The 71,787-nt window shown below is 43.5% G+C and overlaps 2 protein-coding genes across 4 annotated transcripts; one reads left to right on the top strand and one right to left on the bottom strand.

Annotated features, from left to right (window-relative positions):
- Positions 1–13,156: 13,156 nt before the first annotated feature.
- MTPAP (mitochondrial poly(A) polymerase) lies at positions 13,157–36,118 on the bottom strand. The gene is made up of 9 exons (XM_054020812.1): positions 35,379–36,118; positions 32,363–32,535; positions 31,469–31,702; positions 28,357–28,581; positions 22,389–22,600; positions 18,058–18,284; positions 16,556–16,648; positions 16,402–16,475; positions 13,157–14,033 (listed from the first exon to the last, which is right to left on the bottom strand). The coding sequence occupies exons 1-9, from the start codon at positions 35,539–35,541 to the stop codon at positions 13,683–13,685; spliced, it is 1,752 nt and encodes a 583-aa protein (XP_053876787.1). The 5' UTR covers positions 35,542–36,118; the 3' UTR covers positions 13,157–13,682.
- A 10-nt stretch (positions 36,119–36,128) lies between these two features.
- On the top strand, positions 36,129–64,492 carry MAP3K8 (mitogen-activated protein kinase kinase kinase 8). 3 transcript variants are annotated; one of them, XM_054020814.1, is made up of 8 exons: positions 36,129–36,275; positions 46,184–46,544; positions 51,095–51,259; positions 52,777–53,038; positions 57,898–58,004; positions 60,259–60,411; positions 61,112–61,358; positions 63,056–64,492. In XM_054020814.1, exons 2-8 carry the CDS (start codon positions 46,209–46,211, stop codon positions 63,187–63,189), a joined length of 1,404 nt encoding a protein of 467 aa, XP_053876789.1. In that variant the 5' UTR covers positions 36,129–36,275; positions 46,184–46,208; the 3' UTR covers positions 63,190–64,492. The 3 variants fall into 3 exon arrangements, with proteins under 3 accessions (XP_053876789.1, XP_053876788.1, XP_053876790.1); XM_054020813.1 differs by lacking the exon at positions 36,129–36,275 and adding an exon at positions 40,552–40,644; XM_054020815.1 differs by lacking the exon at positions 36,129–36,275 and adding an exon at positions 45,329–45,388.
- Positions 64,493–71,787: the final 7,295 nt, after the last annotated feature.

Raw genomic sequence — 71,787 nt, 5'->3', positions numbered from 1 at the left:
GTATTTCCTTGTCTGGGCATCAGGGGTCCCAGGGAAAGCAACCCGTCAAACCCCTGTTCATATTCAGCTTCTCCCAGGAAAAAGCCCAGTGCGAATCAAACAGTATCCAATTAAGAGGGAAGCCAGAAAGGGACTGCAAGAGACTATAGATCGGTTTCTAGAGTGCGGTGTACTACGAGAATGCCAGTCAGGTTGGAACACCCTCATTCTACCCGTGCAAAAGCCCAGTGGCACGTATCGGCTCGTACAGGACCTCAGGGCAGTCAATGAATGGGTTAAGACTCTGCACCCCCGGTTCCAAACCCATATACACTGTTGGCCTCTATGGGGGGGCAGTATACCCATTTCTCAGTCCTAGATTTAAAAGACGCTTTTTTCACAATTCCAGTCGACGCCCAATCTCAGGAGATATTCTCCTTTGAGTGGGAGGACAACAGAAGGGTTAAAAAGCAGCTTTGCTGGACAGTATTGGCCCAGGGATTTAAAAATTCCCCCACTCTGTTTGGCCAGGCTCTGGCCAGAGACTTGGAGGAGTGGGACAATGAGAACAAAGCCCTGCTCCTGCAATATGTAGATGACTTGTTAATTGCTGCTGTGGGTCTAATCCCTTGTCTCAAAGCTACTGTGAGTCTCCTGAACTTTGTTGGACTCCGAGGATACAGGGTAGCTCGAAGCAAGGCTCAAATTGCACTCTCTGAAGTACAGTATCTGGGATTTCACATAAGGCAAGGAGAAAGGCGGCTCTCAAATGACAGAAAGGAGGCTATCTGCCAAGTTCCTATCCCTAGCAACCATAAACGGCTCAGAACATTTCTGGGCATGGCAAGCTTTTCCAGAATATGGATCCCAGAGTTTGGACTGTGGGCTAAACCACTGTATGAACGTGTTAAGGGAGTGGATCATGACCCCTTTCACTGGTCCCCAGAAGCAGCCAGGCATTTAAAATCTTGAAAAGGAAGCTAATGAAAGCCCCAGCCCTGGGTCTGCCAGAACTTTCTAAGCCATTCCAACTGTATGTGCATGAAAGGAAAGGGATAGCCCTGGGAGTGCTTACTCAGCTATTAGGTACCTGGAAACATCCTGTGGCATATTTCTCTAAACAACTGTATCAAATTGCAAAGGGGTGGCCAGCATGCTTGAGGGCGGTTGCAGCCACTGCCCTAGTGTTTGGAGAAGCTGAAAAACTAACACTGGGAGGAACTGTGCAAGTGTATATTCCCCATATGGTTCAAGCCCTGCTGGATACTAAGGGTGGTCTTTGGCTCACACAGGCTCGGGTTGCTCGGTACCAGGCAAAACTGTTAGAGAATCCTGAAGTTACCCTGAAAACCTGTCCCTCCCTTAATCCAGCTACCCTGCTACCAGAAACAGAAAAGCAGGAACATGACTGTCTGGAAATCATAGATGCCCACTATTCTAGCTGCCCAGATTTAAAAGATCGACCACTCCCAAATGCTGACTTGGAATGGTATACCGATGGCAGTAGTACCGTTGTGGATGGGCAAAGGAGGGCGGGTTATGCTATTGTGACTCTTCATAATACTGTGGAAGCTGAGAGTTTACCTGCTGGGACATCTGCCCAACTTGCTGAACTAGTGGCCCTGACTCGTGCACTCGAGCTGGCAAAAGACAAATGGGTTAATATCTTTACTGACTCAAAGTATGCTTTTGGGGTATTGCATGCTCACGCTGGTCTGTGGAAGCAAAGAGGGATGCTAACAGCCCAAGGTTCTCTGGTTAAGCATGGGTCTCAAATTCTCCGGCTGTTAGAAGCAGTACAACTCCCCTCAGCAGCAGCAGTGGTGCATTGCAAAGCCCATCAAAGGGAAGATCAAGATATAACTAAGGGCAATGCCAGAGCAGACAGGGAAGCCAAGCGCGCTGCTACCCTAAAATCACCAACTGAGGAGAATGCCCAAATGCATGCCCTCATCCCATCAGTGGGTGAGCTTGCAGCTCCTCAGTACTCCCATGATGACAGAAACCTGGCTGACAGACTCGGTCTCCAGGAAAAGGAGGGATGGCTTTATTCCACAGGGGGAAAAATCCTCCTGCCCAAGGGCCTGATCCGACCAGTGTTGCAGAAACTGCATCAAACCACCCACGCAGGCAGAGAGGCTCTTACCCAGCTTATGAATAAATATTTTCTAACCTTTGGACTTAAACTCCTAGCATCACAGGTTCAGGCTAAATATTTAATCTGCCAAAAGAACAACCCTCGACCAGGAGTAGCAGTGTTGCCAGCCACTCTGGAACCTACCCCAGGCCCAGGATTGGTATGGCAAATAGACTTTACTGAGTTTCCCAGGACCCAAGGGTACAGGTACCTCCTCGTCTTGGTGGATCGATTCAGTGGATGGCCTGAAGCCTTCCCATGTCGTAACAACACTGCCAAAACGGTGGCTCTTAAGTTTGTCAAGGAGATCATTCCTCGCTTCGGACTTCCCCAGTGGATGGAATCTGATAACGGAACACACTTCACATCTCAAGTTGTTCAAAAGATATCAAGTGCTCTGCAAATCCCCTGGAAGCTCCACACACCATGGCGACCACAAGCCAGTGGAGTAGTGGAACGCACAAATCAGACACTCAAGCGACACCTCTCAAAGGTCTGTCAGGAGGCCTTCTCTTAGGTGGCCTGATACTTTGCCCCTTGTGTTACTCCGCATTCGTGCTCTCCCCAAGGGCAGGTTAGGGCTTAGTCCCTTTGAGATTATGTTTGGAAGGGTATGGCCTCTAAATGGTACACCGGTTCTGGCAGGAGAGTGGGAAATGGGGTGTGGCTTTTTGTCTCAGTACATGTGCTCTCTGTCTGCTGTTCTTTCTTCTCTTCACAGATACACCAAAGATTCACAGCCTCTTCTGCTGGATGCCCCGGTTCACTCCTTATAGCCTGGTGACTCCGTTCTCATTTGGACCTGGAAGGACGAACCTCTCCAAGAGAAGTGCTTGTCTCCCACACGGCAGCAAAGGTTGAAGGACACAAGAACTGGATTCATCACTCTCAACTGAAAGCAGTACCCACTCCTGAACAGTGGACTGTCCAGCCTGCAGAGAAGACTGCCAGCGACGATTTGGGACTTAAGCTGTTATTCAAAAGACAGTAAGGGTAGCTGAGAATGCCTGGTGATCTCTCTGAACAGCCACAGTGCATTCTCCGCGAAAACCCTGAGCATTGATTCTATCTATTCACAGTAGGCCGACCTAACCTATGGTCTTGGTCCTTTTATTTTTTTGATTTGTTTGGTATCAATAATTCTTATCTTCTGGGCATTTGGGTTGTTGTAATTACAATATGGATTCAGGTTTAGGGTCTCTCACAACATTCCTTTTTGTCACAGAAGTAATCCTTCTGTTACCTACTGTTTCACCCACATCGCATGCAGGATGGGGAGCCACCCCTGCAGATATGGCTACCAATACCTATGAGGCCCTAAAAATTGCCTTTGCCCGTGAGTTCAATCTCTCCCACTGTTGGATATGTGCCCAGACTCCCCACCATTCAGCTGGATTACCCTGGAGAGTAGTTCCCCAAAATTGGTCAGACTTTTGTCAAAGGTGGATGGTTACCAGCAGTAGCACCTCTGACAATTTAAGTTTGTGATCTAACTATACTGCGGAAGCTTCTTATGGCCTACACAATGGCTCTTGGAATTCCCACTATAGTAGCACTCTTAAGCCCCAGCCCATTCGTTTACGCTCTCCACCCACTGGTCTCATGTTTTCAGCAAGCCAGTACAAGTAATCAGACCTGGTTTGCAGGCATTAGTACATGTAGATTTTATATTGGTCCTGGTATAAGTCTCACTATTCCTTTACTAAATGCCACCGATTGGCAAACCGGCACTGCATTGTTTGCCCTTTCCCCACAAGCCACCCTACGGGACCTACAAGGTAACAATGGAAAGGCTAGTTATGGTGAAGCATTCTGGGTTTGTGGTAATAGTGCCTATAAATGGCTTCCTCGTGGTTGGCATGGTAGCTGTTACAAAGGCTATCTCGCTCCTCCCCTCCGTGTTCTAACCCAGGCTCCCTCAGGTCACCCTAGGTACCATCGGTCCTTGAGAGCTACCATTGAACCCCTCGGAGAAGGAGACAGGTTTGGGATGATATTCCTCCCTACCTATGGGGTGGGATGGTTAACCCAACTCTACAGGGGACTTTCTAAATTTCTCACTCAGTTTGCCAATGATACCCTGGCCATAGAGAAAAGCATAAGTTCTGAGCTGTATCAGCTTCGATTGCTGGCTCTACAAAACCGCCAGGCCCTAGATTATGTATTAGCCTCACGGGGCAGGGTCTGTGCCTTTATTGGAGAAGAATGTTGTACCTATGACCCAGAGTTTTCACAGGATATTAACAAGCATATCTTGTCAGCCGAACAGGCCTTAAACCAGTGGAAGGCCCAGGAAGCGGAACCCACTATTTTTGATTCCCTTTGGGGTTGGTTACCTAGTCTAGGAGGACTAGGGGGAGGCACTGTTCGCATCTTGCTTACAGGTGTTGTGATGTTTTGTTCTCTTTCTTTTGCTCACTTGCTGTAAAGTGCTCATACGTAAGATTTGTACCTCCCATTCCCCAGAAATTCCTTTATATTCTCTCATTGATGATCCCAATTGCATGGAGCTTAATCGCATTTTGTCTTTCGAGCATGAGAAAACTCTGTCAAAGGTTTGTTGAGTGTTCTCAAAGGAGGGATTGTTGGTGTCACTAGGCATAGCTACCAGGTAACTCGGGGGAGTGGAAGGCCATAAGTGCCTATGAAACTCCCCTGCTCTGGGTCTAGGTGAGCCACAGTAACTCCATCTTGTGAACTTTGACCTACCTCCATGCTAACAGCTTAAAAAGCAGAAATGTAATGGTCAGCTTTTTCTAGCAGACAGCTGCAGTTTCGTTCACACTAGCAAAACTTTTAGTGATAATGCGGGGGAAAAGGGGGAGGGAAAGACTGCATGCGCATGAACCTACAAGGTCGAAGATAAGCATACGGACGGGAATCTTTCTAACTGTAACTGCTCGAGGAGGGAGGGGTAGGAGGGGTAAGAGGGAGTAACAGAACAAAGGCTTACAGACAAACAGCTTGGAATATAAAAGGGAAAATTTGCTTGTATGTGCTGCGCTTGATTTGAGACATGCTGGTCTCCTAGTGCCTATGCAGAGCTCTTGAATAAACTTGGTTTGCTTCTCCACGCTGGTGTGTCTATTGGTGCGGCGCACACCGGGGAACGAACCCTGTTGCCCCCTCGGGGCCCATTTGGGCCGGCAACAACCTGATATCTCATCCAGCTCAGATGACTGACTAGAGTAAGAACAGACAGGTTACCAAAATGAACGACAGACAGGCAGAGAGCGATAGACCAGTAAGACCACTCATGAAGCAGGATACTGAAAGGCCCATCAGCTCCTGCTCTATAAACCAAGGCCCCAGTCCTGCAATCCAATCCATTATGGCAGATCCTCTTCCCTGTGTGGAGTCCCACGGAAGTCCCCAAGGGACTACAAATGCAAGATCAGGAGCCAAAGTTGCTACACAAATCTACCCTTGTAAAAGGTATGGGTCACTGTGCAGATCCTCAAGGAACTGGGGAATCTCTGTTTAAAACAATATGCAGCAGAAGCTTATTTACTGATACACTACAGTTTTTAGTAGCAGTGTGTTAAGGAGAAATATTAGCCTTTTCATAGCTAAGGTTCAAGTTTTCTTTCAAATCCAGTTTTTATTTAGGTCCCCAACATGAAACCTAAATCAATCTACTCAAAGTGTCATGGCATGATCTTATATGAGGGTAGAATTTTACTGAAAATTTTGAGAAACTGAACAAGGCATCTGGGAGACACAAGGTTTCAAAAAGGATGATCTCATTTTTGACCAATTTCCCAACTGTTGATTCATCACAGCTCCAAAACAGCTCAGTTTAGAACTCCTAAGCTTGTGTTAGTTGATCTTGGCGAGAATCTTCAACTAGTTTGTTGGCAGAATTATATAAGTAAAAATGATTTATGTATCTTTATCCTTCCAAGTACCCAAAACTTGTGTTGGATGTCTCACTACACAAGTGAAAACCACAGTTCCTGCCCCATAGAGCATACAAAGTTCAATATGACAGAGAAATGTGGGGAAGGAGAGGGCAAGAGGAGAGGATGTTAAGGGTGACAAGAAGAATGTGGTTTCTCATTGAAGAATGTACGCATCTTGACAGCTATGTTGCTTTTCTGTTGTGTTACATTCCACGGCCCTCCCCCCCAAGGCTTCAGAGAAACAAATTTTTAGAAGGGATTTGAAGGTGACAAAGGAAAATGGCTTGGCAAACAGGACCAGGAAGGGCATACTAAGTGAAAGGAAACTGAAACAGACAACCAGGGTACCAAGGCCACTGTCAATGGCAGAACAGAGAGCGAGTATGATTGGCTCTGGAATTCTCAACTTTGTGGCTACACTTGGGCACAGAATCATATAAGAGGTGGATTCTTGTCTGACGGAGTGAGGGAGAGGGTGGAGACCTCCAGTCTGGGGAGCAAAAGGAAACTATAGGAGATAGAGAAAAAGGGGAGAGGGTTGAGGCGTCAGTGGCAGCAGCCTCCATCAACACTACCTGCAGGTTCCCTTGGGACACTATCACCAATCAATTTCTAAATCTAAAGAAATCCTGGAACAAAAGGCTATGTTAACTTGCAGTTAAATGGTATTTACCACCTTACGGCAAGACACCCTTCATAGAATGCTGCAGGTTTCCTTAAACAATTTAATAATTAGAAAACAAGGGGTTTTGAGGCTGCACTTAAAAATAATTCCAGACACAGAAAATATGGAAATGCAATTCAGATCTCACACCTCTTTAGCTCTGCCCACAGACCCTCCCCTAGGAGGCAATCCAACAATGCACATCAGCAACAAAAACCAGAGGGGTGATCTAAGTAGACTCCCTTCCTCGTTAGATTGTTTGTACACAACTGTCACATTTAAACCAGAAGTTGTCAAACTGCTTCTTAGCAGAGCACTTTCTGGGCACAGCAACCCTGTGACAAATATCAGCAGTTGCTGCCATGGAAAGAACAATATTTAGGAAAACATCTAGTGATTTTTAACTCTCTAATATGATAAGCATTGTGTTATTTTAGGAAAAAAATAATCTCCCTGCTACACATGCTTCTTTGCCCTCCTCTCCCCAGGCACACATGCCCCTTGACAGTTCACCCTCGTCTTCCCTGCCTGCTTCTCTTCTCACAAGTAGCTTTAGTCCCTTTAGCATGTAGTTCCCCTTCTGTTTGCAGCTTCAGTTCCTAAAGACAGCTACTCTTTCCTTTCTTCCTCTTGTGTAGCAGCTGTCCCTTGTGGAAACAGGCTGACTTCTTGTTTTCAGATGTTTTACAGGCATCTAGGTTCCTCTTTGCAAGGAGCCTACATGCTTGTTTATGTAGTAGCAGCTGAAAGCAAGGCGAAGCAGCCAGCACTATACCAGCTTTCTGACCACTAGATGTCTAGGCCAAAGTGCACCTGTCTTTACAGCAAACTACTACTGCCTTTGATACATTCACATGCAAATACTAGGAAGCTAGCCTTTTATATCTTCTTTATCACAAGCGACCATTAGCCAGAACAATCATTTGGGATTATTATTATATACAGGGTTTCAAGGGTAACGGGGTTGCAACACTGTAAAGCTTTGTATAGCTACTAGGGATGTCGATTAATCGCAGTTAACTCACACGATTAACTAAAAAAAAAAAAAATCACGCTTAATCGCAGTTTTAATTGCACTGTTACACAATAGAATACCAATTGAAATGTATTAAATATTTTGGATGTTTTTCTACATTTTCAAATATATTGATTTCAATTACAACACAATATACAAAGTTGACAGTGCTGACTTTATATTATTTTTTATTACAAATATTTGCCCTGTAAAAATGGCAAACAAAAGAAACAGTATTTTTCAATTCACCTCATACAAGCACTGTAGTGCAATCTCTTTATCGTGTAAGTGCAACTTGCAAATGTAGATTTTTTTGTTACATAACTGCGCTCAAAAACAAAACAAAGTAAAACTTCAGAGCCTACTAGTCCACTCAGTCCTACTTCTTGTTCAGCCAATTGCTCAGACAAACAAGTTTATTTACATTTATGGGAGATAATACTGCCTGCTTCTTATTTACAAGGTCTCCTGAAAGTCAGAACAGGCCTTCCCATGGCACTTTTGTAGCTGGCACTGCAAGGTATTTATGTGCCAGTCATGCTAAACATTTGTATGCCCCTTCGTGCTTCGGCCACCATTCCAGAGGACATGCTTCCATGCTGATAATGCTCGTTAAAAAATGTGTTAATTAAATTTGTAACTAAATTCCTTGGAGGAGAATTGTATGTCTCTTATTCTGTTTCACCCACATTCTGCCATGTATTTCATGTTATAGCAGTCTCGGATGATGACCCAGCATATTTTGTTCTTTTTAAGAACTTTCACTGCAGATTTGACAAAACACAAAGAAGGTAACAATGTGAGTGTAACACTACACCCCATATTCTTCATAGAAATATTGTTATATGAATATGGCATAACTAAAGTATGTTTTATGCAAGATGGGTCATGTGCGGTATCATTGGAAAGTCTCTGATTTATTGGATATGATTATCTTATTTGTATGCATGTTTCATTTCTATATCTGAAGTTAGGAATATGGACTATGTATCATTTACAAAAGTGCTTGCACCTGGGGACCACCCACCAGACACTAGGCAATCAGTCTGAATGGGCCATTAGCAAGGACAATAAGACTTTGAAGATACTAATCTCCCAACTTCCTGAGAAGCTTCCTGGGATGCTGCTTTGACACTGCAGAGTCACATGATCATGTCAACTGTACAGGATACATCTTGAACAACTGGTATTTCTCCACTGGAAGGAGGTGGGGATCAAACTAGGAAACAAAGGATTCCTGCCCGATGTAAATCCTATTTAAGGCTGGGGAATGAATTAATCTTGGTTCTTCTCCACTGCTTCCCCGCTCAAGAAGGAAGACTGCTGAAAACACCTGAAGAAACAAAGGAACTAAGGGGGAAGCCAAGCCAAGGCGAGAAAGGTCTAGCCTATAGAAGGAATACCTGGAGATTTAAACTGGATAGGACTAGCACTATAACAGCGTTTAAAAGAGAACTGGATAAATTCATGGTGGTTAAGTCCATTAATGGCTATTAGCCAGGAGGGGTAAGGAATGGTGTCCCTAACCTCGTTTGTCAGAGGATGGAGATGGATGGCAGGAGAGAGATCACTTGATCATTGCCTGTTGGTCCACTCCCTCTGGGGCACCTGGCATTGGCCACTGTCGGTAGACAGGATACTGGGCTAGATGGACCTTTGGTCTGACCTGGTAAGGCCGTTCTTATGTTAACTGCAAGCAGTGCAGTTTAGCCTCAAGAAACTCTGCAACCTGCAAAAAACATTTAGGGTGAGAATTTGCTACTATTAACCAGTCAATTTAGTGCATTAAGCTTAGTTTGCGTGTTTTGCTTTGTTTGCTCAATCTGCTTTGATCTGTTTGCTATCCCTTATAATCACTTAAAATGTATCCTTTGTAGTTAATAAACTTGTTTTGTTTTCTAAAACCCAGTTTGTGCAATTCATAACTGGGGTGAGGCCGGGGAGGGGGGGGGGGTGTTAAAAAGCTGTGTATATCTTCCTCCACGTTGAGAAAGGGAGCGAATTGTATAGATCTCTATACAGTGCAAGACAATATAATTTTGGGTTTACACTCCAGAGGGTGTATGCACTTGAGTGCTGGGCAATCCCTGAACTGAGTCTTCCCACACACAGCTGATTGCAGACTCTGTGTGATTCTAAGGCTGGGTGTGTCCCTACCTGTGTGTGTGCTAGAAAAGGCCTGAGGGCCGGGCCCATCAGGACAGGGTGAGGGAGCCCACACTGGTGGAGTGGGTGGGCTCAGTGGGACCCGAGTACATCAAGTGGCACCCTGAAAGGAGGGGGCAACCCGTCACAGTGAGATTTCTACAGACAGCTACATCATTCGACCCCAGGTTTAAGAATCTGATGTGCCTTCCAAAATCTGAGAGGGACAAGATGTAGAGCATGCTTTTGGAAGTCTTGAAAGAGCAACACTCCGATGCAGAAACTACAGAACCCAAACCACCAAAAAAGAAAATCAACCTTTCTGCTGGTCGCATCAGACTCAGATGATAAAAATGAACATCCGTCGGTCCGCACTGCTTTGGATGGTTATTGAGCAGAACCTGTTATCAGCATGGACACATGTCCTCTGGAATGGTGGTTGAAGCATGAAGGGACATATGAATCTTTAGCACATCTGGCATGTAAATATCTTATGACGCCAACTACAACAGTGCCATGTGAACACCTGTTCTCACTTTCAGGTGATATTGTAACCAAGAAGCAGGCAGCATTAGCTCCTGCACATGTAAACAAACTTGTCTGTCTGAGCGACTGGCAGAAGAAGAAGTAGGACTGAATGGACTTGTAGGCTGTAAAGTTTAAAATTGTTTTATTTTTGAATGGGGTTTTTTTGCATACAAGTCTACATTTGTAAGATCAACTTTCATGATAAAGATTGCACTACAGTACTTGTATGAGGTGAATTGAAAAATACTATCTGTTTTTTACAGTGCAAATAATAAAGTGAGCACTGTACACTTTGTATTCTGTGTTGTAATTGAAATCAATATATTTGAAAATGTAGAAAACATCCAAAACTATTTAAATAAATGGTATTCTATTATTAACAGTGTGATTAATCACGATTTTTTAAAATTGCACCATTAATTGCAATTTTTTTAATCGCGCGATTAATTGCGATTAATTTTTTAATCGCTTGACAGCCCTAATAGCTATATAGTTACCATGCTCAGGGCTACAAACCTTTTTAAGGACCAAACCAAATATAAAGTAGTTTACATGCCTAGGCACAAGGAACCACATTTGCACATAAGATGTTGACACTAGTAATTACACAGGTAAAATATGATTTTAGTGGACTCCATGCCTTCAACCACAGACTAACAGCTTCTGAACGTTCATATCAAATCCTCATCAAGTCTGCTTGTTTACATGGGAATTAACTTTTAGTGCTAAGACGATGAATAAAGGAAAAGTCATTCTGTTGACAATGCATTTGTGAATCAGAAATTCATAGGTGCAGATGGATGTTACTATTTTAAAAACTGTATTAATATGAAATTTATCTAATAAAGAACTTTTAACTCTCATGAAGAACCTAACAGATTATAGTGGTGTCTGTTGAAATATTGTCAATATTACTTTTTAGTTTTGGTGTACAGTACAGCAATGGTTCTCAACCTTTTTGGTCTCAAGACCCATTTGTAAACCTTCAGGACCTGGCAGGTTGTGTAAACCTGCCACAAAACACCCCCAAACTTGATGCCTCCCCCTCCTGATGTCTGTGGGAAGGAGAGGGGCTTAGAACTAGGATTCCAGATGCTCCAGCCAGATGTGAACAGCTGGGGAACCTTCCCCACTAATTGTGGGGGGATGGACAGAGAGCCAATACATCCCCCCAAAATCACACAGCCCTCCTCCTCTTGGCCCCTGGGAACAGAAGGTAAGGGGTAGGGGAAATTTGGGGGCCTGGAGGTGAAGTGGGGAGATTGAGGGCCCTGAAAAATACAGTGAAGAAGTTTTGGGGCTTCTGGGAGAAAGATACAGGGGGTAAGGGGCAATGTAATCGGTCCTTGCCGGGGCTCGACCCTTCCGGGCAGGAGGGGAGCCTCACCGACTACTGTGGGAACAAGCAGTCAGTTAGTCCTGAAGCTCCGGCTCTCTGGTGCAGGGGCGGAGCAAAGCCGACAGTTAGCTCAGGGCTCAGGCCCTTGGATGCAGGGGCTGAGCGGATAAACAGTTCAGGGGCCCAGGCCCTGGATCAGGGCGGGGCAAACACAGTTTAAGCTCAGGCCCTTGTTTGCGGGGGCTGAGCGGATAAACAGTTCAGGGGCCCAGGCCCTGGATCAGGGCGGGGCAAATGCAGTTTAAGCTCAGGCCCTTGTTTGCAGGAGCTGAGCAGATAAACAGTTCAGGGGCCCTGGATCAGGGCGGGGCAAACGCAGTTTAAGCTCAGGCCCTTGTTTGCAGGGGCTGAGCGGATAAACAGTTCAGTAGCCCAGGCCCTGGATCAGGGCGGGGCAAACACAGTTTAAGCTCAGGCCAACGGTCCTCGGGCGGCTCCTCCGGGTAGCAGCAGGGGTGGAGGGGTTCGGGTGCAGTCTCACCCTCAGGGTTGGTGGGATGGGGCTCCCAGGGATTCTCTCAGTGACGGGCGCGGACGGTCTCCGGCGGCTCGTCCTCGTAGCATGCCCGGGGTAGCTCAGGACAGTTAGGGCCCAGGCCTCGGAGGTCTCCTGGTCGGGAGCTCCCGGCCGCACGTCTGCTCCCTGCGGTGGCTGGCCGCCGACTGAGCTCTGGCATCCGGCCTTTATACTTCCTGTCCCGCCCCTTGACTTCCGGGGGGCGGGGACAGGCGGCGGTGGCTCCACCCACTCTAGTGCCTGCACGTGGGCTCCCTCTTCTGGGCAGGAGGGGAGCCACACCGACTCACTACAGGCAGCAAGTCAATAACTCTCCAAAAACCACAGTTCCTTCCCTCACAGCTCATGAGGACACAGGGTAAAAGTGTGGAAGGATTTGGGGTGCTGGGAGTAAAGTAGAGTGCTGGGGACCAGGATGGGTGGTATGGCACAGGGGAAGTCATCTGGCTGCAGAGGAAAGGGTACATCAGAGGGCCAGTATTTACTGGAAAACATGACACCAACCGCTCCTTCCCAGCTCCTATCCTGGGGAGTCAGATGGGCTTGGTTCCCCACTCTAAGCATTACCTCTAGGGTCACAGCACCACCCTGGCACCTCTGACTGAGGGCGGCAGGAGAAGGGGGGGGGGGGGGAGGCATGTGACCTGGTGCATGTGATTGCAGTACCACTCAAATTTGGTCCAGTCGCTCTCCTGTCATCATGAAGAGCAGCCATGTGATCTTTTGATGCATTCTGGCAACCCAATTTTGGATCATGACCCATGGATTGACAAACGCTGCACTGCAGAAAACCCTTGTTTGTTTAGTTTAAAATGGTTAAGAAATGCCTTGAGAGCACTGCTATATGAAATTACATGGTAACTATACTAACAAGTTCCAGTCGCTTTATTATATCTTGCACCATTTACATGTGTGGAAAACGGTAACAAAAGGCATCCAAGTACTTTGATTTAAAATAGTTTCTAGTGCGTTGATGTGGTGGTGGTGGTGGTGGGGGTTGTGCTAGCCATGATTTCATTGGAAAGAAGTTGCTTCTGACAATTCCTTTGCTTAGCACTCTTTGTCCATTAGCTGACAGGATTCCGGAAGCCCTTTCCCTAGGCCCAATCTGTTTTGCTTTTTGAACTGTACCCAGCTTAAGGCTGCTTCTAAGAAGGTATATATGAAAGTTGATGTCTGGAGGGTCTTCATCCATAGGTCAGGTGGAAGAGTGAGGCGGGCTTTAGAGGAGATAATGCCCGGAGAAACTAAACAGTCCTGCACAAGGATTAGGACAGTGGAAGTAGGAGGTAATTTTCTCCATCTCACCTCAGTAGAAACTAAGTTCAAGTAATGTTCTTCCAATTATTACCACAAGCAATTCTCACAACAAAGTAGCAGCTACTGTGTTTGATTGCTAAAGGTCCTTTTCCCCACCATTGTTCACCAAACTTTCTGCATTATTAATCTTCAAAGAGTCCAACAGGATTTTGATTCGTTCACTTGCCTGTCCCCTCTTCCTCTTCTTGCCCTTGACACAGTTACTGGCTACAGATGGTAGCAGTAGGGCTGCCAGTCCCCAAGGCTGGCTATTACTCAATGAAGAATGACCTTTATCTTCCTGCTGTAAAATCCAGGCACACTCTCTGGCCAAAGCTACAAATCTATCCAGCTGTTTTTCTTGAACATTCTTGCTGATATTGAGGGCCCGTTCAAAGGGGTTCTGGATATAGAGAGGAGAAGGCTCAGGCTTATTTTGTTCCTTTCCCTGCAGATATTTTAAAGATAGGAAAGACAAATATTTCACACTGGTATTATACACACAGCAAATAGAACAGTTCAGCTAAGTTATTACAGCAATATTAAATATCACCTGATTGCAAAGGGCCTTTGACCTAATAAGGAATTTCTTTCATAAAAAGGAAAGTAGATGTTCATCAACTTAATTAGCCTGTCAATCCGACCATGTCATTCCCACTCTTTGTGCCCTTTCAATGGCTACTTCTTGTTCACTATAGCACGTTTAAATGTCTCATCTCCTTCAAGGCAATGCACATCTCACACTGTCTCTGATGCAATTCTCCCATTCTCTCTTCTACACCAGCAAGGCAAGTTTCAGCCTTCCACTGTTGTCTCCATCGTGCCCTGTATGCATGGAATGAATACCTTCTGCCATGCTGTCCTTCATGCATGGAATGATTTCTATAGCTTCATTTGTTAAGCCAACATGGCTACAAAAATCCCTCCAAAAAACACTCCATTCTTTCACAATGCCCACTAAAGAATTAATGCGGTAAGTTATTTCCTCCCCTGGATTTCCCCCAGTGCCTCCTGTCTTTTGAACATCTCTCTCTCAGATTTGAAGCTTTTCACAGCAGGGTCTGCCATCTTGTGTTTTCTACAGTGCTGAGCACGTTGTCGAAACTGAAGTGTATTTTTAATTGGTATTCCTGAGTGCCTTTTCACTATTATAAAGTGCTCTTGTGAACTGTTTACACCGTGGTGTAAAGCTCAGGGGCTCTCTCACAGACTAAGGAAGGAACCAATGCCATGCCAGAGTCTGTTTCAGGTCCTTGCCTTAGGGCACAATTTATTGGTTAACAGAAAACTCATGAGTAACACCAAAACCAAGCAATTCTCCTGCCAACCATGCCCTGCAGTCCTCGGAGGCTTCTCCCTTGGCTCTCTCAATACTGAAAGGAGAACACACCCTTTCTTTAAATCTCTTGCTGGTTCATGGGACAGGAAGGTAGCCCTTAACCCTTACCTGTCTATTTTACCCTATTACACATAGGTAATAGATAACACGCAAACAACAAATTCTCTTATTTGAAAGAAAGAGGCAAGGGAGTCCTTGTACATGTAACAGAAAGCAACAACATAGACGAGCTGAAGGTCCACTCCACACAGCAACTTTTAAATGTGATCTAGGTAAGCGGTTTGGAGCATGGCCATCTTATTTATTTAGATTTATGCAAATTCTAAAAAAGGTTCATCTTAATTAGTCACAAGTTAACAATGTTCAGGTTGTATCTGCAAAGTAACTTTTCTGCCATTTCAACCAACCAATAAGTCCACACATACCACGACATCCAGCAGTGTTTGTGTCAGTGTCTTCTGCGAAAATCTTGGTTGGTATCTCCTAGTGCGTGAGCAGGAAATTGAGTGTCCAAAGGGTACACCCACATAGCAGCACATGGGACAATATACTCTGGGATCTCCTATCTCACAAAGAGCTAGTAAAACAGGGACTGATTAAGCCAGTTACATAAACATGGTTAGGGAGTCCTGTAAAACATTGCAAACTGTGCTGAATGAATTACATGAAGAAATGCATGTGCCAGAATAGCTCTCTAAGCAGACACAAAACACTTAACTGTCACAGTTACTAACAAAATTTTATCCCTTATGTGTGTGCACACAAACCGTGGGGAACAGCCATGCCAGTAAATAGTTTCAAACTCAGTTAAAAGTTGAAGTATGGAGGGGGTCTAAACTCTGGGTTCCCAACGCAGATCAGTTATTTAAAACGGCAAAGCCTTTAGGGATACACAGTTTGTATGAAGACCAAAAAAATGTTGGATTGTGTTGTACAGTCCAAGTTTTTTTTTTTTTTAAATCTCTCTAACCACAAAAGTGGGACAAAGAAAGCAGCTATAAACAATGACACCTCTCATGTAACAGAGCATTCAGCAGAGAAGCTTTATTGGCTTATAGTTAGTGCTTTATAATGCAACAAATAAATTAGTGCTGCAGCACTATCAAGAAGTAGGTAATCAGTGGTTTTGCTTTGTTCTGCAGAATTTAAGTCTCTTCATGAATCTGACTGCCAGTTTAGGGATAAAATCAGTTTACAGGTATTCTATGTGTAATTTCTGCAACTGCAAAATGTGCTACATAATTGCAAAACACAAAATGTTTCCTGAATGATACTATTTCCTTATGATAAGAAAATTATTTTTTTATGATTATGAAGAAATGTACATTAGATAGTTAGTCATGTATTCGTTAGTAGGACAAATGGATAAGGACAGCAGAATTTGGCCCTTTATGCAGTATTGCATATTTCTACCTCTCTCATATAGTGAGAGCTTTGACAGTTAAAGAGTAATGGGAAGAGATTAAAATGCATTTACCTTTCGAATATTTATAGAGTCCTTATTGAAAGCAAAATTCCCAAAATATTCAAAGAAGTCACTCAGCAGCACATCTGAAAGGAAAAAGGTAAAATAAGGAAAGGGATATGGTTCTCACAGCAATGGAAAAACCACTGAATGAAGATCCACTTACCCAACGTTTCTGTATTTTCTGTAGGCTTAATTTTGTTCAAATTGCTAGCAAAGGTACAGTCATGACCTTCGATTATATGCTTATCTTCTGCATCTGAAATGACAAGTTATGAACAATGTGTTTAAATGTGATATACTGTAAAAAAAAGTCCCCCATATTTATTAAGCATTACTCAGACATCCTCTCAAAAAGAAAGCGGTACCATAAATCAGTGCAAGTGGGTACAGAAGGTAAATTACTTTTTACAATTAAATTAGTTAAAGATTTAAATGGTTTAAATTTGTGGATGGGGGAGGGAGAGTGCTTAGGAGAAATAGGAGATTTTTAAAAGCACAAATGGGCAAGTGCATGACTCCTATTTGTTCCTTTGAAAAATCAGCCACTAAGACACTTACACAAAGAGGCCTTACTTATGGCCTGTACCATCACAAATCAGTGGGGTTACAGACACAAGTAAGGGTTGCATGATCAGTATTCTTCCTCTCTGATACTCATGACAGTGCATTGGGATTTTTCTTGTAAAATTTCAAGACACCTATTCCATTGTGACTGTCGTAATTCCACATTCGAAATTTCAAAGGGAATTAAAAAATAAACCTTGTTGGTAAACTGATTTTGAAAGCTTTTAAAAGTTGTTTTTACTTCAAAACTACTAACATTCAGCATGTACCTTAGCCTTTATTCTCCACTTCAAAGCCTGGGTGGGAGCACGTCTAATGGTTAGAACAGATGTCTGGTGAGTCAGGACTCTTGGATTCTATTCCTCACTTTTTCACTGGCATACCTTCTTTGATCTCAAGCAAAACTTAATCCATTTACCCATCTACAAAATGAGTAAAAGCTACCCCACAGGGACATTGTGATAATGATTTGCAAGTCGCTGAGCCGACTTCAGTAAAAGTCATTAGTCAGAAATATATCTTTTGCTTTTAATTTCTTTAAAAGTTTAATATTGATGTCAAAGTTGATGACTACAAAATAATGTATATCATACCAAAGGACAGTGAAAAGATAATATTACATGGTATTTTATGGCTAATTTATTGAGGAATAGAAGATCAGCAAACCAGAAGAAACAACAACCTGGACTTTTAAGAAAATGCTGACTTTTAATTGTCTGATGCACAGAACAAGCCCACTCTCTAAGCCAGTTAAAATAAAGCTTTTCTATATGTACCACAGCTCTCCTACTGGGATTAAATGAATAATTTAGTATCAAATTAATGTTGTCAATGGAATTTAATATTGTGACTGGAAAATTTATTTAAAAGGCAAAATAAATCAAAGTGTTTGATTCTCCAAAATATCCACCTTACAACAGTGAATCAGTACCAATGTTCAACAACTTGGACATTCTCTCAAATATATGGTATTTGCAACATGCAAGATTATTTTGGACCATCAAAAGTGACTGAGATTCACACAAAACTCAATGAAACCAGAGTGGAGAGAAAACACGTAAGAGCTAGTTCAGTCCTACTCCAAAATGGAAATGTTCTTACCTGCTAGATCTTTAAGTTGGTCTAGTGTTGGAATGATAGGTGGTGTTCTCTTTTGAAGGAAAAACAAGGCCATTATTGTTAGAGAGAAGTTCGTAATCCAGGGACCAGGAATGGTACTTGTGATGCCATGTACACGGGCCCAGCACCGCACACTGAACACAAGAGCTCTTACACGTGAGTCAAGGCTACCATATATATAAAGGAGTTCTGAACTTCTCATGGCAACTCTGTGAGACACAAGTCCAAGGAACAAATTGTAAATATTAAAGAGAATCACCAACTGTCAAATGTAACCATAACTCATGCTGCTCTAAGACGTAATAATTATAAAGAAAGAGGATCTTTTTTTTCAAATTGTTGCATATGACATAAGAGTAGCAGAGAACATCTGAAAATGTCTAAGATGAAGTTCCGGATGGCCCTATAATTAGAAACTTAAGTACAGTGGAAGAGAAATACTATCAATACACTTCAGGAGGGGAATTTGCATTGTGTAAAATATCCATAAAAAATGAATGCAACATTACAACAGAGAAATAAAGCATTCCAGAGACAGAAAATACAAAATTAACTTTGAAAGTGCAGACTTAAATTAGACTTTTATGCTTTTGAGTATCTTAATAGATGATATCTGTGATAATTTATCTAATACAAAACCAAATACAATCTGGAATTTCTTAGATAACCTTGGATACAAAGGGTTACAATACAATGTATTCAAAAATCAAGTAAAATCTAAAGACCTTAATCTCAATGAGATCTACTAAATTTCAGTGAGATCTACAAAACATGCCATGTTTGAAGAAAGTCAATTCAGCAGTTTTCAAATTATGAAGGTTTAAAGTAAAACATCCCCAAGTTTATGACAGCCCAGTGTAAAGTTTTTTTTAAAAGCCAAGTATTAATACCACAAGTGGCAGGTACGGATACACGAGTTACTCGCTCCCAGCATTGCACGTACTCCTCTAGATTATGCGGCACCACCTCAAAAGGACAAATATAAACTTCCTAAAGTCTAAGTCAGATTTTGGGAGTAGAAAAGTTACTTTTCTTTTAAAATTTAGACTGTGCTGAAGTGCTTTACACTATCCCCAATGTTCTATGCTATTTTAGAACAAGCAAAAGTGAAGACAATTCCTCCTCCATCTGTATATGCACCAAAAAAGGAGGGGGGGGGAAGCTTTCTACATGCAAAACTACTGAACCACATTTTGCAGTCTTAGCTTCTTCCACAGCCTCATTGAGTATATCTACACTGCACACTAAACCCAAGCTCTGACTCAGATTTGAGCTCAAGCCCACCTATCATCCACACCCAAATCTGCCTGACTTCGGTCAGTAAGCACTTAGGACTAAAGTTCTAGGACCCTGCTAGTGGGGTGGGTCAGAGAGTCCCACCATGACTAAGGTCTAAGCCAGGGGTGGGCAAACTTTTTGGCCCAAGGGCCACATCTGGGTATGGAAATTATATGGCGAGCCATGAATGCTTATGAAATTGGGGGTTGGGGTGCGGGAAGGCTCGGGATGAGGGGCTGGGGGTGCAGGAGGATGCTCTGGGCTGGGACCGAGGGGTTCGGAGGGAGGGAGAGGGATCAGGGTTGAGGCAGGGGTTTGGGGCATGGGAGGGAGTCAAGGCAGACTCCGGGTGGTGCTTACTTCAAGCAGCTCCCCGAAACAGCGGCATGTCCCCCTTCTGCCCTGTCTGCAGGCACCACCCCTGCAGCTCCCATTGGCTGCGGTTCCTGGCCAATGGGAGCTGCATGGGGTGGCACTTGATGTGGGGACAGCATGCGGAACCTCTGGCTGCCCCTACACACAGGAGTCGGCGTGGGGACGTGCCGCTGGTTCTGGGAGCCGTGCGGAGTGGAGCAAGGCCCCGACCCCGCTCCCCGGCTGGAGCGCCTGAGCGGGGCAAGCCCCAGAACCCACTTCCTGGTGGCAGCTCACGGGCCAGATTAAAACATCTGGAGGGCCGGATGTGGCCCCCGGGCTGTAGTTTGCCCACCTTTGGTCTAAGACCTGTCATTCTGCATGGTGGCTGCAGCTTAAGCTGCAGACCCGAGACAGAAGGTCTGCGTAGCATAGAATGGATGTGTTACAATTACTGGACCTGGATCTCAGCTGTACTAACCCCAAATTTACAATGCACTGTGGATGCTTAAGTGCAGGCTTGGAAACAAAGTCCACAAGTCCAGGTCCCATAGACCCACGTTTACAATGTTATGTGGACATACCCTTAGCATGTCAACATTTCAGTAATGGCGTACATTGTACTCAGTTAACTTTAAAAAAAAAATTCACGTCTGAGCCGAGTACAAGATTAAAAAAATTCAAAGGAATTTTTCTCTAAAGTTTATGTGCAGTTAAAAAAAGGAAGGGGGATTATGATCATGCTATTAAAAAAAACAGATCAGTCTACATATACACTTCAGTTAGCACATTCTCCCTTTTTCACATGGGTGTCCACATGTAGAATTTGTTAAGAATCGGAGGAGCAGGGAAGAGTATGTGTTTAACTCTGACTTAAAAATGATAATGCAGTGAAAGAATTAAGCAGCATACAAACTACAGTAGTAGGCAATTTTTAAGATCCTGTTGTCAGTTGCTTATAACTTGCCAAACTAACAGGCAGAAATTTTCCATGCCAGGTGTATGCCTTCTGATACATTTTTTTGGAAAGTTTCAGCGAAAATGGTTCAGCCATTTCCCAGAACAGGACTAGGGAAAAACACATTTTGCCTATGTTAAAATTCACATTTCACTAAGCATCTCTAGTGTCTCTGTGCTTTGGAGTTGGGACCTGAAATTTGGCAAGAGGTTTGAACTGTGTCAAGGATGTGCCTTTTTCTGTTCCCATGAAATATCACCCAAATGTGGCCAAAGTTATAAACTTTTGAAAAATCTGTTCGCATACACTTAGTAGAGATTTGCGAAAATTTGGCAGCTAAATTCTCCAAATATTCCATTGTCACTGGACATATTCCTGTGTTTTTATGGGTTTGGGTGTGTACCTTTATACGCATAAAAGAACAGCAGCTCATAAGTCACAAGAAATGTAACTAAAATAAAAAAGTGTGCAATGGACAACAGGGAAATGGTAAAGCAACAGATTTCAGTTTGAAGCTTTCAAGAAGTTATTTGCTACAGTAATACAAATAATAGTAAGCATAGTTTTTTTACTGATAGATTTGTTTCATTGTAAATGACGACTAAGTCTTGCAGTTACCAAGAGAAGACAACCTCATCTGGTTCTACAACAATACTTCCCATACAGTATAGTTAAATTTTGGCCCATAGTCAGTGATTAAATGTAGTTTCTTGCTTTGCTATTCTCCTCTTCCTCTCTTGTATAATCACTTTTATCACCAATGTACAAGATATCACAAGTAAATACTGCAGGTGATGCAACAGATACAGGAAAAGTCAGAAAAGTAAAGAGGAGAAACACCAAAATTTATTACAGGCATAACTCAGGTGCGTGTTCCAGAGTCTTTTACAGCACACCAGATCTCTCCCAACCCATGATCAATAAAAACATTTACATGCCTCACTGGCATTCATGTGGCTATTTGGTACATGTAATCAAAAAATTAAAGCAAAACTAGGAAGAGAAGTGGCAGGCCAAAGAGCTATTTTTAAGAAATCTACTCCCCCTATTGGGCATCATCACGAAAGGCATCAAGTACAGAAACATCAAGTCTCAATTCCTTTCTCTTAAAAACAATTGCCTGTTTGCACTGCTTAGGTGGCAATATATCTTGAATGCTAGGCTAATATAAAATAATTCTGTGTTTATCTGTGTACAGTCCAAGAAAAAGACAACTTCAAATTGCTTTTCAGTGATCAGACTTCAGGTTAATGAAGGAATATAAATTAACATTGGTATTATACAATTGCCTAGTCCTAAAAGCAACAGAGAATCAAAAAAGTGATTGAAAAGTTAATGAAAAACCATATGTTCTTGATTTCATATCTATTTTATTATATTGTTTTCTATCCATCTATTATCGTAAGTTTTCATGTCTCTAGTTTTAGAAAAAGTATTTATAATCTGTATTTTTACTGCTAAATTAACTAAGACCCGTCCTCAAAATTAGTCTTCAAAAATGTGACTTTTTTTTTGTTTGTTTGTTTGGTTTTTTTAAAGAGTTGTCAAATATATTTCCTGCTTAGGCTCACGTAGAAAAGGAAAAAAACTTCTCAAAAACGTATCATTTGTTTGATATACAGACACACATATAGAAGCGTATAAGTAATTTTCATTATAGCTTTCCAACATACATATTATTGTTCTATTTAATTTTTTTAAAATGCAATTGCCATATCATTACCTATTGTTAGTTGTCAGGTCACACTGGAACCCCACTGGTTGATGGGAAAATCTCACCAATGGACAGCGAGCATTGAGTATTTTTTGCACACCCACACAGCCAGGGCCAAAGTTGTCAATGCAATCACCAATCACAGAGAGGATTCTCTGTGATGCTATTCTTTCAGAAGGTACTCTCTTCATCTGATATTCCATATAAAAGGGACCTGTTTTCTAACACAAAAAAGATGAAGGTAAATTACCAGTTCTGAAAATGACATAAGATTCTGGGACACTTCTGAAAGACAACTGGAATCACTTACAAAGAATGGTTTGTGATTAAAGATTTGAAAAACACATATTGCAAGTAGTTTTTAGGACTCGATAAAAGAAAACATTTTAAAACATCACTTTATCTTTGCCTCTCTTACATTTTTTCCAGATTAACTGGGAAATTAGAAATGCAATTGCTTAGATAAATATATGAATGCTGTAATCTCACTATTGTATACAATAAGTAGTAATTTCCAAGGTATTTTTTCAGTAATGTAAAAACAGAGAGGTCAAGATGAAGCACACTGTTTTAGTGACCTAATTTAATAACAAACTAGAAACAAGAAGTACAACCAAGCTACAAAACATGTTATTTCCTCTCTTTTGACCAAGGTGTTTGTTAGCTTGTACCAACCACATCTGTGAGGTTCTTTGTTAAAGAACATTTCCTTTTAGCTTTTGGAAAATCCCAAAGTTTCAGCACATTGGTTTATCATTACCTCATAATGCAGCCCAGCTTCTTGAAGACTCTTAAATTCATTATCTCAGAAAAGAAAGCTAATGTTCTACGTATTTTATAGAGTCAGAACAATTCTCTATAGCAATATTCTAACCAGTCAATGTGTATTTTCCTATGTGTCCTTATACCTGCTAATTCATGTCTAGTTTAGTTTACAGTAATAAATTTTTATTCACATTGTGAAATAACTGTTCTAGCATATTTTAAAAAAATTCTCAGGCCTTGTCTTCACTGCATGCTAACCTTATGCTCAGCCTGTTTCCCCCCTTAATATGGTATGCCTTCACACATCCATGTCTGCCAGAAGGCCACCACCATATGCTAAGTTATAGGGAACACCATAAGGCAGCTTTTAATGAGTTTTGCTACTACGAGGTTTAATGAAGTGAACACGTACAGCTGAGGCACCCATAACAAATCAAGATATCATGGTCCTCCAATACCTTTCCATAAACCCACTAGGCACCATTCCTATGCATTAATTTGCCATCTACCGGTGCTCTCAACCATGACTGGAAGTGGTCTATCTTCCTATCCCTTTGCTCAGCATCCATGGTCCACCATATCTGGAGTTTCTCCATACTTGCCCACCTCTGATGTTTGAAACAACAGAATAGCAGCCCCTAAGCCAGTGTATCAGCCACCTGATCATATGAACACACCAGAATCTTGGTGCGGCTTTGGACTAAAGTGAGAAAAATCCACATTTAATACCAGAGAAAAAATATCACACTGTACGAAGGTGTATCTAAATAGCTGCTGGTTGATCATGAGATTGACCAGATGGGGACACCAGGACAGGGAGAAAATAAATGGGACACAAGATGAGCTATTGGAAGGCCAGAAATAAAAATAAGAAATTTGGTGAGAATCCCAAAAACCTGTCCATTTTATGACGTGTTGAGAACCCTCATGAGCAGAGAAGCCCATTTCATCTTTAGAGCTGGGGGGGAGGGGAGGGGAGGGAGTCTGGAACCTTCATGTCTGTGAAGATACAACCCAACCTCTTCTGGACAGCCAGCAAGGAGATGGAGCAGAGGAACTAGAAGAGGAAGGTGGCCTTAGCCTGGGAGGCAACCTTGGCCCCGATTTGTATTAAAACTGCCTCACTCTCTTGATGCGCATCAGAGCAGCAGACTGCACAGGGGAGCAGAAGACACCTTAAGGTGCCTAAAGTCACAACTGGCACGGACACTGCATTGATTTTTCTTGGGGGGGGGGGGGGGGGGGGAAGGCAGGGGGGAGATAACGTATCAGCTTGCCCAAGCTGAAACAGGCCAGATCTCTAGAACACCCTGGCATAGAATCATAGAATATTAGGGTTGGAAGGGACCTCAGGAGGTCATCTAGTCCAACGCCCTGCTCAACCCTGGACCAATCCCCAGCCAATGCATCTGATGTAGGTATCCATGGATATGCCCTGGAGGTCCACAAGAGCCTGCATAATGATGTAGTAGTATCGTTTCCTATTTATATACTTGCTTGCTTGAGATGGTGGATGGGTATATATGTCCCAATCAATCATACCTGTGCAGTTCAGGAAGCCCATCTGTTCAAGCCCTGCAATTATTTCAGGGATATTCCCAATTTTGGCAAGCCTGGAGGACAATACATCATTAATTGTCTTGCAAACTTCAATGACCACTGAACTACCTGTAAATTTTCCAAATCCAAATAGATTGCCAACAGATCTGTATCAATCTGAGGTTGTCAGTTTTCACAAGGCAAAGAGCAACACAATTCAGGACCATTACTGGCTCTCATGCTCTCTGCAAGGGCAAGGTCCTCACACAGCTCCATGAATGTGTCTTGATGTGAAAGTTCTGGGCTCACTGCTGGTCACCTCATGTTTCCATCACAAAAATGTCTCACCAGTGAATGTTTGTATTCCTGGTTCAGAAGCAGTGGTCTGAGTAGGGGTCATCTGCCATTACAAACAATACCCGCTCAGTTCACACCTCCGCGTCCAGATGGTCCTGTGGATTTGCTCTTGCTATGCTACTTCTAACAGCAATTCGCTGCCCCGTCTTCTCTAGCCACAAAATAGCCTTTGAAACCCCTGCCAATGTCTTCTGGTAGCAGATGGTGCAGGCACACGAAAAAGAACCACTGCTTCCATAAAAAGCTGTAGTTTTAGACTCTGGTAATTAGGGATAGGAGGATCCATACCTTTGGCCAGTACATAGCAACACAACACTACACCAACTAGGTTACTGCCAGGAAATAAATTTCATGGGCCTAGACCATGCCATCCAACAATCCAAACAGTGAACTAATAAGTTGCACAAAACCAACCCAAGAATATGAGCACAGTGCGACAGTGAGTTGTGGCATCATGAATCTCAAATTACAAGCTCAGACAGCTGTACTGTTTGTCACAGCCAGTGCAGATAAGGGGTGTGACAGCAATCTGCTATCATGAACAATGTGGTTGCACAGCAGCAGGGCAGGCTACCACACGATTACTTACCCCATGGTTACATGCAGTGAAGACAAAGTTTCATACTATTTCCTTCTTTTGACACATCATTACATATGGACACTATTTGTTTTTATCTTCAAATCCACTTGTTGCTACTAATCTGACAATATTCTAACCAGATAAGATCAATGAGAAAACCCAAAATGGCTTTCATAGCCCCACTGAGAATTTGTGTCAACACCGCCAACTAAAATAACAGCATTGCCAAAGAAAGTGGCTTTAGAGCTCCACTAAATGGCATCAGCAAACAATAGAGTGGGTTAGGGAAAACAAGCAAGATAACCTGTAGCTTTAATTTTACAATACAGGGTGGACAAAAATGAATTATTATTTTTTTTTAAATCTGATTTCTATTTAAATGGAACTCTTATTTAAATTAAGTACATTTTGATAATCTATAAAAACCATTTAAATTAGAAAAAATATTAGGCAGGACATATTTGTGGTCAAAGTTTTAAAGAAAGTCAAACTACTGAACTGATGGAAGTCAACGGCTAAACACATGTAAACCAGCTTTTGACAGCCTTCCTGCAGGTGCAGAAAGATATTTTCCTAATTTCAAGTATCAGAGGGGTAGCCATGTTAGTCTGGATCTGTAAAAGCAGCAAAGAGTCCTGTGGCATGAGCATGCATCTGACAAAGTGGGTATTCACCCACGAAAGCTCATACTCCAATATGTCTGTTAGTCTATAAGGTGCCACGGGGCTCTTTGCTTCCTAATTTCAGTTTATTCCACTAGTTCAGTTCAATGGCTAGTTCATTAAAATTTAAGAAACTGACTGGTAGCTGAACTAGGAAAGCTTATTTTCCTCCTCCAATCTATGAACAAAAACTAATTGTGAGATGAGATCTACAGTTCTGAAATCCCGGACATGGCAAACAGAAACAGTCAGTTCAATTCCCTAACTACATATACTTTTTTTTGTTTAAAAATCAGTTAGGTTTCTATCAAAATATTTTTTGCATTTAACTTACTTTTTTTCCCCCCTCTTGTATCCAGCACATTTAAGATATTTTTATCAGTTAAATAAAACTATTTGAAAAACACTCTTTTTATGCAGTTAATTCCAATTTCCAAATAGAACTTGAGACAAATCACAAGTAAAACGTTAAATCTAATAAAGAAGAAATGCATAATCCACAGTTTTCTAACATAATACAAAATGTAAAAATTAAGAATGAATAAACGTACACTAAGCTTAAACTGCTTAAATAAATGTGCATAGATACAGTCTATCCTCCTGGTTAGCAAGAAGTAGTATCAGTTTTAATGTAAAGGCTATGTTAGTTGCAAATCAACACTAATGGTTACCAACTAATGAAAAATCAACTTTTTTTTTAGAAAAATAACTAAGTACAAATGCAAAACCAGATTTAAATTATTTAAATCAAGATTTCCTGCTTGCTGATTTAAATCAATCCACCCTATTACACTAAAGTGCTAGATGCCAGCTGGACTGATGTACTAAAGAAAATCCAGAGCAAGACATCTCAGACCTGCTCACATCCTGGATAACGGCTGAGATAGATTTCAATAGAAGGAGGTTCACTTATGGAACACTGTTCTGGAGTTTAGCTCAACTGACTAACAAAATATTTAGAGGGACTATGAATGCAAATTGCCAACATTCCAGTACATTCACTGCATTTATTTTTATTGGTAGATTTGTTCAGATTAATGAAGTTAGTTGTTGCAGTAAACCCAGTACCAGAAAAACTTCCCCAACTGCCACTGGTACATGCCAATAATTGGGAAAAATAAGCATTACTCATTCATATACTTCCACGTGGCAGTGAAATACAGTAACATACGTTGGAGGTGGGTCACAAAGAAAGGCTGGAGAGCTGAAGTGAGGGGTCATTAGACAGACTGTGGCCAGGTCTACACTAGAAAGTTAGGTTGATAAAACTATGTCGCTCAGGGATGTGAAAAGTACGCATTTCTAAGTGACATAGTTAAGCTGACCTAACCCCTGGGGTAGACTGCTCTAGGTTGACAGAAGAATTCTTCAACCAACCCAGCTACCACCTCTTGGGGAGGTGGATCAACTACAGCAACAGGAGAACCCTCCCTTCACTGTAGTGAGTGTCTGCACTGAAGCAGTACAGTGGGGCCTTGCTGTAGCAATTTAAGTGTAAACATAGTCCTAGTCTTATAGACAAAATATGGTGCCCTAGAAACTTAGGACATGCATGGAAAATTCAACAATTTTATATTAAGTTTTTAATCCTCCATGCTCCAAATTCTCCGAAAAAAATTGTGTGTGTCTTATTTTAAACAAGCCAACTTGCAAACAAATTGGTTACTTCACTCAGCAAGTTCAGTTTGGGGGTTTAAAGTATAGACTTCTATTCTAAGCCCGAAGGGTTTTGTCCTGGTGTTTGTCACTGTGGCATCTGAATGCCTCAGTATTAACTATGGAGTGCAGTTGCTGTACAGTACAGTGAACACCACTGGGGACACTACAGTTTACTTCTTGCCATGATAAGAAAACCCTCTGTTTATTCTTACTCTGTTTTCACATCACAGTTGTTAATTCATTAAAGGTCTCTAGCTCTGTACACCCCCCCCCCAAAACACCAAATCCTCTTAACAGACTTTATCTGAAATATTTCGAAAACCTCAGTATAGCGTATCCAGTTTCACTTATATCTCTAAGTGGTTAAATCTGTCAAAGAAGTCCTACAAGTTAGAGACATGCTGTTTACCCTTACCGCTCTTGTAGGGCTCCTCCCAATTTCATCCAGGTCCAAAAACATGTCTAAATCACATCCTAATTTGCCAAAGGTGTTCACTGAGGAGCCAAATGGCTTCACGGTGCACTCTGGGAAATATGCACATGCAATGTCCTGAATCAGAGAACAGGCTAGGAACCGGAGCTTAGTGTTCTCCTCTGTTAGCTGATATTCATCCATTAGAGTGTACAACTGATTACTTACCTAAAGAAGAAAAAACAAACATCAAAATATATGTTAGTTCCATTTCCTTATTTGTTTGCTTAGCATCCAGTCTTTCTGACCTAATTTAATACCCCCTTCAGAGGCTACTCTTCAACTCCTTAAAATGAATGTCAGTGCTATGTCACTTACATTCTTACACTGCTATAGAAGTAAACAAAATATTTACAAATTAAGATGCCCTCTAGAGCTTTAGATACCAGTTCCTTCATTTCAGAAACTACCCCCCAACACATTTAGAGATATTATTGAGGATTCTTCCTCATGGAGCAGCAAAGTAAAACCCAAAGAAAAAATAAGATAATAGATCCAAATGAAAACATGAACAGTGTTGGCCAGCATTTTGACTCTTATTGGATACCAAAGTATTCACCATAAATGACGTAAATGCATCCTGAATGCCCCAATTCCTAGGCTATTCAACTCACCACTGGGGGTTAATCTAGCTTTAGCCTGGAGTACCTCTCCTGGGTGGTTGCAATTTGGTAATGGTTTTTCCAAAAAAGAGTCTTTTTGTTTTGAAGAAGAAATGGAATGTTCCCCTCACCTCCACAGATCCCTTCATCCTATCAAGCGATCCAGTCCATTACTGGTGCAATTTCCTACTGCAGGACATTACTGGTGCAATTTCCTACTGCAGGAGAGTGCCCCCATTTCTGTTCAGTCATCTGCAGTGGGTGCCGTTAGCTCAGCTCTGAAAGGTATCCCAAATATCTTTGCACTGCTAGCAGTAGTGCATCAAAAAAGGTGTTGTGACAGCCCATGCAGAGTTCTGGAGTGCATATGAAATTCACAGGTAAATAAGAGGAGAGTGAAGAAAGGTAGAGGGATATATTCCTCAGCTGGAGAACAACACTGGTAGTATTCCATAGTTCTCTCAGATATTAACATCGTTAAGTGATGTCCTACTTAGCTTATGGCTAAGGCTTTCCTCTCTGGGGTTCTCCGAGCATACTCATTGCTCACCACCATTCAAGAATCTAATCACCACATATGAACCAAAGTGAGCAGTCATTGGGCAAGATTACAGTCTCAGTTACAGCACTGTATATCCAAAGTAACGCAGCACAAATCAATGGAGTTAATCTGGATTTACACTCTTACACCAGTATAAATCCCGAGTAACTCCATTGGCCTGCCTGCATTCTTGGGATCGGGTAGTACAGAATGTTTAATCAGGAATTCTGCTGCTACTATATAGGGAACATTTCCCTTCTCTACAATTTTCCTCCATGGAGTCCTAAGTCGACCAGTCACTTCTGGCTTAATCAGTACATACATCCACCTTTTTTTTTTTTTTTTTTTTTAAACTAAAATACATTTAAGAGGTATATTTTACTTATAGCCTGGGAACCTGGTCCCATATTGTAATATTCCAAGAGCCTTCACTCGTATTATCTTCAATAGAAGCTTTAGTTAGAGTAATAAATAAAGAGCAAAAAAAACGTGCTCTGGATTGAAGACTCAAAAAAGGTAAATATTAATATATTTTAAGACTTCTGAAAACAATTTTTTTTTTTTTTTCAAAAATTGCAGCGAAATTGTACAAGTCCTCTATGTTCTTGTCTGAGCCTGATATGTTGCATTACTCAGACATTACACTTCAAGATATCAGTCCTACTGTCACAGTAGTTTACTTAAACATGCATCTCCCTCTCCCTTCCACCTCTTTCCACCATTTTTTCTTCTACTTTTTAAAGCTTAGAAATATTAGAAAGGTCAAGTCTTTCTTGTTTTTACTGATGGATTCAGATATGGGCTCAGAAATCTCAAACCTCAAGTTAAGGTGTGAGAATAGTGGAAATAAAAATCAGTTTGTTGAAGAGTCAACTGTTTAATACAAACAGTTGTTAAAAAAGATTTGCAAGACTGAACAGAAGTGAAGAGAACCATCTCATTCAGAGATTGCTTTCATACACACTAATGGTCATAACAAATAAAGTAATCACTTGACATATTTATTTCAATTTATGAAATGCATTTATCCAAGGCAATCCACTAATAGCTCAGATAAATATTTCTGACCAGTGGAATTGACCTGTAAAAGCCCCAAAGAATCTTTAGATAATTACACATTTCCATAAGCAAATTTAAAAAGAAAAAAAAAAAAGCCTTAAGAGAGCTATAGCCATAGACCAGAAGTGGGCAAAGTACGGCCCATGGGCTACATCCGGCCCGTGGGACCGTCCTGCCCCGACACTGAGCTCCCAGCTGGGAAGGCTAGCCCCCCTCCCCTGCAGCTTCAGCTCACTGCGCCGCCAGGCAGCTCAGCACCGGTGCTCCCCCGTGGGGGGGTGGGGGGAAGAGTGGGAAGAGCAGGGAGGGAGGCTCACCTGCAGCCTCAGGGGAGCAGGCAGGCAGTGCGGGTGGAGGATTCAGGAGGAGCACCGGGCGGCCGCAGCCGTCCAGAGAGAAGCGGCGCTGTAAAGGGGAAACCGCCGTTTCTCTCCAGCTGTGCGGCTGCCCCTGCTCCTCCTGAGTCCTCCGCCCATGCTCGCAGGGCCACATTCCGAAAGGGGCAGGGAAGGGTTGGATGGGGAGGTCCCAGGAGGGCGGTTGGGGTAGGGGGTTCCAGGAGGGGGCAGTCAGGGGACAGGGAGGGGGGTTTGGATAGGCAGTGGGGTCCCGGGGGGACGGGACGACAGTTAGGGGCAGGGGTCCCGGAGGGGGCAGTCAGGGGACAAGGGAGCAGGGGGGGTTGGATGGGCCGGGGGTTCTGAGGGGGACAGGAAGTGGAAGGGGGCGGATGGGGGCAGGGGCCAGGATGTTTGGTGAGGCATAGCCTTCCCTACCCAGCCCTCCATACCATTTTGCAACCCCGATGTGGCCTTCGGGCCAAAAAGTTTGCCCACCCCTGCCATAGACTTACACTGTCAGCACTACAAAGCTTCTGAACAAGATCATTGATTAGAATGGTGGACTGTTTATGACAGTGAACTGGTGCCTGATGAGCAGCTTGAGTTGATGGGTTTTTCAATGTTAAAGTAAAAATTCTAGATTTAAATGGAACAGCACATTCCTCTTCAATGCCTGGGATTCGGGTAACATCCTGTAGTGAAGCTATGCTGTCTTTTTCAGAAAATTCTACCACGGCGTAGGTACCCTAAAAGCATTAAAAAGTGAAGAGACATGGTAAAATAGCTGGTACAAGGCATAAACAATTCCATTGATATTACCGTTGCAACAGTAATCATAGCTGTCTAGATACAATATGATTTTTATCCTATGCATTTTACACTAATTCACACCTCAGCACCTTTGTACTCTTTCACAAGCTGTCAAAAAGAGAATTTAAGATGTATACCATTTGACATAATGAGCACATTTCTGCATTAGAAAGTAATCAAACTAATGAATATATTTATTTCCACTACTGCTAGATTTAGGAAGTGAATGGAGTGCAAATAAATATGTTCTGCTGTTAGGCAAGCAGGCGAGTGGTATGAAAGTTACTGATAGAGCTTTAGCCCCGCCCAAAAAAGTTTGCTATCTTCAACTCATTTTGGGTGTCACTATTCAACTAAAAGAAACAAATCTTGACTGAAAAATTGAGAAGTAGGAATAAAAATTCTTGATTTACTTAACATCTTGTAAAATTTAACAAACATGAAAAGAAATACACACAAGTAATTTGTCAAAGAAAGATGCCCAACTTTTGAGAGAGACAAAAACTAGTTTCTTGAAAACCAGAGACTGACATTTTTTTTTGCCCAAATCCAACTTTTAACAAAAGATTTTAATTTAAAATACTCCAAGTACGTACATAGCTTTCATAAAAGTAGTGACTGTTAATTTTTCCATGATGGGACAAATATGTGAGAAATTTTTTCTCACTGATCTTGGCTGGGCAGTTAATTAAAACAGTCCGCTGTGCTTGCTCTAGCCTTTCTGCTTGCACCTCAGGAAACATCTTCTTTCGGGTAGCAACTTTAGAATCTGTGGGAGAGGGTAGAAAAAAAATTCTGCATAAAAATGTAGGTTTTATACAGATTTTGGTAGCGTGATGTTAAGGAATCTACAGAACTCAATTTTAAAACACAAAGTTAATAATGGGCAATCTCCCAAAAGAGAGGTTCTTTCTCCCCCTTGCATCAATTTTTCTTCACCTCCCTACTGTTTGACTTGTTCACCTCTAGTTTTTCCTTCTCCTCCCATGTGTGCACTCCCAAGAGGTTTGCACTGGTGCCCTTTTTCAGCACACAGTATTTCCCCAATGGCACTGACAGGAGCCACAGTGAAACTGGGAACAAAAAAAAACAAACAAACCCAATCAACCACCAAACAAACAGAAACCACAGGAATGCTATATGAAAGTGTAAGTGCAATTCTTCCACAATTTTACTAAAATCAGATAAGGGGGAAAACCAACAACAGTGAATTCCCATTCTACAGAAAATGTTTTTTCTATAGTGAACCTGTTATGTTGACATTAACGACTGGCTTGATATTTTCTATGTAAAACATCTACTTAAACTGATTGAGAGCAGCTGTGATACAAATGCACAACAATCAGATAATGACACATTCTTCAGCCCAGATCAGTAACTCCCATCCTTCCTTGATCATTAAGCTCTACACCAGGGGTCAGCAACGTTTGGCACGCGGCTCACCTGCTCTATATAAAATACGCAACAATATTGGGTCTGGAAACCCATGCCAACTCCCCTTTAATATACTCCATCTTAGTGTAGTCATCACATCTCGCTTTTTCTGACATGCCCCAACTATTTCTCTTTTCCCCCTTGTTTTTTCCTTTGTCTTTTTCTTTCAGTTTTGCTTTCTGCTTTTTATTCTCTTCTCTCCCCTCCCCGATTTTCTCTCTCTCATTTCCCAACTATTTTATGCTTATTTTCTCTCCCACCTTTTAACTGTTGCAGGTTCTGTCACCCTACCCCTGTAGCTGACACTAGATCAGTGGTTCTCACCCTATTTACCATTGTGGGCCACTTATGCAGCTCTCTATGTATTATGTGGGCCTCATCCACACAATATATATACTGTCTGTATGGCCCTGAGGATGACACATGGGCCGCAGCTGTGTGTTGATTGGGCTGCCCACAGGCTGAGAAACACTGCACTACAGAGTTCTGCTCGTCGCATGTTATCTGTGTCTGTTGGACAGAGCTGGCAGGCAACGGTGCTATTTAGAGTCACCTGAAGAGGAGCTGGTAGGAGAACACACAGAAATAAAGAGGATGAGTAGCTGCCACTATCTGCAGCACTGCAGCTGGGTTTCAAAACAAATTATCAGGTTTACACAGTAGCAAAGTGGTCCTGAACTTTAACAGTAACCATTAATGTGTTGTGCAAACACATGACAAATATGATCCCTGTCCATTATATGTGATGCTTTCTAAAGCTATTCCTAGTAGGGTATTTTGTTTGTTTATTTTTAACATATGAATCATCTATTTTGAGAATCCCAGAGATTCCGTAAACTCAACTTCCAATGATTCCTGAACAATTTTCTAGGAATAACTGGCAGTACTCTATGAAGAATCATATTGAATCTTTTTCAGTCTTTTGTATTTAACTTTAAAAAAACACCTTTCCACAAGTTCAACTGATATGCTTAATGAGAAAAAAGGTCGATCTTGAAAAAAACTAGCCACTAGACACTGAAAATAGTATATTTCAGTTTTTAAACTTTTGTTTCTTAACATGACTATTCAGAGGAAAAAGTCAAGATAGGATGTATTCAAATGGGTTGTTTCTGGTTTGCAGAGATTAGAATTTGATATTTTAACTTGCATGGTATGCAAGGCAAAAGCTATTAAAATATAAGCAGATACAGTTTAAGTCCTGATTAGACAGTCTGAAACAGAACACTGGAATTTCCAACAAGTACAGTAACGCACATGACAATGCTCTTCAAAACTAGACGCTTAGTACCGCATCTTCCCTGGACACACATTCCCCTCACCCCCGTTTTGACAACAACAGGGTGGTTATTCTCTTTTGATCTTAGTGATGCATATTCAGGAACTGGGATATGGCAGACAGTGACAGCTCTGCCACGTTCTAACACAGTCATGCCCAGAATGCAGCCCACTGACTGCAAATATGGTGTAAAACTTTTAACATTGAGAACAATCAACCACTGGAACAATTTGCCCAATGTCATGGTGGATTCTGCATCACTAGGAATTTTTAATTAAGGTTAGTTTTTTTTTTTAAATGATATGCTCTATGAATTATTTTGAGGGAAGTATTTGGCTTGTGTTAAGCAGGTCAGCCTAAATGAGCATAGTGGTCCCCTCTGGCCTTGGAATCTATTAATTCTGCAACGTGATCTCATTTCACAGGGTAGTGTAGCCCCCAGCCCCTACAGGGCAGGTACACGCCTCAGGGAAGGGTACTACAGGCCACCTGCTCCCGACGGTAGCTCGGAGCGAGGCTGCAGCCCGCCCGGTTTGTACACAAGTTGCCAACGCAGCCCCTCCAGCGGGCAGAGTCTGGCCCCTCCCAGCCCGAGCCACGGGGGCTGGCAATTGATTCCCACGAGGCCGGCTCTTGCGCGGCGGGGCGGACACAGCCGCTCTCCAGAGAAGCCGGGTCACAGCTCGCTGCGCTCCATTCGCCAGGCTCCCCGAGCTGCCAGGGCACGACAGCCCCGCCCGGCTTCGGGGCTGCTATCGCACCCCTGGCCCGCAGAGGGGGGAAGCGCAGCCCCAGACAGACCCCGGCGCCCGGCAGCCTCCCGGGCCCGGGAGCTGCCCCCTTGGCCCAGTGCAACCGCCCCCCCGCCAGGCCCTGCCCCGCCACAGAAGCCTCCTCACCTGCCTCCTCTCGGCCAGGGGCCCTCTGCGCGGCCGCTTCGGTGGAGCTGAGCCGGACCTGGCTGAGGCGCGGCCGCCCCAGAGCGCGACGCGTCTGGCTTGTCCCCGGCACGGGGAAGCGCAGCCGGCACCACGGCAGCAACAGCTCCATGCGGGACGCCATTACCGATCGTGAGGCGCGGGTAAGGGTGAGCCGCCGTGCGCAGGCGCGAAGTCGCGCGCTGTACGGAGCGGCACGAGAGTCAAATCTCGCACCTAGTTCTTCTGCTTCTTGGCTACTGGAGTCCAGCCCTGCCTTGCGCCCAGGAGCTCCAGCCGGACTCAGTGGGAGCCGGATCCGATCCTCCAGCCCCCGCCCGTGGGCCGGGACCCATTCGCTTCACCGGGCTCGGGCCGGATCCCGCGGGGTGAGGGCGCTGCGAGCCCTTGAGCGCTGAGCATCCCGCAGGCGGGGTCCCCGGCGCCACCAGCCCGTTGCGCCCCGGTCGGGAGCGCGTGCAGCGCTCGCTCCGCATTAGGGGGTGTAGCGGGCACCTAATGGCAAAGAGACGCTCCTCCCTTTCATGCACAGCGCGTTGCCGCTGTGCGAGAGCCCCGGCGTGAGCGGGGCTTGGAAACACGCGTTTCGGCTGAAGGAGGCGCTCCGAGGGGCTCCTCGCTGGAGTCCACCCCCCGGCCGGAGGCACAAGCGAAGGCCCCAGTCCTGCAAACAGTAACCCACGTGCTAACCCTCCCGGGGGGGGGGGGGGGGGGAGGGACAGCCTGTCACTGCCTAGTGTGACCGGGCCCACGGGCTCCTACTTCCCGGGACATAAAAGCAAAGGCGGGTGTGAAACAGACGCCGAAGAAAAGGGGACGAGCCGTGCAAGGGTTTGGGGAAGCAGCCAGGACCCCGTTGTGAGTGATCTGATTATTTGATAAAGTGAAACAGAATACTGCATATTCCCTATTCTTGTTATTGATGTAAACACACACAGTGAGCTACTGCAGTAAATTCAGAATACAGACTCTGTACCTTTACTGCAGTACAGCCATGACAACATGCCTACCTTTGTCAGTGGTATAACTGTACCATTACACGTACCCATAGTGAAACGTTACAGCTATTCATTTCCCTAGGTTACATCTTTTAGAGGTCTCTTTGGAGGGCTCATTTGGCCCTGCACAGGTGTATAAAGTTAGCATATGAGTGGTTGTAGGATCAGAAACTTGAGATAAGACCGTGTGACCTTGAGCAAGTCACACCACCAGTCTCATTCTCAGTTACCCCATCTAGCAAATGGAGATACCTAATTTTGTATAGTACCTTGAAATTTATGGATGAACATTTATATCAGTGTAAATAATTATTTTGTAATCTTAGCCTTGGTTTTAGGATGATACGGGAGAGAGGGAAGAAGATCTTTTAAAGATTACTTCTAGAATTATTCTTCCATGTGACCGGAACATTTCAATTTACTCCACCTATATGTAGCAACTGTGTGTTTTTCCTCTGGAATACTATGACGCATTCCTCATAAATTCACTGATGTGCTTAAGAGGAAAACTCCTCCTCTTCTTCCTGTGAGGCTGGTCTAAAAGAAAAATGATCTAATTAAAATTAATTGTGGGTGTAAGAAAACTAACAACCCCACCAGGTTCCTGAATAATAGCTAAGCTCCAGCTGCATGGTAGCTGGTACATAACCCACCACTAAAACTGTGTTGTTCAAATTCATCCTCCCAACTTCTAGTCTCTGTGCAACTCCACCCTTTTCAGTACCCCAGCTCTCACTTCTTAGAGCAGTAGTTCTCAACCTTTCCAGACTACTGTACCCTGTTCAAGAGTCTGATTTGTCTTGCATACCCCGAAGTTTCACCTCATTTAAAAACTAATTGCTGACTTTCTCTTTTTATACTATATAATTTTAAAATAAATCAACTTGAATATAAAAATTGTACAGAACTTACATTGCAGTGTATAGTATATAGAGAAGTATAAACATGTCATTGTATAACATTTTAGTTTGTACTGACTTCACTAGTGCTTTTTATTTAGCTTGTTTTAAAACTAGGCAATATCTAGATGAGTTGATGTACCCCCTGGAAGATCTCTGTGTGCCCCAGAGGTACGTGTACCCCTGGTTGAGAACCACTGTCTTAGAGGACATGTAAGTGTTGCAGGACATGGTTTAGGTGCTCGCTAGGTGGCAGTCTGTAATTCTGGAGGATCTCTCTTCCCTCTAACTAACCAAGTGCTAACTTACTGGAACAGAGTGTTAGATGGAGCTATGCTGCTGGAGCTGTTGCCTTGTGGATGCATAGACAACTGGTGCCTCCTGGTAACTGGGGGGGCACAATGTAAAGGGCGGAACATGTAACCCCCCCCCCCAGTTGCCTCTGGGGGGAACTTCCAGCCCTACCTCCCTGGGCCAGGGCTGCTAATTCCTCCAGCTCCTCGGGAGCTGGGCCACAGGAGTGGGGAGCATATGCCTCTGCACCCGGCTGGGGCCAGCCCTGGCCCAGGGAGACTCACAGCACTAGGGTCTGCCTGGAGATCTTGGACACCTCAGCAGGGGGCGGGGCGTGGGAAATGCCCCTACCTCCGGCTGAGCAGAAGCCAGGGAACCTGCTCCTGGTACTATCCCCAGCAACCCCTGCACCCAGCCCAGGCCTGCCGCACTTTCCCCACCCCACCAGAGATACCTGTGGAGGAGGGCTCTGTACTTCTCCTGTCATGCCATGTCCCTCCCCCCCCCCCCACATATTTGGCCACTTTCCTTGGCAGCAGAGGCTGGGTGGGGAACAAGAGGGAGCCGATTCTTACGCTGGTTGAAGATGGCCGCTCCAGGTTGCTGACTCTGTGCAGCGTGATAGCTATATGAGAGCACCTGGCTAGGAAAGCGGCAGCAGCCCACTGCCTACACTCCCTGCCCAGGCCCGACTGCCAGGGACAGGGGCTGAGCAAGCCAAAAACGTGCGGGGGAAAGGGGGGACTCTGGCTCACTTGGCCCCTGTCCCCGGCAGCCAGGCCCAAGCTGCCTCCCCAGCTGGGTTCTCGCAGGCAGTCGCCATGCTGCAGAAAGCAGCAGCCTGAGAAGTGGCTGGTCCTGCTGCCAGGGACAGGAGTTGAACAAGCCATGGGGAGGCGCAGCAGAAGGACAGATCTCTTCCTGCCTCCCCCCTGCAGGCTGAGAGGAAATCTGGGGGGCACTTGATGCTGCATGGCCCCTCTATGGATTGCTATGTTTGGATGAGATGTAAAACTGGATGAGATGTAGTCCTGAACATTTGTAGTGATTCCAACTCTCGTGACATTTTCCAAGAGTAAAGGTTTTTCACCCAGGGCTTTCACCAAATTCTAAGTTATTTACACTGCCTGCCTAAATCCCCTAGCAGTTTCAGCTAAAGAAGGTAGTCACTTCCTGCTCTAAGTGTGCCAGTGTCTTGCTGTTAAACGGCATCTCTGGTCCACCAATAGGTGACTGCATTTCAGTGGTAAGTGAAATGGTTGCCAACTCTCATGATTTTGTCACGAGTCTCATGATAATTATTGTTTTCCTTAAAGCACCAGCTCCTGGAGTCAAGTGGATATGTGATAATTTCAGCCTTCATTCTTAAAGAGAAACTCCTCATGGCTGTGGAGAAAGCTTTAAAATGTGACCCCAGTGCACCCTAAAGACTCAACAAGCAGAAGGCAAATAAAAAGAACAGCAAAGCTATTATTTTAAAGTCAATCTCATGATTTTTGGTTTCAGAGTAACAGCCGTGTTAGTCTGTATCCGCAAAAAGAAGAACAGGAGTACTTGTGGCACCTTAGAGACTAACAAATTTATTAGAGCATAAGCTTTCGTGGACTACAGCCCACTTCTTCGGATGCATATAGAATGGAACATATAATGAGGAGATATATATACAGATATATATGTGTATATATATCTCCTCATTATATGTTCCATTCTATATGCATCCGAAGAAGTGGGCTGTAGTCCACGAAAGCTTATGCTCTAATAAATTTGTTAGTCTCTAAGGTGCCACAAGTACTCATGATTTTTGGTGTGCCTGATTCATGATGTTTGAACATTTGGGGACCATTTGGGGTTGGCAATACTGGATGCCTCTCATGTGGGGTTGTGAGACTTAATTAGTAATCTGCATTAAGAAGTTTGGCGGGAGTTCTGTGAGCTAAGGGGGCTGGAGAGGAGCTGCTTGGTTTTGCTGTTCAAGCTGTGTAGGCCGAGGTGCTCCCACAGGCTGGAGCCCTGGCATATTTGGTTACCGTGTATATGATGGATCCCCGAAAGACCTCCCCCTCCTTGTTTGTATCATACGGGGAAGGGCATTGCGAAACGGTCAGGCCGGCGGCCGGGCAGCTGGGCGGGGACTTCTGGTAACTGGGTCAGCAAAGCCAAGAACAATCTGCACTTTCCGCTGGGGGGGGGGGGGGAAGGGGGAGGGCAGAGCAGCTAGTCTCCTTCCTTCTCTCTTGCATTGCACCGGGGTGAGACTACACCCCCACATCAGCTCTCTTGTATTGCACCGGGGTGGGGGTCGGGACGATGCTCTTAGGGTCGCACAGAGAAAGATCTTCACTCCAGCTCCCCCCCCCCCGATATATACCCCCCCAATCACCTCCCTTGCATTGCATCATGGGGGGGAGATGGGGAGTACACCCCCTATCAGTTCCATTGCACTCGCACTGGAGTGGGAGTCAGGAATAAGCTCCCCCCGGGCTGAGGATCGGGAAAATATACCCCCGCCCCCATCAGTTCTCTTGCATTGCACCCGCATGAGGGTCAGGAAAATACACCCCCTTCCCCATCAGCTCTCTTGCATTGCACCGGGGTGGGGGTCGGGACGATGCTCTTAGGGTCGCACAGAGAAAGATCTTCACTCCAGCTCCCTTGCACGTTACACAGCGGGAGGGGACGGGAGACTTTGCTCCTGCCATGCGTTGCCCACAAGGGGTAGCGTTGTGGCCCCGCGGACCCCCCTTCGGGGCTAGGAAAGACCCTTCCCCAGCAGAGCTCAGGTGGGAGGCGGTGGATTTTCCGCCGGTTTCACGACGCGCTGGCCTTTCTCTTTCGGGTTCCGGCAAGTGAAGTAGAAACTACTTCAGGCCCTTCCCGCGGGTGCGTCACCGCCCCCAGGGCGGCTGCTCAGGCACCCGGAGCTACCTGCTCTTCCGCCTCTCGCGGAGTTGCCAGCTGGAGCTCTGCGCTGCCGATGCGCCCGGCCGGTGCCCCGCTGACTGGACCCCTGCCTCCCGCGGGGGCGCATAGTGGCAGGTAACGCTGGCTGGGAGCGGGGCTGGGCGGTGTGCGCCGGGGGAGGCGGGCAGCGGGGAGATCCCCAGCTGGGGCGATGGAGCCTCTCGTTTCAGGGGCCGCAGAGCGCTCCCCATAGCGACCCACATGGCTAGAGCATCTACCCCTGGGTTAAGGGATGTAACTGTTTCTGGGCTGGGGGCTTGGGGTGGGCGTTCCTGTATATCGCCCTCCAAACACACCGGGTCCAGGAACTGCTCTCGAGATGAGACTGGGGCCTCCCAGACGCTGCGAATTGCTGGAGCTGCCATCTCCGCCAATGGAATTTCATTTGTTCAAACACAATTTGCAGTTAATCGGTATTGTTTGTAAAATGCGTTGGCAGCTGTTGCCAAAATTGGAGGGGAAACGATCTGTGCACAAACTGTTCACTGTATTGGAGTGGGATGCTCCTTGCTGTTGGAAAGAAATGTTGCCTAGAATGGAAATGTGTAAAAAAAATATGAATTTTGGGGAGGAGGGGAAGTTAAGGAAGGAGAGTGGCTGGAGTATTCGCCTTTTCCCCATGACACTTTTGGTGGGTTTTAATGACGCACACGTAAAGATAGAAGAAGTGGTGAGTGAGACAGTGCAGCAGGCAGTAGTGTAGACCTTGTTCTCTATTGAAGTGAAATGTTTAGTGTAACCCAACCTATTCCCTGGAGCTCCAGCAGGGGCATTGCTCACGAATTAGCACTCCCCGCCCAATGCCTCCTTGGCGATGAGCATGGGGATTCAAAACCAAATTCCCATGAAAGACTTTTCCTGTAAACACCTGAAATACATCTCTTCCTTTATTCTCCAGTCACACCATGTTAGCACACATCAGTTTTCCTCAGTTGTGAGAGGAAAATGGCAATGTCTGAAGGCTATTTTTAAGGACTTCTGGAGAGGGGAAAAAAGAATATTCCTTTGACCCACATTGAAGTATGTGTTCTAGGTCCATACATGGCCTCACCATGAATTATCTGCTTTGGTCATGTATTTTACTATGGCGAGTTGTATTAGATCAAGTATCGGAAAGATGTAGTCAGAAAACATATTCCCCGGAAATTAGATTATGTCGCTGCTAAAGAGGAACATAGCTGATGTAATGCACAAAGGTATGCCTGTGTATGCTCCTAATGGGTCTGTGGCTCACACACTTGAAGCTTGAGTTGGCCAGGATTGTGTTTTAACTAGCTGATAAAGCCCTGATACCCAGGAACCTTTTCTGCCTCCCATTGAATTAGTTAAACACTATGTTAAGCATTGTTGTTTAAAGGCTACATAATAAACTCTAGACCAGGTCCACTTTAAATATAGATAGAACAAATGGCTGTTCAAGATACCACAGTTGTAGTAGGTCATATTATTTAATGACATTGTATAAGTGGCAGTGAAGTGCAGGCATGTTCTAGTTTGCCTGTGAAAACCCTTTTGAAGGGATCCCTGTCTCCTAATGAAGATTACTGTCCAGAAAATATTCCATCACACTCTCTATATTCAATTAATAGGATAAAGACACGGACAAATTCTGCTTTGAATTACATGGGTGTAAGTCTAGTGTAACTCCACAGAGTTTAATGAAGTAACATCAAATGTTTGTCTATGGAACTCAGCATAGAATTTGGCCCGCTATCAGTAGCTAGTGGCAAATATAAAAATGGGAGAATTACCTGGTACTAACAAAGGCTAGGAACTATGTGATGATAAGAAGCCTAGGGATGTTGTTTAGAAGGTGCTGGGATTCCTATCAAAGCACTGTCCATATTCAGGGGTTTTGTCTACCTTATTAGCCTGTGACTAGCAGCAGTTTGTTAAGTTTGAAAATTCCCCTGTAGAGTTCCTTAAGCTGTAGATTGAAATTGATATGGTTCTTGTCAATTTCATGGCTCCTCTCCCCAATCTGAACAGCCCTAAAGACAATTTAGAGTTATTTAGATTTTTACACTGCTGCAAGTGTCTTTCTTCCGGTTTTATGGGAGCTGTCTGTCTGCAGACTAAAGGAGATAGATATAGCTGTGTTGGGAAGGTTATCAGTTACAATCATTAGGGCTAGAAGTTTTTTTTCCTGTTGAGAGCCTAAATTTTGTAGGAACAAATGGCATAGGCTTTTCTGCAGGGAAAGTTTCTTCTTCTTCGATGGTGGGAGAGTGTACTTTTCAAGCTCTGTCAATCTTTCCTTGAAATCACTTAAAGTAAAAATACAGGATTCACTCTTTTACGTATAACTGATGGCCAGTCACACTACAGTAAGACCATGGCTTTTTCTTTTTTTAAATAAGGAAAAAGATAAGTAGAGATGTGGTTTCATTGAGTCAATTAGTTTTCATTTTCAGGCCCTGATCCTGCAAGGAATCCTGCATGGATGCAGGTGCCCCGGGGACTCAGAAAATTGAGACCTCCAGTTATGTGTAGGGTTTTTGGTTTCTTTTTAAGACTGAAAATGCAGAAGTTGTTAAAGCAACAGTTTTTCTTTTTCTTGTTTTGTTTTGTGAGGAGGCTTGTGACTAAAAACTGCTCTTGAAAAATAGTGTGACTTGCTAATTGTTCATGTGATGATGATGATGAAGGGATGACAGATGATAAAGGAAGTCTCATGCTTAAACTTTAGCCAGCTCACATACATGCATACATTTTATTTATTTGGATTCTGTAGGTGAAAGCAGAATTCTATTTAAAAATATGAGTAAAACCAATTTACAGACTTTTGATTTCTACAAATATTGGGACAACACTGAATTAAAGTGGCAGTGACTTGATCCCCATTTTGCACATTCAAATATATGCAGTACTAAGTGGGCTTGGGGGAAAATAGTAAATTCGCCAGGGGCAAGTGGGAGCCATCCTTGTTGCGTGGTGCTTAAGATGCTAAAATTCTGCAGAAATTAGCTTTCTTTTTTTAAAAGAAAAACTTTCTAAACCTTATTGTAATGAAAATCATCTTCCAAATAAAAAAAGTGTCGTTCATTGCTTTCTTCACACCTGCAGTAACCTCCTAAGTCTCTGATGCAGTCTGCATTTTCCCAAGCCATAGATAAGTAAAATTGACAATATTCTGGCCATTTTCATTGCTGCTCAGACCTTTGTGGGCAACAGCAGAACTGTCAATGTGAGTAAAATGCTGCTTCTTGGGAAAGTCTTGAGAAACAGCAGTGAAGTCAGGCAGTGGAGTTACTTCTAACAGAGGCTGTTGGGGAGGTAGGCCTTATCTATGCTATAAGATTTCATTGTATCTGAACATGATAGCTGTCAGTAATTGTGTTAGCTGAACGCCAGTTTATATGATTGGCAAGTGTGTTCAGACACTGTACAGATTTGTAAAAAGGACCTGACCCATCTATAGCAGCCAGCAAGCCCTTTGAGGAGGAATCATAAAGCTTGTTCTCCTTTCTAGCAGTTTGAGTGGGCAGGAGAGTGGATTGGCATGTATACGTCTACTAGCCAGTGTCTGATACAAAAAGAGAGACCCCAAAGTAGGATCCAAGGATAGCACTGGGGTAGAAATCTCAGTGCTCTTTCCTTTCCCCCAACGGCTGGGGTAGTAATTGGAGTAAACTTCACACCAGTGCATTACCTCCCGGCTTTCTGGTATGTGCCCTCCCTACCCACTTTCATATCTGCCTCTGGCTCTGGTTAGTCGGTGCCTGCTACAAAATGCTGGGTTTTTTTGTGTCCCTCCCACCCTTATAATGCTAGTAATTACTGCTAGTGCCATGCTTTACTCAGCTCCCCTAAAGCCCCCTTCTTAAGGCCAGGGGCATATGTGCTTGCATTCACTTGGCACAGGGTGATCTGAACTGGTCTAGGTTAATGCAGCAACATTAATTTATGCTGCACGTGGGTGTGGGGAGATGCTGCTGCTTTCTGCCCCCTTCTCTTTTTAGCCATGGAGCCTGAAGGGACTGCAGAAAAGCGGGGGAGTATGTTGCAGAGCTGCCACTTCCCTTTCCGTGGTCCAGATCTGCTGAGTTTTCCTGACCTACACTCAAACCTGCAGCATGTGGTCTGACGTTATCAGCCAAGTCAGCCACGTCATTTTCTTTACTTTTCTCCAATGCTGGTTCTGACGTAAATGCTCTTGACTTGAGAAATATTTGCCAGAAGGGTTCCATGACCTCACAGGGAGGGGAACAAAGATAACATCTTGACCAGAAACTATAGCTAGGCATGCTGCACTTCCTAACAGCCTTAGCAGATTATGTCCGCTTAGGTGTCACTTTCTGGTTTTCCTCTCCTACCCTGAGTACGTGGGTGTATTAGATTATGGAAAGGGCAAACAGAAGATCTGTGAATGGAATGCACTTTACTCCATTCTAGAGGAAAGGCAGGATCCTCTTTCCCTTGTGTTTCCAAATGGCAGGCATAGAAATTAAAACGTGGAAACCGACACTGCAGGACTGATTTCCTACCCTACTTGGAAATCTAGATCTTTTTGATTCTCATGTGCACTCATAGTTTTTTCTTCAAAAATTCCCCTTATCTGAACCTTATGATCTTCTGCTTTTCTTTCCATGAGACCAGTGAAGTGAATGATCATATGAGCATGGGGCAGTCATTCAGTGTTATGAGGTCTGTCATTTCTGGACAGGTTTGCAGAGTGTTTTGAAAAGAACGAACAAAAGTGCAGAATTTTGTGTCGTCAACTGTGAAGAGGGACTGAATATACAGAAAAATCTGATTGAACTCATTATATTAGGGTGTTTTTAATGGTTTTATGCAGTGCAACCAGAATTAATTTCAGGTAAGAGTTCATTGGCTGATGAAATCCGCATGAAAGAGAGCCCCCTTAGTCTTATTTAACCTGGATTTTAAGGGGGCTGGGTGTGTGGATGCAGTTTGAGTAGGAAGGTTCTTAGCATTTGTGGGTTGGGGAGTAATTTAAATTTTTGTTAGTGGAAAAGTGCTCTATATAAATTGAAAAACAAACGAAGAACAAATGTATAACCGGAACGAAGAGGAGGATGGTGAGGACAGACATACTTTTTTCAGATTACTGAACTGTAGCATTTTCTTGGCTGCTCTGAATCCTCTTATGCTCTTGCAGGTTTGAATACTGCTGAGCGTTTTGTAGCATATATATACTTGCCTCTTAAAGTCAAACCCCATAGTTTTTATACTGTATAGATTATCCTGTGGTGGGCACTAGTGGTGATGCACCATTTAATTTGTACCACGGTGTTACACAATCTACATTTTGCTTCTCTCATTGTTTGCTGATCAATATCCTTGATGACTGAATTCTTTATGGGCTATCTAGTGTTCTTTGGGAGTCATAGTGGAGAAGGAGAAATGACACTTTTTTGTAAAGCTGTTGTTCGCTTCTGATATAAAAACAAGATATATTACTAACACTTCAGTGTACTGCTAATTATGTGCAGATTTACTAATTATATGTGGAAAAAAGATTTCAATTTAAAATCTAATAGTGTAACAAATACACATTCACTATCCTGTTCTTTAAGTGCCTATTTAGCTAAAACTATTTGTTTAGATGCTGGTAATGCTTCTAACGTTTATTTTTGTTTGCCTTTTACAGGTGAAGTTTAGAAAACCGGATAGTAATGGAGTATATGAGCACTGATAGTGACAATAAAGGGGAGATCGACTTGTTGCTAACGCACTTAAATGTGTCTGATGTGATAGACATTATGGAGAACTTTTACCCAAATGGAGAGCTGGCAGTTTACGAAGACAGTCTGATTACTATGTGCCAAGAAACAAATCAAAATGGGGGATGTACAGAATCCTTATTATTCCGTGGAAGAGAGGTTTCTTTGCTGTCATGTGTCAGGTATGGGACTGAGGAAGACTTGCTCGCTTTTGCAAATCAGGTGTCCAACACTGCAAAGCAAATTAATGGACAGAGACGACAAGAATCTGGAATCCTATTAAACATGGTAGGTCATTTTGCATGAAAAAGAGAATAGAAATTTTTGAATGTAATTACTGCAAACTAAAAACAAACCTACAAATTCTTAAACACACACTGACATAGTGACACCCAACAATAACAATGGGAGGTATGTCATAATTGTAAGGAAAAGAGTGATCAATAAGATTATTCCACTTGACTTTTTGAGGGGATGCTTTTTGATTAAATTCAATATTGGAACAGTGTATCTCAATAGAATTACTTCTCCCTCTTAATGCTTACTGGTACAAAATGTGATAATCTGATATACACACAATCTATTTACAGACTGTAGAAAATTACAATAAGGAATGGTTAGCAATGCAGTGATTGTTTATGAATTACAATACGCTTTGTTACCACAACTCTCAAATGCCCCTCATTTTGAGGTACATCGTTCATTTTGGTCCCAAAGTTATTTGCGTACCATAGAAGTCTGTTGTTGAACACTACTTACATCCATAAATAAACCATCGTGGAACAGAGTGGTAGAAAGAGTTATGCACACAAAACAAATGAATCCCAGAGCATTTAAAGTTTCCAGGAAGGATTTTTTTGTGTGTGTCTCTTCCTCATTTTGGATCTTTGCCACACTTTGCATCCCACATTTTGGCATTTGGTAGGTAGAGAGGTATGTTTGTTATCCTGATATATGTCCCCAGTCTGAAAACCCTGGATCTGAACTTTGGGAACATTTGAACTCTGGACTTGAGCCTATCTTTTATACACAGCCGTGAGTAATGATAACTATGAGTGATGGCTTTCAGAGCAGTCCTATTATTACATGTTCTAAGATTCAAAATTAAAAGCTCACTGGGAGTTGGTGGAAATCTAAAAGTGAGGGCTGGTGGTTTCACTAATTCTTGACCTTAGGTCATGGGGTATGAAGAATTTGTTTCTGTTGACTCAAAGCTCTTGTCATCCTTAAATCTCCTAATACGGTGGCCTTCCAGCTGTCAGAAGACCTTCAGGTTAAAGATTGAGCATATATAAATAACAGAGACTAGTTCTAAACCTGAATGAAAAACAAATGAGTCTAAACTCTCAAATGCACTGTTTATTGTATACTGTACCATGACTATTTCTTTTCTTGGGTTCAAAATTCTCTCTCCCTCTCTATCCTAATCTAAATATTAGCATGGCCCCCATCACCAGAACACCCCTTTTCGATGTGTTCTGTCTGTTGTGTTGGCAAGGCATTAGCACAATCATAAACATTTTGAGACAATTGGGAATAAGTTTTGCAAAATATGCAGTATTTTTGTGAACATATGTTCACTTTTTAAACTAGATGACTGTGAAATGTGGCTTTGCTTATTTAGCCTATGCATAGAAACTATTGAAAATATTGTGCGGCATATTTGTGACGCACTTGGGTAGACTTTCAATTAGGTACATGGTTATTTTGTGTGCATATCATTTATGCAGATAACAGATGTGTGGGTGCAGGCAACCAGTTAGGCAACTGAGGAGTGGAGCCCAGGGTATTGCCAACAGGTCACCTCTATGTGGATCCACCAGTCTCTGCCCACTGAAAAGTGGAGGAGAGGCGGGGTAGGTGCCAGAATGATTGTCATCTTTGGTCTGCTGCAGTGGAAGCCGAGTGGTTCCACTGCCATGCAGTTGTTGGTGGGACAGCTGTCCCTCCATCCCATTCCTTTGCACTCACTTACATAGCTTGGCCTCAAGGACTTCATTCTGGGATGCAGGAATTGCCCTTTTAGTGAAAAGGCTACAGGGCTTATGTTTTTTTAGTTACTATCATATCCTGTGTTTTAGTAACCAAGTTACCTGTGTATTTTTCAAGCCACTTTAAATTAAATGAGATATAAATAAATCATCCTACGGTGATCATAATTTAGGGAACATGTTTCACTACATGTTCAGTTTCTCATTCCACTGAGGTGAGAGATCAATTGCCCTCACAAAATGTGCTGGGTTAGCACACCAGAAATTGTGATGTTTGACAGATTCTGGCCTCTATTCTTAGTTTATTTTTAATAAAGTTTTCATCTTGTTTTTTAAAATTACCATTGAACCTTGAAGATTACTTCAAAGCATCTCCATTTTCTAAACAACCCAGTAGCTAGATTTAACAAAAGTGAAATTACCAATTGCTCCATTGGTCTCGGTTTTCCCATGGAGCCATTCATATGTTTTTAGGGCTCCAAGATAAAAAGTCCTGTGGCTTCCAGAATACAGAATTGCTTTTGCACCTTCTGACAGAGTCATCAAAGTTTGCTCTGGCAAAATTTTGGAAGCGGAGAGAACCTCCTGATGATGTCTTGTGGTCTCGGAAAATATAAGAAATTTTATAAGGGGAAAACTCACGGTTGATCTGTGGCAGAGGGAGAGGCCATAATAGTTTCTTACCAATGTATCTGCTAATTTCTAAAAGATGAAAACATTTCTGAGAAATATGAAATGTTGTTTTACTGGAAAACTTATTACATTCTTCAGCCTCTGTGCTAGTAATGTACAGAATGAACAGAGAGATGGACATTAAATGTATGCTTCTTTTGCATCAGTTTTTGCTCCACTATCCACAATGTGTGTGGAGTGTAATTTGAAATATAACAACTGGTCTTTGTGTCTGCTCATAATCATCAAAATATAAACAAAAAGCTTTCATTATTTTAACATATTGAAACAAGTTTAATATTAAATATGTACAATCTCATTCTTTCAGGTAGGTGAAATACATAAATATCAGTTTTGTCAGTTGAGAAAATCCTTTTGTTATTGAAAAACCTCTTCTGTTATTTAAAGCATAGATAGATCAGATTTGTTTTTACATGAATGACACTTTAAAAACATTAATTTCCACAACATGCTATTTTATGTAGTGTGCAACTGAGGTGCTTTGCAATACAGTATGTGAGACACCTTGCGTCACAGGTGTGAAACTAATGTACAGAAACTCCTCGCTTAACGTTGTAGTTATATTCCTGAAAAATGCGACTTTAAGCGAAACAATGTTAAGTGAATCCAATTTCCCCATAAGAATTAATGTAAATGGGGGGGGGGGGAGGTGTTAGGTTCCAGGGAAATTTTTTTCACCAGATAAAAGACTATATTTATATTTACAAACACACATATATACACACACACACTTTTAAACAAACAATTTAATACTATACACAGCAGTGATGATTGTGAAGCTTGGTTGAGGTGGTGAGGTCAGAGGGTGGGATATTTCCCAGGGAATGCCTTACTGATGAATGATGAACTAGCACTTGGCTGGGCCCTCAAGGGTTAACTCATTGTGTGTGTGTGTGTGTGTGTGAGAGAGAGAGAGAGAGAGAGAGAGAGAGAGAGAGAGATGCATTGCCCCTCTAAGTACATTGCCTTTTTAAGTTCATAGATCAGCAAATTGATACAGCAACTGCTCCCAGCAAGTTCCCTCTGTCCTGAACCCTGTCATGTTTTCCCCCTCCCCCAGCTCTATGGAGATGGGGTAAGCGAGGAGCAGGGACACCCTGACACATTAGCCCTTCCCTCCCCCGCACAGTGAGCAGGAGCAGTACATGGCAGTGGGGGGAGGGACAGCTGAACTGCCGGCAATTGATAGCCTGCTGGGTGGCTGCTGCACAGGGAACTTAGGGGAGCTGATTCGGGGGTTGCCAGTCCACTCTGGTTCCAAACCCCCACCAGCTAGCTCCACCAGGCTGCTCTTTCAGCAAGCAGTGGACAAAGCAGGCAGCTACCAAACAACGTTATAAGGGGACCCGGACGACTTTAAGTAAGGAGTTACTGGACTGCATTGGTCCATTTTTGTTTCTTTACGTGAATTCAGAACCTTGTTAAATCCCAGAAAACAGACTAGCCATATCTGGAATATATCTTTATAGTAAAATAAGACTGAATTAATTGAAAACTTATTCACTGGAAGTATAATAGCATCAAAAATTGAAGTGCTTAGTATATCATCAATAACACTTACAGATTTATAAAATCATGTAGAACTTTGTTTCATGGTATAATTCAAACAATGTGAGGACACATGGCAAAGTTTAAGCCATATTTCTGCATTTTAGTAAGCTGCAGAAAATCTCATCTCTTGATCATTTGTTAGTCTTATTCCCCTGCACTACATGTGATGTTGGGAAATGCAGAAAGTCTTACTCATCTTTGGTAACATAGTCTGTGAGTAATAGCTATGTGGCATAACAGGTTATCCGATTCCAGTAAAGAACAAACAAGCCTTCAGGTACACTTGCACAACCCTCATGCTTAGTCTCAGTAAATGTGGTGGTGTTGCCAGGCAATTAATTGCAACTTATAGAAGATTAATCATTGGATAAAAATGTAAATATATCTGCCAGTAATGAGTAGGCCTCACGCTATTCTCATTCTATGTTTCTAAATAAATACTATCATAGGAATCACATGTGTGCAAAGGTGTTTGATCAGGAAGTGCTGAATTAAGTAGACTTAAGTGATGACATGATGACTGCACATGTAGAATTTTCTGAAGTTGAAGCACTTACCTTTCTAACATTTGTTTCTTTGCTTCTTTTTTTTCTTCTTGTATAGATCACTCCGAAAAATGGGCGCTATCAAATTGACTCTGATGTGCTTTTGTTTCCATGGAAGCTGACTTACAGGAATATTGGCTCTGATTTTATTCCTCGAGGAGCTTTTGGGAAAGTTTACTTGGCTCAAGACAGAGAGACAAAAAAGCGAATGGCCTGCAAGCTGGTATGTTAGTATGGTGCTTTTCTCCCCAAATAAATATAGTGCAATGTGATCTATTTAACGCATTAAAAGAGGATACTTCTGCATTTAATTTCAGTGCCAGTTGGGGTATCGCTGTTGGTTTTATTGGATTAGATGGCAGGGCGGGGGGGGGGGGGGGGGAGGGAGGAGAGAATGTTCTAAAATTAACCTTTGCACTAATAATTTTTTTTTCAATAGCTCTTAGTGTTTGAATGACTAAGCATGGCTTTTTATTCCTGCTGTACTGTCAGCAAAAAGTTGAAATGTTGCATTCTGCATTTTCTAAGAACGTGCATTTCTTTAGAGGAAAACCCTCATTTTGGGGATGTAAAAGGTAACGGCGCCAGCATTCTGAAAACGTACAATGATTTGTGTAACTGCAGTGCTGAGCAGACCTGTTGCCTAACTAGTATTCTTTGTAAGTCTTTATATTAAATCTTATAGCCATCAGTATGACACAACATTGGAGATGAAAACCTAGCCCCACTGAATTCAGTGGCAAAACTCTCATTGGCTGCCTCAAATGGAGCCGCGATTTCATCCTGACTCTCTTTTGAATGGGAGAGGCTTGCATTAAGGTCCCAATTCAGCAGCACACTTACATGCTATTGATTTCACTGGGACTTAAGCTCATGTATAAATGCTTTCCTATATCGGCTTAAGCGAGACTAAATATGTGCTATTTCCATATTTGCTTTGAGTGTATTGTAAGGATAAGTAGAAAAAAATCCATGATTTTCCACAGCCTAGGGTTTTGTCTCAGGCCCATCTCTTGTATGAAAACAACTCTGCATTTATCTTCAAAGTACTATATTGTCTTTAGTAATAATCACGTTGGGCCAAACTAAAGCTCAGGTGAAGCCATGCTCCATGGCTTCCCATCCCCTCTTATAGGCCATGTAACAGTGCCAAGAGTGGGTGCCCTCCTTGCCTTTGCTCAGGGAACGTGGACCTGGCTTTCCTCTGTGCAGAAGACCTGGAAGGAGGAGCTCACATGCGCTTTCCCCATGCACCCAAACTGGGACTTCTTTAGTTTGGCACTTGTTTGTTTAGCTGCAAGTGTAAGTAGGGACAGACACATCTGTTCAGTCAGATGTTAGCAGCAGCAGCAGGTGATTCTCAGCATATAGATGAGACTTCAGATGGCTAATGGGAAAATGCAGCTTTTCTTTTTTTTCTCCTGAGCCAGGAAGTCTGGTCAGAATTTTGCCTACTCCTTTAGGTTTTGATGGGAATGGATGTTGCTAAATCGCTTTTGTCTGGGACATTACAGTCCCCTTGGGCATAAGTCCAAAAGTTGTGTCTGTTTTACACAGGATGTATCTGAAATAGAAAGGAGGAACAATTCAAGAGAGCAAAAATAAGCCTATTTTAATGAGTAAATAGTTGTATTTGCCTTTGATTTTAGTTAACATATAGAACACCAGGCCATAGAACGGCTAACTTCAGAATAAGTTTTGTTCAAGCTGGTCTGTCTTCATTTTGTCTCAATTTGCTAGGTCCCAGTGGAACAGTTCAAACCGTCAGATGTTGAAATCCAGGTCCGCTTCCGCCATGAGAACATTGCTGAGTTATATGGTGCTATTCTGTGGGATGAGACTATCCATCTCTTTATGGAAGCAGGAGAGGGAGGATCTGTCATGGAAAAGTTGGAGAGCTGTGGGCCTATGAGAGAATTCGAGATCATTTGGGTGACAAAGCATATCCTCAAAGGACTTGATTTCCTTCACTCAAAAGGAGTCATCCATCATGATATAAAACGTATGTATCTTTCGTTCTTTAAAAGGCTTTTTCTTTTCCTTGTTACACATGGAATACGTACACTTTTTTTTTTAATGCTTCTACTTTAGAGGACAGTTTTTAGGTGCTGAGGACCATCAGATCCTATTGGCCTTAGAGGGGAATTGGCTGACTGACACTCAGTATCTCACAATATCAGGCCTTCAGAATAGAAGCTATTTAAACTTATCTTTTTACTGCTTTTCTTTAATGATTCTGGTGCGCGGAAACATCGCTGTTTGTTCCGGGGCGAAACGTTACAGCCCCTTAAGTAATCCAACTCAAAATGAAAAAAAGAACCTGAAGAGTTCAAACAAACACTCTGATTCAAAACTTTACCTCTCTCTGTCTGTTTTGTCCCAGGGTGAACAGTTTGCCCTTCTGTTTTAGTTTTACATTGTTGGGGTGTGTGTGTTGTGGCTTTGCATTGCTGTTTGAGACTTTGTTCCCACTCTGTAATTGAACTAGGCACATCATTAATTTTTTATTGGGGATTATAGTTTACCTTCTATCAAGGCACCTGTAAGTGCTAGAGCCCATAAATATTACTTCTGCCCAGCAACACCACAGAGGTCAAATCCTGCTTGTCTTTCTCAGGGAAGCATGGTTCTTAATTAGTATTTGGTCTCTAATATTTATTTTGCAGCTGATTCTTGCTAAACGTGGGGGTTTAAAAGTAGGACTTGAAACATCTGAACTTACTGTTAGAGTAACAATACACAAAATGGTGGCCCCAGTAGTTTGTCAAAAGCTGCTTAATCTGTGCATGTGATTTTTTTTTTAATCTTACAAGTAAACTTTGAAACAGTCGCAACTATTAAGTTAAATCTTTTTTTTTCCCTAGTTGCATTTTGTGTGTCTTTTTCCAGTAAATATCTTGCAGAGCAATTCAGTCATTGACTGTAACAATGGAATTAATTAAAAGCCTTTCTAAACATCACATATGAGTGATGGATCACATAGAATAATTGATACATATTTGACGTTTTAAAGAGTTTAAACTTTTTTTTTCTTTCCAATTTTCCAGCAACTTTTCACTTCCCTGCTTGGGCTGGGTTAGGAGCATTGGTTAGGTAGATCAAAAGACGGGCTTGAGAGCACCAGTTTTGATTGGTGTTACCACAGGCCTGGATGCTGTGTGGTGGTGCTGCATTGCATCATCTTGTGGTAACGAGATGTGTCATTGGCAAGAGAATGGGGATAAGAGGAGAATTATGTCTGAAAGGAGCCAAGCAGCCTTCAGCTAGCCAGACAAAAGAACATGTGTGTACAGTGTATTGAGTTGGGCAGAGGGATGTCAGTAGTGGTCCCCTCCTCCTGTTTCTATCTGAATGAAGAACTTGACCGTGGTGGAGAATGTGTATTGGTGCAAAACCAACTGAAAATGGAGGGGGAGTAGGAGACTGTCTCTGCTTCCTGGAGCTTTTAGATATTTCATCCATTCTACAAGTTGAAGTTTCAGAAATGAATTTATGTAAAATCTCTGGAGCTAGCAATGGCGTCTCCTGTCTCCTTTTGGAGGAGGAGCAGATTGCAGTGGGTGTCTCCCTCTTGCCTTCCAGGTAGAAGAGAGGGGGCATTGGTGGAAGGGATGAATCTGTCTTTAAGGGAGAAGAGGTCAAAAAGGACTCCCAACTGGGACAATATTTCTTTCCCCTCCAGGTTCTGTTGGTGGGAAAATCTCAAATTCCAGGATCCGCTTCAGATTCCCCTACCAGCAAATCCTCCCTTCACCATCCCCCAGTGGAGGAGAAATTCAGGGGAGCAGACCTCCATCAGGCGAGGGCCAGGAAGAGAAACTCCCCCTTGGCTTTCAGCTGCACCTCTCTGAGCTCCTTATTTTTAACCCCTGGCTAAGATGCTGTGATATCAAGAAACTGCTCTTTTGAGGCCCAATCCAAAGCCCATGAAAGTCAATAAGCGTCCTTCCGTTCACTTGAGTGAGCTCAGGATCAGGCCCTTGGTATTTGCATCCGTGCCAAAATGAGGAGTTACTGGAAGTCTTGTGCTAGAGCTTACCCAGATAAGATTTCAAACACTTATCTCAAACTTTGTAGTCTAGGGAACAATAAGTGCAGTTACAGGCATCTATCTCAGTTACTACTTGTGTTTCTAGCAGGGTCACGTTCTGCACTCTCTTGTTCACTTTCGTACTGTATTAATCTGTGTCTTCACAACTGTGCTAACAGATGTTAATAAATCTGTGAAACCAGAGAGCAGACTCATAACCAGAAAAACAGCTGAAAGCTCACTTAAAGAACCAGTAAGGTGCAAAATGACGAGCCTGCTTAATTTTTCAACTTGTACGAAGGCAGATTCTCAGGGACCACAAGGTTGGATGCGGTTTTGGTTTTTGAGTTTTGGGCAAGCAGAAAGTCCCCTTTTTAAAACACACACATCTCCCACTACTCATTTGAAAAGAAGAATGGCTGCAAGGTATTTAGCTCAGACTTTCCACACACAAACAAACAACCTCAACCCATAGGTTGTTTTTAAACATGGAAAGTTTCATCCCCCAAAGAGTTGGGTGTTTTTATGTTTGTTTATTTATTTTAAGTTATAAGCAATTGGAAACAACACTAATGATTTTTCTTGCAACTTAAACTATGATGTTCACTACCTTGAAAGATACAACTACATAATAAATATGTGATTCTGCAGATTACTTGGTACTTGCATTCAGGTTCCAGGATAACGACTGTAGTATGTAATCTGCACTCTGTTTTAAAAGACAATCCTGCATGGGTGTAGGAAACCATGAAAGAGACTCAGAGCAGGCCTGTGGCCAGTGGAATAGTCACTTCGTGCATGCTCTGTTCCCAATCATTTTTACAGTACCTTCTCACTTAAAGTCGTTCCAGTTAACGTTATTTTGTTGTTATGAGCATTGGCCTGCTAAACCCAGGGTTGTGAGTTCAATCCTTGAGGGGGCCATTTAGGGGTCTGGGGCAAAAACCTGTCTGGGGATTGGTCCTGCTTTGAGCAGGGGGTTGGACTAGATGACCTCCTGAGGTCCCTTCCAATCCTGATATTCTATGATTCTATGTTGCTGATCAGTTAGGGAACATGCTTGTTTAAAGTTGCACAGTGCTCCCTTATAACGTTGTTTGGCAGCCGCCTGCTTTGTTCACTGTGTGCAGGAAGAGCAGCCCATTGCAGCTAGCTGGTGGGGGCTTGGAACCAGGGTGGACTGGCAGCCCCCCATCAGCTCCCCTAAGTTCCCTGTGCGGCAGCTGCCCAGCAGGCTATCAAATGCCGGCAGTTCAGCTGTCCCTCCCCCCACTGCCATGTGCTGCTCCTGCCCTCTGCCTTGGAGCTGCTCCCTGGAGCCTCCTGCTTGCTATGCCAGGGGGGGCGGGGCGCGGCACTAATGTCAGGGTGTCCCCTTCCCCTCTGCTCCTACACCCTGCTTACCCCATCTTCTGTAGAGCAGGGAGACACACGACAGGGCTCAGGACAGAGGGAGCTTCCTGGCAGCAGCTGCGGTCTCAGCTTGCTGATCTACTTAAAAAGGCAATGTACTTAGAGTGGGGTCAGCGTACTTAAAGGAGCAATGCGCATCTCTCTCTCACACACACGGTGTGTGTCTGTCTGCCATGCTGTCTTCCCTCCCTCCATTCGTGCTGCCTTGTAGAGTGTGAGGCTACAGTAACAACAATGAGTTAACCCTTGAGGGCTCAGCCAATTGCTAGTTCATCATTCAGCAGTAAGGCATTGCCCAGGAAATATCCCACTCTCTGACTTCACCATCTCAGCCAAGCTTCACAATCATCATTGCTGTGAACCAGTATTAAATTTTGTTTAACTCTGTGTGTACTGTGTGTGTGTGTGTGTGTGTATCTGTATCTATATCTATAGTCTTTTGTCTAGTGAATTTTTTTTTCCTTTGAACCTACCCCCTGCCCCTTTACATTAATTCTTAGGGGGAAATTGGATTCGCTTAACATCGTTTTACTTAGTTGCATTTTTCAGGAACGTAACTACAACATTAAGCTAGGAGTTACTGTACTAGGAAAACCATCAAGAAGTTATTGGTCTGAACAGTATTAAATTCAATTCCACACTGCTAAGATGTACAGGAGAGGCAGTGAGGCACAGGGGTGGTGAGGGAAGCCAGTGGCACTGTGCCAACTGAATTATGACAGCTGCCAATGAGGCTGAGGGCTCAGAGCTCTGTAGAGAGAAAAACCCTACATGTGAAATCCCTCTCTGCTCTGAATCCCAAGACCCCTAAGGATTTGGCGGCTACGCCATTTACCTGCTCCATGAAGCCCAAACACCTCAAGGTGACCCTTGTAGAATTGTCAATGCCATCCCTGTGGCTTTCACTGTTTTGAAAATAGTCTGACCTATAAGATCCATGTAATACTTAGCAGGAGCGGCGCTGGGGTTTTTGCCGCCCTAGGCGGCAGCGCTCCTCCTCTGAGCATTCGGCGGCGGGGGTTCTTCTGCTCTGTGTCTTCAAGGCACTTTGGCGGTGGATCCCGGAGCGAGTGAAGGACCCGCCGCCGAATTTCCACCGAAGACCCGGAGCGGAAGGACCCCCCGCTGCCAAATTTCCACCGAGGATGGCAAAATGCCGCCCCCCAAATCCTGCTGTCCTAGGCGACCGCCTAGGGTCACCTAGTGAAAGCGCCGGCCCTGATGCTTGGGGCTAAATAATTTACAGCCAGTGATGGGTGTTAATCTGTGAAGTGACATATAGGCTGAACATACGTCTAGAGCTTGGGCTTATTCCCTTTTCCCGTTCTAGTTCTGCACAAGACGTTTATGTTGCACAATAAATGGCACCAGCTTGCTAGACCCTAAAACCCTATCTCTTTTTGTTTGTTTGCCTTTAGCCAGCAACATTGTTTTCATGTCAACTAAGGCAGTTTTGGTGGATTTTGGTCTAAGCGTTCAAATGACAGACGACACCTACTACCCCAAAGACCTCCGAGGAACAGAGGTAAGAATGTGTGAGGAAAGCCCTGTGATTGCGTTGTTGTTGCGTTGTAATGATTTTCAAACTTTCCAGAAGACTTTAGTGAAATTAATGTCTTATTTTTTAAAAATCATTTTTTTCTCGCACTTAATTCGTTTTGTGGCATAGTCTTAATTACAATTGACTTTTTAGATTAGTGACTGGGGAAATGTGACTGTTCTATCTTGTAAATTTTATTTATTATCCTCAAACTAGTCAATTTACTAACTATGGTTAAATCCAGATCCGAGGGCGAAATTCTAGTCCCACTAAAGCCAGTGGTAAAACTCCCATTGACCTCAGTAGGGCTGGGGTTTCACTCCAAGGGATAGCTCCACAAATCCAACATTTGGATCCCAAATCCCCTGCTCAGCTGCAGCCAATCCTGTAGACGTCTAAATTCCCTAGGTGCCTAAGTTTCTGCTAGTGAGCATGCCAAATCCACCTCCATCCTGGACACCTGATGCCTAGCTCTCGCTTAAGCCCCAGCAGGATCCTCAAACCTGACATTCCTCCATATAGGTGCTTAAAATATATTTTAGGCCCCAATTACGCACAGCTGTAAGCTCTTGGATAAACCAATAGGGCTCCTCACAGGCTTAAGTCTTTCCAGGATTGGATTCTTGCTTAGCAACTGAGAAGAGACAGTTGGCTTGGATGGATGAAGAAAGCATGGCCTTGCTTAGTATTGCCAAAGAGGCTGTGCTACAGGAAATGTTTCCGCTGAAATGCTGACTCTCTTGTCATTTTGATCGCCTTTCCGAGCAAAGAATACGTATGTGTTTAAAGGAGACGTTTACATAACCCTCTCCGGAGGAGTGATGTGCTACTTGCAAGGGCAGCACAGACTAGTACGTTTCAAAGACGCAATTGATGTTTCAGGGAACATTTTGTTTCAGGAGGATGCTGGAATGTTTTTTTCTGGCTTTCCAGTCAGAAGAGTTCAGAACAGAGATACTTTTACCTTACTAAAAATAACTAGCTCCATGCTGTTAAGCTGACAAAATGCCTTTTCATTCTGTATGACAGTGTTGGGTATGGAGCTGTGTGGTGGGAAAGAGGTGAAATCCTGAGGTAGACTTTCCAAGGGAGGGAGAAGATGTGTGTAAATAGGGAATATTTAGGTTTGTGGCATGGAAAGGTGGAGTTAGGCTTGCTTAGAATGAGACCAAGAGTGCATGAGCCAAGTTCTGCTTAGTGAGAAAAACACACTTGCTTATTTATGTAGGATTGATTAAATGACTCTGTAGTGTGAAGCCAGTTAAGTGCTCAAAGTCCTGTACCTTCACAAGGCACACGCAAATTCATCCAGTCCCTTAGTGCATAGACATATCTTCCACCTCCTGTGGGGAGGAAAAAAAAAAGACACTCAGGGGGCAGTGGTCCTCGGTGGTTGCTGTGGTGTTGGTGCATTGCAGCCTCATAAGAGACATAGGTGGGATTGTGGAGAATGGGGGTGGGGAGACTCAAACTTTAGGTAAAGCTTTGTGGGAATACACACAGGCTATCCCATGAATTTTAGGGCCTAGAAGGAAAGACTCATACTGTGCTTCCTGCTGGCCTTCATCTCCCTCCAACCCCACCCTCAGCAGTGCCTGCCTGGCATGCAAGGTTGCTGTGAAATCAGTGGATGGCCTAGCTGCCAGTGACCCACTGTGTTGCCTCTGAAAGCTCTAGAGGGATGGTTACTGCTATTCTCTGCTAGGCAGGTATTTATATTGCAATCACACCTCTGTTATCTGAGTGGTAATTGGTGGTAATGCTGTGTGTGACTTGCCAGAGTCATGGCACAGAATGCCACAGAGCATTCCAAGGTTAAGTTCTTGTTGCAGGGTGATTTCGGATAATGCCAGTTGTTCAGAGGGCATTGGATGAGGGGGAAATGTAAACTAAAGCAAATATACTGGCCTGCAAACCTAATGGGTGGACAATGCAATGGCCTGTTGAAATTTAGCTCCCCAGGCCCATGAGCTCTGGGAGTGCTGTGCAGGCAGCATCCTCATCCCCAGCAAGAGGGAGTGCCTCCGGTAGTCTGGCCAGCTGATTACTGAATGGAGCTGATGGCTCCAAGTGAAGTTCTCTCCAGGCTGAACTGGAAAGTGGGATGGCTGCGTATTGAGGACAGGCAGGGTGTACAGTTGAACAAATGGGGAGGGGGACTGTCACTGTCCAATTGTGGTGCCTAACCTAGGGGGAAGGCAAAAGCAGAGGCTCACCTTCCTTTGAATGCCCTTCCCAGATTTACATGAGCCCCGAAGTGATACTCTGCAGAGGTCACACGACGAAAGCGGACATCTACAGCATGGGGGCTACCATCATTCACATGCAGACTGGCAGCCCACCGTGGGTGAATCGATACCCTCGCACCTCATACCCATCGTACCTCTATATAGTAAGTATCCATAGAACAGCTTACATCAGCCAGCCAAAGAGAGAGAGAGAGCGAGCCTGCTGGGTTCTTGTTCGTAAATCCCCAACCTTCCAGGGGAGTCTGAAAGTATTTGCTGCCAGAGAAATGATGCCATTGGCCCAGCTCTGAAAGAAATATTAGAGAGACAAAAAGCAGGTTGTGATAACTTAGGAGGTGACACAGAGACTGAGAGAGAGCCAATATTAAGATTAAACAGCTACAGTTCTACGGCACTTGGATGCTTTGTGAGGATGAGCTTAGAGTTATGCAAAACCCAGTCATTTCAAGTGCACGTGGGTTCACATTTGTTGCCGCTATGGGGTTTGAACAAACCTAAAAAACGCAGAGAAAAATTAACTAAAAACCTCTCAATTTCACCCAGTTTTGCACTGAAGCCTGGCGATTTCCTCATGCATAATGCTTTAAATGGGCTCCAGTTTTCTTAAAAGGTGTACAGGCCTTTGGCTGAACCAGTCTGAATCTTCGGTTTACATTTAAACCTGAAAACAGGTGAGGTTTGCATGATTACCTGTTCCATTGTGACTGTTCAGCAAAGTGCCAGAGTGGCAAGTTTTTATAACTTGTGAGTTATGAGAGGGGAATTCCCAATTGTCGAAACTGCCAATGGCAACGAGGAAGTTATCATCTTAACGCTGAGAGGTCTTTCTTTCTTGTTTGCTAGATACACAAGCAAGCGCCCCCATTAGAGGACATTGCAGAGGATTGCAGCACCAGCATGAGAGAGCTGCTGGAAGCTGCTCTGGAAAGGAACCCTAATCACAGACTGTCTGCTGCAGACTTACTAAAACATGAGGCCTTGCATCCTCCACCAGAGGACCAGCCACGATGCCAAAGTCTGGACTCAGCCCTGTTTGAAAGGAAAAGGCTGCTGACAAGGAAGGAGCTGGAGTTGCCAGAAAACATTGCAGGTACAACAGCAGGCTTCCTGCTCTTGTGCTTTTATACTCTATTCCCCATCTACATTGTATTCACTGACACAAATAAAGCTCAAGGGCTCCAGGGCCTCTTGACGAGAGAACTCAGTAAAAATCTTGACAAGACGAGGTCAAATGCAGGTCTCAATAAAATGTGGCAAAACTCCCATTGACTTCAGTAGGACCAGAATTTGGCCTAAATTCTGTAATTCCAGAAGAATCAGCTTGCCAGAAAACCCTGGCAGTCCTCCAGGGCAGTTTTATAAAAGTACATATTACTTTACTGAATTGTTTGAACTCTCTCCAGTACTAAGGCCGTTTTATTATTAGGTATTAGTTTGGGAGTTTTTTAATATGACCTTGTTTTATTTTAAAAACTTTTTATACCTTGACCATGAAGTTGAGGAGTGTCAGCACTGTCATGCAAGGCCTCTGAAAGGAACTGTTTAAAAATAAAAAGCAAATGATTACTCACATACCAAGCCACCATACTGTGTGCGATACATGCTTATGAAGGGTGAGGCATGAACCAGTTAAAATCTTACGGGGTTCAAGAATATAATATCAGGTCCGAAAGGAGATCTGGCGCCGCCAAGCTGTTAACAGCCTGTATTTCTCTTTTCCTTTCTTTTTAAAATATTTGGTGGACGCATCCTGGCAATAGGCACTTAGAAAAACAAAACACAACCAAACAAAAGCCCCAACCCTGGTGAAACACTTCCTTTTATTTACTTTATTTTTAAATGACTTAAATCACACCTATGCCCATGCATAATCAGTAATACAGTACAACAAAACCCTAGCAGCATTAAAGTAATAAAAATAAAACTGTGTTTCTATAATGGAGATATCCCATCTCCTAGAACTGAAAGGGACCTTGAAAGGTCATCGAGTCCAGTCCCTTGCCTTCAGTAGCAGGCCCGAGTACTGATTTTGCCCCAAATCCCCAAGTATTGAACTCACAACCCTGGGTTTAGCAGGCCAATGCTCAAACCACTGAGCTATCATGGTCCTGCTGTTTGCTTTGTTAGGTGCACAGTCCTTTGACCGCTACAGCAGTCCAGCGGCAGGGCTCTGTTGAGGATCAAGGGACATTTGGCCATTAATCTGGGACTCTGAGTTCGGCGTGTGAGTGCCCAGGTCACTCATGATAAAAGTGCTCGAGGGAGTTCTGAGGTTGCAATAGCTTCTTCAGAACCATTGCAATGTATGAAATCGTGCTAAGTAAAGCAGAGACCCAGCTCCAGTTCTGTACTTTGCACGGCCTAAGGGGAGATGTAATCTGGGCAGTGGAGGGTAGTTCTCAACTGGCATAATGCCAGCAGAGCTCCCTCTATTACGCCAGCCTCTCCTTTGGAATCCTGGCTGAGGGGATGATGGAGCTCTGCTTCCCTCTGGCAATTCCCAGCTGGTATATGGGTCTTTAGAGACCAGATACGACTTTCATTCTGCTCTATCATCAGGAACCAGTTCCAGTCCACCCACGTCCATTGAATTAATCTGGCCCTTTTTTTGCTCTGGAGATGCTGATGACTTGCAATATTTTGTTTAAAAAATTAAGCTTTTTTGAATAAGTTCAAAAAAAGAGTAAAAAATAAAAATTAGGCCATTAAAAATGTTGGCAGTGTTTTAAATGAGGTTTTTATCTTAGATTCTAAAGCATTAACACATTTCACCTCTTTCCTTTTCAGATTCATCTTCATGTACGGGGAGTTTGGAGGAATCGGAGCTGTTAAAAAGGCAAAGGTCACTGTACATAGACCTGGGCGCTTTAGCTGGCTACTTTAACATTGTTAGGGGACCACCAACATTAGAATATGACTGACTCTAGTGATTTCTTGTGTCTGCTGGTCAGAGTTGGAAATCTGTCTCTTCAAGCTAATTTTGTCTATAAAATAGTGCCTTTTTGAGCTGTAAAATGTGAACTGCTTTTAACTGCACAGATGATTAAGCTAACCGATGTGTTGACTCTGGTAAATGTATCCCAAGCAAGCAATGACATGTTCCCTGACAGCAAACCAACAATACGAAGGAGAAAACACCTTTTTGGGAATATTGTTATCTGGAGACTTTCCCTGCACTGTGTGTTTTTTGTACATGCACTTTACATGCTGTGGGCTATTTAAATTTTATACAAGTAGAAAAATCCTTTCATTTAAAAAAATTGAATATTTTGGGGCAGATCCTCCAGGGTGACTGAGCTGCACTCACTGTAAGTCTGGCTGGGGAGACTTTGGGCCACCTTTGGCAATCCTACCTGATCTTCAACTGGCTCAGCCTTCGGCCAGTCTCTCAGGGCAAATTAGGGCAGCTTTTAGATTGATGTGAACCATGCCAGCCACCAGTGGGCCTTGGAGCTATGCATCACTGGGGCGCGGGGGTGTACTGGTCACTCTGTCTTTGTTCTTCCCACACCAGGAAAAAGGTGGGGGGGTATATAGGATTTTCTGAGGTGGCTCCACAGCACATGGAGGTTCTCTGAGAAGGGAGAATCCTCCACAGGCTTTAGGCCAGCTTTGTGCTATGAGAGCAGTGCAACCTCCCCTTACAAGCCAAGCATTCTGGCCCTGAACGTGCACGTGATTCTGAATGTTCTGTACATTAGAGCCGATGCAAGTATATCTAGGGCAGCGATGAGTTTGCTGCCAGTAATGTTGGGAGAATTCCTGATGGTTGTATTAATCACTAATAAGCTGAACAGAATGCTTTAAAACTGTCCATGTTGAACTGACTTAATAACTATGTATGGGAAAGCATGTCAATAGTGACACGCTGTGTTTACGTTCCTATGGAAACAATGTATCTTGTTCTCGCTATGCCTAATGTATCTAAAACGTAATGTTTTGGATGATAGTAAAACTGTGTAAACTACATAGTTCTGTACATCCCATGGGATGAGAATGTAAACTTTTATAAAACTCTTCAATGCTTAGGATCATATCTCTTTTAAGCATTTGTTAAAGATGGCATACTATGTATGTTATATAGCAAATTCCTTATGAAGCAAGGCCTCGTTTTTAGATGTAAATTATTCGATGGCGCCTATCCAAGAGATGATCTTAAACTGATTATTTTCACTTTGATACCAATAGGATTGGATGAATAAATCCGATGTGTTGTGTTGTGAAGTGTTCATTCTGTCAGTTCTTTCAGGATATTTAGTTCTGGTTGAATTTCAGAGCCAACTGGGAGAGTTTACAGTGGGCTTGTGGAACTCTGTTTACACTTTCCCCTGCCAATGTAAATTACTCTTGTCCAATGACAACGTGAGGATTTCGGGGAAGATCAGTGTGACAGTTGTATGGGTGCTCCCAAACCTCTCTGCAATACCAGGTAAAAAGGAGTGATCTTCATGTCATCTCCTGCCATCTGCTTATCAATAGTTGCCAACATTTAGAAAAGTTTCCAAGGTACCCCAACTTTCAAATAAACTTTGGTGGAGGATGGGGATGGGGAGGTCTTGGGGTGCTAAGCCTCCAGTCAGTGAAGGGTTTTGCGTGCACTCTGGTGAATGTTAGGCAGCTGTATAGATCACTTCACAAACATTAACTGCTTGTCACCCCGCCCCTTCAAGGGCTGGTATGTGAGGAATTGTGTTCTGGTTTCTCACATGGTACATTGGAGGCAGTGGCGGTGACTTAACTAAAGCCTCCAAGGGAGTTGATATTAGAGCTGGGATTGAACCCTAATCATCTAAGCTTCAGCCTCTGAGCATGCACACTGCAGCCTCCCCATAGGCATCCAGATGTCTGTCCCTCACCTAAGTCCTAGGGCAAGGTCCAGTATTGGTTTATTACTAAAGGCTGCAATGTTGTTGCCTTGGTAACGCTGGTCAGGCTGCTCAGCGGTTTTGTCCTAACAGGATATAATGCAGCCTACTAATTCATCAGACCTCCATGTTACTCATAAAGAAAGACCACGGGCCTGGTTTGGTGACAAAGGCACTTGGCCAGATTTACTGCTCTCAAGGCACAGCCCTAGTGCCCTGGCTCTGTGGTTACAGGTACACTAACCCATTAGTGCCCAGTGGCAAGGAGTGGCTCAGTCAACAGCAGGAGTCTCTGCTGTCCCCTAGGCTAGGGGTTCCCAAGCTGTGGTACGTGTACCTCTGGGATATGCAAGACCGCTCTGGGGGGGGGTATGCGGGAGAAATTGTGTAATGGTGGATTTTATTTATTTATTGCATTTTCATAATAGGCTACTGAGACGAAGTTTTAAAACTCTGTGGGAATTTATTATTTAAAATACGGCAGTTAATTTACTTCAAGATGTACCAATGAGAACACAGATACATAGAGATGCGGATGTGCAGCACCCTCCCCTCCAATCACCATACAGCATGGGTTCAGTTGCCCAACAACTGTCAAGTCTAACGGAGTTTAGAATTTAGGGTAGTTTTTTTTCCAGTTGTATATGTCGCAGTATAACTATATCTGTATGTAACAGTGAAATAGGGATAGATGGCTAAAGACAGGTAGCGTTAAGAAGAATGCACAAAGTATCGGTGAGGAGAAGGGTACGAGTATGCAGGCAGCTAGTAGATCTGGAAGAGGGTATGCAATAAGAAAAGTTTGGGAAGTTCTGCCCTAGGCCATACAAAGGATCAAGGCAAGGTACCCCAACATTATAGACTCAGATAAACCACTGGGATAAACAACTTACATACCACCTTACGTATTTCAGGACATCTGTTTGTTACCTCCCCTTGTTCCTGATATCTTGGAGACAACCTCCCTACTCATTGTTCTGTCAAACCATCTTATCTTGTACTAGATTGCGGTGTATCTTTACTAGAAGCCTTCTGAAATGTATTTCAAATTTACAAGTGTTGTTATTTAGCCAAGGCTAGGCCTACTCTGGTTCACAGCCTTTGGTTCAGGCCTCAAACTTGCATCAGGCCCTGTGTTCCAGACTCTCTTTCTCTCTACTACATTCCCCTGCTTTTTGTTATTTTATGGGCAGGACATTTACCCACCAGAAAAGCATAATGCATGAACTGAAAATGACCCAGTGGGCTAAACACTGTTTCTTGTCCATTTTGCTTCACCCATCAATACATTCATGTCCCAAGTGTCCAGTGGTCTGCACATTCACTCATACGACATGCGGACAGATTTCTTCAGTCATTTGATCTTAGTCCCATATCGTGGGCCTCGTAATGTTAGGTCCAGGACTTTAGTTGAGAAGTGTAGTCATAGAATCATAGAATATCAGGGTTGGAAGGGACCTCAGGAGGTCATCTAGTCCAACCCCCTGCTCAAAGCAGGACCAATTCCCAACTAAATCATCCCAGCCAGGGTTTTGTCAAGCCGGGCCTTAAAAACCTCTAAGGAAGGAGATTCTACCACCTCCCTAGGTAACGCATTCCAGTGCTTCACCACCCTCCTAGTGAAATAGTGTTTCCTAATATCCAACCTATACCTCCTTCACTGCAACTTGAGACCATTGCTCCTTGTTCTGTCATCTGCCACCACTGAGAACAGCTGAGCTCCATCCTCTTTGGAACCCCCCTCAGGTAGTTGAAAGCAGCAATCCAATCCCCCCTCATTCTTCTCTTCTGCAGACTAAACAATCCCAGTTCCCTCAGCTCTCCTCATAAGTCATGTGCTCCAAACCCTAATCATTTTTGTTGCCCTCTGCTGGACTCTTTCCAATTTTTCCACATCCTTCTTGTAGTGTGGGGCCCAAAACTGGACACAGTACTCCAGATGAGGCCTCACCAATGTCGAATAAAGGGGAATGATCACATCCCTCGATCTGCTGGCAATGCCCCTACTTATACAGCCCAAAATGCCGTTAGCCTTCTTGGCAACAAGAGCACACTGTTGAGACACTAGTCTTAAATTCATTTTGAAAAACTGGGCTAGGCACTAGTACAATATGTTCCACAGTTCTATGTACATGAGACGTAAAACAGGAATTGGGAATAGTGACATCAAAAATAAGGATTTCATATATAAATTTATTGTAATTAGTTACTACACAGGACTGTCCATCCATGTGATAGATTGCCCTTACTGCTGGTTACCATCTTGGAAGGTTTGCTGGGCAGGAGACAGGAGCAGCTAGCTTCTCTGTTCCATTGGATTGGCCTCAATTATTGTGGCCACACACTGGAGTTGCAATGTTAACAACATTCCTGGTATAACAAGCTGGGTGTGGTGCTCTTTAGGTTTGCATTGCTCTCTGATACACCAGTAGTTAAAGTAGATTAATTTGTTTTTTGTAGATGCTGTCTTCCAAATGACCTACTGAATGGACAGTAACCAATTTATCAAATATTGCTGTCAGGATTCAATACTGGTAACCTGACACTGAACAAAATTGTTTTGACTAACATGTGCCTTAGTTAGAATGTAGTGTCACTGACCCCAAATTTTGAGTGATACTAACAGGAAATCTGTCTATATAAATGGCAAGTTACATACAGCAGTGCTATGCTGAGTTGATCAAATTCAAACGCGGGAGGGATGGATGCAGGGTACATCACAGCTCTAAAAGAAGAACAGAAGTACTTGTGGCACCTTAGAGACTAACACAGCTCTAAAGTTACACAGAAGCCTTCTCCCTTTATATACGTTACACTTCTCATTGCATTTGCTATACATTGCATCACACGTTTTTGCTTTGGCTTGGTTATTTTGCAGGAACCAATCCCTGTGCAGTATGCATTGTCCACACACTGACCATGATTCGACTTCCTCTTTACCTCATCTCTACATTCTTTGTCCCTTGTTATTGAATTTATAGCAAATAGTTCCCTGGGTGTTCTCCCTCTTATCTGAGTTGGCTCAGACATTCTGTCTTCTTAGCCTACTGACCTATTTACTTTTTTATTTAACACAAATGTTCTGTTTTCAACCTAATAATTTATTTCCTTCCCTAATTCTATCTTCCAAAAAATGAGGCCTCCCTCCATGTGTTAATTATTCATGTCAGGCCAGGCCAGGCCACAGCTACATTCCTCTGCTTCTTTCTTTTTATATTAGTATTCATTTCATTTGCATTATATTCCTGTCTTTCTGTGCTTCCCACCCCCCAAGTTTATTACCCAGCAGCACATTCCCAAGACCACAGTGGTTGTAACAATTTGAATCACCATTAATATTAGGCTTAAAGTACAAATCAGGGCGTGCAAGCTCACCTCCTCTGGTGCAGCCCACCAGGGCGTCTCCATTCCCTAAACAATATTATCCCCAATTGCTTGTTGCTTGGCTATTAGTTGGGCAATGGGCACCAATTGCCCTATTTTCCTTTGTACCAAATTAGCCGTGTTAATGGACAAGGGAGGCCTGGGTGCAAAAAAGATTAGTCACCAGGGACTCCCATTCGATATTGTCTTGCAAGGATAAGGCCTTTTCCTGTAGCCACATTGTAAGGCCTAAGGCCTTTGTCTGCAGCCATATTTGGAAAGCAGCAGCCATTAGCCAAGAAGCAGAAAGTCACATCCTCACATTCCATCTAAATTACATTAAAACAATGTAATATTGGGCTGTTAAGAAGGCGATCCTGTCCTAATAGCACCCACCATCACCAGACTAAGGGCTGGTCTACACTGGGTGTGTGTGTGGGGGTGTCGATCTAAGATATGCAACTTCAGCTACGAGAATAGCGTAGCTGAAGTCGACGTATCTTAGATCAACTTACCTCCCATCCTCACGGCGCGGGATCGATGGCCGCTTCCACCTCTCACCCTGGTGGAGTTCCGGAGCTGACGGGGAGTGCGTTCGGGGATCGATTTATCACGTCTAGACGAGCCGCGATAAATCGACCCCCGATAGATCGATTGCTACCTGTCGATCTGGCGGGTAGTGAAGACGTACCCAAAGAAACAGATCTTAGGATGATTAAAGAAAACAAATGATCACACTCCAACATTCATGTTGGAGAATAATTAGGAAGCCTGGTCTCTGCCTGGTATCCACAGCACAGCATGTCATCCTACAGCAGACACTTAAATCTAGCCACAGAAATAAACCTATAGTTCTTGTGACCGTGCATTTGAGGAGGGCATTCCTAAACCTTCCTGCAGCCTTGTCGGCACCTCAGGGTACACATAGTTAGCTGAGGAGGATTTGGATTGATGTTTGCTGTTCGGGTGATGTGAAGAAACTGTGACACATGGGAGATGGCCCTCCATAGCTTCTCAGCAGAGGGCTGTAACACTAAGTATTACCTAGATAGCTCTTCTTTTATCCAGAACAAAGAGGCAAAACCTAACCACACAAATTGATTGTGATGTGTGAAATTGAAAAAAAAATCCAGCTTTACTCTGCATCGTGTCTCTCATACAAACTGTCTAACACAATGCCACACAATGAAATAATACATTTCCAAGAGCTAGAATAGCTGTGTGGGGACAGGGGACATGTATTAATCTTTCATTTGAAGTGAGATGGAGAGTCCCTCTGTTGGATACACAGGAAGGCTTTTCCAGATGGCAGGAACTGCACGAGGAGAGAGCTCTCACACCCTCAGTGGCTAGATTGTGTCACAGGACAGGGAGGAGGCTGAGACAGCAATAATATGAGAGAAAAGCAAGATTTCCTTCCTCTTTAACTCTCACTTACAGTAATTCAAGATTAATTCTAGATTCCCTCCCCCCACCCCACCCCCCAAAAAAACCCTCATGAGTTTTGTATAAAGAGGAAGTCTTTAACTGCTCTGTCCAGAGGTGCCAACTCTGTGGATGCTCTGGGGTTCAAGCACCCACCGAAAAAAATAAGGGGTGCTCAGCACCCACAGGGCCAGATTAATCTTTCAGTGTCTTCCACTCACATTCCAGAAGTGACCATGTTTCCTCTTGCAGAGAGGAGCAGGTTGCCCCTGATGTCCAAGGAGGCTTTCAGGACCAGTGCAACCAAATGTAAATTAGAGCAGCCCTCTGGCTTCTCTAGCTTACTCCTGGGACTGGATCCCTGCCAGCCCTAGCATTCAGGATCCTTCAAAAGGTGGTATACAGCCACCTGGGTCCATCCCAGATTGCACTGAGCTGAGTTTAGCACAGCTTAGAATCAAGACCACATGTTGGTCAGCCAATGAGAGCATGTTGTGATGATGCAGTGTGATACCTGCTGTAGAGCTATGATGGGGTTGGGGTCTCTGTGAATCACATGGAACAGAAACTATCCTTCACCTGCCTATACAATTTCATAGTTTAGTTCAATTGATTTTCATTCTGACTCCTCAAGAAACTAATTTGATTCTCCATGTGACACTCTATGAGGTTCCTTTGGGCAGTGGCCTGAGCAGCCACAGAGGAGGCCTTTTCTGCTCTGCCTTGGTACCCTTGGTTCAGGTTCCCTGACTGTAACAAGTGCTGTCCACTGTGAAGGCCAGCAGCTTCTCCATAGGTCTCTCTGCAAGCCAGGCTATGTAACACTCTTAGTGGGGTTTTCACACCACATTTTCCAGGTTGTGCAGCACACTCAGCACTTTTGTTTGTTCTACACACAATTTTCTTTTAACCTTTTGGTATAATGACATTGTATGTGTTTGATAAGAACCAGGAAATGAAAAGTTACATGAAAGAGAAAAAGAAAGAGAGAGATGTGGCACTTCCTTCTATATTGCACGTAAATAGTAGCTGGCTGTCTAGAAACATTTTTTTGTAATACAAATATGGGCATTAACTTCAGCTATTATCTAAATTATGGGGTGAGCTCTGCACAGAACCAATTGCATGTGGATAGCACTTCTCCACAGCTGCAATTTTCTTCATGTGTACCCACATTCTAGTATGCAAAGGAACAAAAGCTCATGTGTATCTTAAGAACTTTCAGATGCAATGGCCCAGAAAGGGGTGTGACTGTGCATAGGGCACCAATAGCCATGTTAGATCAAAACTTACCCTTGCCATATGCAGACCGCAGAAGTATGTGGAATAGTTGGGTCTTGGGCTGAAATAACTCTTGTGTATACCTCCAGACACTGAAGGCCATGGGAACAGGGGGAAGAGCAGCATTGCCACTCGTGTGAAATATCCTAGTTTACTTGAGAAACATACCAGATCCTGGCCACTTGTTTCTACCATGTTCACAGGGACAGTTTGCCATCACAACAGAGAGGTCAAATCAATGTGACGTGGAGCCCTGACTCCATATGTAAGGCCCATGGTCAGAAGATTTAGAGGGATGGAATTCTCTGCTCCCGCTGTAAGGGCAGAAGGCAAAAGCTAGCTCTGGCCAGCTTCATTTAAATGAATTATAATATTGTTTACCCAGAATTCCATCTATTGACTTGTGTCGCTTTTGCAGGAATTTGTTTGTTTTGATTGTACAAATCAGGAGTGGCCAAACTGAGGCTCTTTCACAATTAAAGTGCAGCTCACGGAGCCCCCCATGTCCTCCCATTCTCCATCTGCCAGACGGGGGGTGGGGGGGGGAGGGAGGGGCACTTGGGGCTTCTGCCAGAGATGACAGGG

Source organism: Malaclemys terrapin, chromosome 2, assembly GCF_027887155.1.
Source record: "Malaclemys terrapin pileata isolate rMalTer1 chromosome 2, rMalTer1.hap1, whole genome shotgun sequence".
Classification (NCBI taxonomy): Eukaryota; Metazoa; Chordata; order Testudines; family Emydidae; genus Malaclemys; species Malaclemys terrapin.
This window is presented reverse-complemented; position numbering and strand designations above follow the sequence as displayed.

Coding starts and splice junctions, on each gene's coding strand:
- MTPAP (XM_054020812.1), bottom strand. CDS start 35,541: ATGGCGTCCCGCATGGAGCTGTTGCTGCCGTGGTGCCGGCTGCGCTTC. Junction 28,582..31,468: donor AGCTTTGTAGTGCTGACAGT/GTAAGTCTATGG, acceptor TTTCTTCTTTAG/GTAAGTAATCAGTTGTACAC. Junction 22,601..28,356: donor GGAGGAGCCCTACAAGAGCG/GTAAGGGTAAAC, acceptor TTTTTGTGTTAG/AAAACAGGTCCCTTTTATAT.
- MAP3K8 (XM_054020814.1), top strand. CDS start 46,209: ATGGAGTATATGAGCACTGATAGTGACAATAAAGGGGAGATCGACTTG. Junction 46,545..51,094: donor CTGGAATCCTATTAAACATG/GTAGGTCATTTT, acceptor CTTCTTGTATAG/ATCACTCCGAAAAATGGGCG. Junction 58,005..60,258: donor AAGACCTCCGAGGAACAGAG/GTAAGAATGTGT, acceptor TGCCCTTCCCAG/ATTTACATGAGCCCCGAAGT.